Source organism: Carya illinoinensis, chromosome 8 (genome assembly GCF_018687715.1).
Source record: "Carya illinoinensis cultivar Pawnee chromosome 8, C.illinoinensisPawnee_v1, whole genome shotgun sequence".
NCBI classification, from domain to species: domain Eukaryota; kingdom Viridiplantae; phylum Streptophyta; class Magnoliopsida; order Fagales; family Juglandaceae; genus Carya; species Carya illinoinensis.
This window is the reverse complement of record NC_056759.1, coordinates 29312718-29384537: the sequence shown is the minus strand read 5'-3', so window position 1 is coordinate 29384537 and position 71820 is coordinate 29312718. Positions and strand designations below refer to the sequence as shown.

The 71820-nt window shown below is 36.5% G+C and overlaps 5 protein-coding genes and 2 long non-coding RNA genes across 7 annotated transcripts; 3 read left to right on the top strand and 4 right to left on the bottom strand.

Annotated features, from left to right (window-relative positions):
• Positions 1–1992: 1992 nt before the first annotated feature.
• On the bottom strand, positions 1993–4086 carry LOC122319404. The gene is made up of 3 exons (XR_006245074.1): positions 2999–4086; positions 2268–2893; positions 1993–2171 (listed from the first exon to the last, which is right to left on the bottom strand). It is a non-coding gene; the product is annotated as an uncharacterized LOC122319404 (long non-coding RNA).
• A 1919-nt stretch (positions 4087–6005) lies between these two features.
• Positions 6006–9548, top strand: LOC122317932 (very-long-chain (3R)-3-hydroxyacyl-CoA dehydratase PASTICCINO 2A-like). The gene is made up of 9 exons (XM_043135016.1): positions 6006–6316; positions 6409–6520; positions 6787–6805; positions 6907–6995; positions 7105–7158; positions 8066–8136; positions 8216–8297; positions 9124–9220; positions 9329–9548. Exons 1-9 carry the CDS (start codon positions 6246–6248, stop codon positions 9397–9399), a joined length of 666 nt encoding a protein of 221 aa, XP_042990950.1. The 5' UTR covers positions 6006–6245; the 3' UTR covers positions 9400–9548.
• A 30455-nt stretch (positions 9549–40003) lies between these two features.
• On the bottom strand, positions 40004–41723 carry LOC122318246 (probable methyltransferase TCM_000336). The gene is made up of 4 exons (XM_043135451.1): positions 41442–41723; positions 40949–41356; positions 40600–40872; positions 40004–40493 (listed from the first exon to the last, which is right to left on the bottom strand). Exons 1-4 carry the CDS (start codon positions 41520–41522, stop codon positions 40041–40043), a joined length of 1215 nt encoding a protein of 404 aa, XP_042991385.1. The 5' UTR covers positions 41523–41723; the 3' UTR covers positions 40004–40040.
• Positions 41724–48269: 6546 nt separating this feature from the next.
• On the top strand, positions 48270–48905 carry LOC122274585. Its single transcript, XM_043083612.1, has one exon. The coding sequence runs from the start codon at positions 48270–48272 to the stop codon at positions 48903–48905; it is 636 nt and encodes a 211-aa protein (XP_042939546.1).
• A 326-nt stretch (positions 48906–49231) lies between these two features.
• Positions 49232–50224, top strand: LOC122274584. The gene has a single exon (XM_043083611.1). It carries the CDS (start codon positions 49232–49234, stop codon positions 50222–50224), a length of 993 nt encoding a protein of 330 aa, XP_042939545.1.
• A 704-nt stretch (positions 50225–50928) lies between these two features.
• On the bottom strand, positions 50929–53206 carry LOC122318357. The gene is made up of 3 exons (XR_006244807.1): positions 53025–53206; positions 51726–51794; positions 50929–51029 (listed from the first exon to the last, which is right to left on the bottom strand). It is a non-coding gene; the product is annotated as an uncharacterized LOC122318357 (long non-coding RNA).
• Positions 53207–54629: 1423 nt separating this feature from the next.
• On the bottom strand, positions 54630–58323 carry LOC122319400 (S-adenosyl-L-methionine:benzoic acid/salicylic acid carboxyl methyltransferase 1-like). The gene is made up of 4 exons (XM_043137456.1): positions 58141–58323; positions 56477–56884; positions 55221–55478; positions 54630–55137 (listed from the first exon to the last, which is right to left on the bottom strand). The coding sequence occupies exons 1-4, from the start codon at positions 58213–58215 to the stop codon at positions 54790–54792; spliced, it is 1089 nt and encodes a 362-aa protein (XP_042993390.1). The 5' UTR covers positions 58216–58323; the 3' UTR covers positions 54630–54789.
• Between the last annotated feature and the right edge of the window lie 13497 nt (positions 58324–71820).

The window sequence follows — 71820 nt, the reverse complement described above, 5'->3', positions numbered from 1 at the left end:
GCCAATGTCTCTGCTCGAGCGATCTTCGTTTTTCAGCAACCCGCTCGAGCTCCCTGTCGAGCGGCAGTCGAGCGTTTGAATCTGCCTGAATTCGCTCGAGCGGCCAAAAGCCTCCGCTCGAGCGAACTTGTAAAATCTGCAATATGAAATTTTGCAATCCATCAGTGGCATTCTAATTATGCTACATTAATATGTTCTTTTGACTCATTTAATTAAGTTATATTATATTCTTAGGAATCTTTTTTACCTCACCATCTCTCGACCTTATATAAGTTTTAGTGTCCAAACTTTAAGCCAATTTATGGCTAACCCCACTGATGCACATCTGTTAGCAGCTCAGAAAATTCTTAGATACCTCAAGGGTGCTCTTGGACAAGGCCTCCTCTTCCCTAGTTCTTCTTCATTTCAGCTTGAGGCTTACTGTGACTCAGATTGGGCTTCTTGTCTAGACACAAGGTGATCCGTGACTGCATATTGAATCTTCTTGGCTCTTCTTTGATCTCTTGGAAGTCCAAGAAACAAACAATTGTTTCTCGTTCATCAGCTGAGGCAGAGTATTAATCGATGTGTTCTAAGTTGACATGGCTTAGATTCATTTTGTTTGCACTTCAAATTCCCCATGCCCATGCTGCTTTCCTTCATGGTGATAGCCAAGTTTCTCTCTATATAGCTGCCAATCCTGTCTTCCACGAAAGAACAAAACATATCAAGCTCGACTATTACTTAATCCGTGACAAAATCCAAGAAGGAAGCATCTGTACTCGTTATGTTACTAGTTCCAATCAGCTTGCTTACACTTTGACAAAGGCTTTGCCTTCGACAATTCTCAATCACCACTTGTCCAAGATGGGAGTCGTAAATCTTTATGCTCCATCTTACAGGGGGTATTGGAGAATGATTTGTAGTAGCATGCAGTAACACAATGAAAAAAGAAATGAAAGGAGATCATCAGTGCTGAAGAATAAAATCTGCTAGCTTTGTTTTCAGAGTTTTAGTTTTCTATTAATTTTTTGTCTTTTCTTTTGCTGAGTTGTATAGAAAAGGTTATTAGTGTCTTTATAGACTTGATAAGAAGTTAGAATATTCTTTGGCAATTGTATATAGATGCACATTTTGTAATCTTCCTCGCAAGGAGTTCAATACAAACAAAGAGCATTCTCCTTTGTTTCTAGATTTTCCCTTATGCAAACTTTTCTTCCATTTCAATTTGTTACATGGTACCAGAGCTCCCTTAATCCAATGACAACCACTCTTGAAGATGCTGCTCCCAAATCACCCCAACAATTCTTCTGTGCGAAACCTTAATTTTTTTGACCCCTTTAACCCATTCCGAATTAAGAAGGCGATAAACCAGTTGCTGTGTTGGTTTCCGATCTTCTCACTGTTGATAATTATGTCAGTTGGTCGCATGTTGTTAGTCAAGCTCTTCATCTGAAGAATAAACTCGGATTCATCAATGGCACACTTCTTAAACCAACCGATTCTTCAAATCCCCTTTTTGAAGCTTGGGAAAGATGCAACGATTTAGTTGTCTCTTGGCTGCAGAACTCTATAAGTGTTTCTATGAAATCAAGTCTTGCATTAGTTGATGATTCAAGCACATTGTGGATAGAACTTAAGGAACATTTTACTCAACAAAATGGTTCTCATATTTTTCAACTCAAACGTGATTTAGCTAATTTATCACAAAGTCAAGATTCTATTAGTGTTTATTTTGGTCGCCTTAAAGGCTTGTGGGATGAGCTTGCTGTGTATGACTCTCTCACTGCTTGTGATTGTGGCAAATTGAAGATTCTTCATACTTGTTATGATTGAGATTGTGTCATTCACTTCATCCAGTTTTATATATCCAAGAGCCTATATTCTATTGTAAATTTTTCCAGAAAAAATGTTGCAAAGCATATTCTTTTATATATTAAACTAATTACCTTTTTAACTAAATGCATCTAAATAAACATAATGCAATCACTACATATTTTATTACTTGGTATTTATACATTACATTACAAAAACCAAACTACAATATATGAAATTCCATATCAAAAGTAGATTACATAGAGCCACCAATACATAATATGCGTGTTTCATGCAATCAATGCATTCCTCCACAATTGAATTTAGTTTATGATGAATTTCCTGTCTCAGAATAACCATTGTTGGTCCAAGCTTATCTGCAAGATATACATGTTGAAACAAAATCAATATATCATTTGAATTATTAAAAATTATTAATTGGCCTATTGATATTTTAAGTAAAGATATCAAACCTAATCTTATGACTTAAAGCTCCAGCTCCCACAACTGCTCGTGAAACGATTACCTTGATTTTGGGCACTGGACACCTCCTATTAATGTGGTTCAAGGAAATATGAGTCTCAAGGGTTTATTTACTTATCGAGCGAAAAAAGGGAACAATGAATCATTCGAAAAAATTACAATAAGTATGAAGAAACAAACATACAAGCAAGAGTTCTACTACTTATACGTCAGTATGTATGCCAGATGGTGCAGTAGTCATTTACATTAGTGACATGTTTTCTGTACCAATAAGCGAGCTTGCAAATAGATTTTTCTTTAAGCCTAGGTTTAGAAACTAATAGTAGGCATGCTTTGACAGCCCATGAAGCAAAAACTAAACATTAAGAGGTATGTTTATGCAAAATGAAAGCAATTAAAGCATATTCCAATCTCTGAGCAGGCCTTTACCTAATCACCTCCACCCCACCCCACCCCAAAAGAATCACAACTGGGAAAAGAATGAGTACTTGAGTTGCATCCCATAAGCTGATTGGAGTTATGGGTTGCTTTGACTTACTCTTGCATGATTGAGGAGTAGGATCATTACTCCTTTGGCAAAACCATGTAAACTAAAAAGTTAACTTGCTTTTACCCTCTGCAAAGGGGGAGAGTTAATTGGAAACAATCAAACTATTAGAGAGGTTTTATTGTAAATAAGGGTAAACCCAACAACCTACAAGAGTGCAGGAAAAGAGGGTACCTTTCTGGCTTGTGAAGGTTTTTCCTCCGTAGTTTTCTTTGGATCAAGAAGCAATTTGTTCACAATCTTAGATAGCTCCCAATCACGATGCTCCTCCAACACCATTTTGGCCAAGAAATCTTTTTTACGCTTCTCTGACTGCGAATTCAAGTTAATTATTAGAGCCATCACTTCAACATTTAATGCTAGTTAAAATGCACTTAAAAATGGCTTTTTTCTCATGGAAGACAACTCATAATGCAGTGGGCCTATTTGAAAATTGCATCTGTTTAGCATTTAGAAAGTTGATAGAAAGATGTAGTACCTTCTTGATTAAGCCCAGAGATGATCAATATACTGTTTGATGAGTACAATTTAAACAAACAATAAGAGGGAGTATATAGATTCTATACATGAAAGTATTCCCTAGGTAACAATAAGATAAATGGCAAATCCAAAAAATCAAGTATAGTCACTATATCCATCTACCAACATCCAAAAAGGAAATATGCTATTGCGCTATTGTGCTATGTTAGATGGTGGAAAATAAATATGAGCTATTGTGCTCTATTAGATGTGGGGCTGTGCATGGTGATGGGTAATTTAACATGGCTACAAGATGTCAAACTAGTGCATCTCTTGAAAGTCACAGTAAATATGCTAGCACATATTTGACCCACAAAAATATTTTTTTAAATATTTTACATTCAAACATTATCATCAAAACATATCCAAATTAACAAAATAACAATAGGAAAAAATCCTAAAATATCTGAAGAAGGATGCAACAGATCTAGCCTGAACAAAAACTACACAAGCCGTAATAGAGAACAAAAGCTAAACAAACCCAAATCGAAAAAAAAAAATCCAAATCGTAGAGAACAAATCTTTGGGTCATGAGGATGATGGTGATGGCAAGGGTTTCGGTGCTCAAAACAGAGGGATCATCTTCTTCCCATATTTGTTTTCCTTTCCATCAAGTAACCATCAAGATAGTGAAAAACCCATGAGACACGGCGATGGCTAGGGTTTCAAAGCTAATTTTCATGTGAGAGATAGGGAGCGAGAGGGAGAAAGAAAGGGGTGTGGTCAGGACTTGAGGGGGAGAGACGGGCTGTGTGAGACATGGTACCGGCTAGGGTTTCGTAGCTAGATTTCATAAGAGAGAGAGAGGGACAGATTCTTTTCATGTTGGGTAATGATATACGCACAATTCATTTATAATTTATATATAATTTTAAATATAATAATATATTTTTATTATATTTAAACACATTAAATTAAAAGAAAAGTCAAAATAAAACTTTAAATAATATTATTATATTATATAATTTTACACATGTTAATTAGAAATAATTTTATCATTTTCCTTTCATAAAAGACGACATAAAGACTTACGCATTAACGTTAGATAGTAGCTCATCGATAACGGTGACTCATTTATGATCCTTAACACCTACATTGTCCCACGTGGATTTTTTTTAATTTTTGTGGGAGTAATGATACTGTACCACTTTTGTTCTACCGCCCAACTTTAGTTTTGGCATGTCAGGTGGCATCCTACGTCAAATAATAAAATTTGAAATCGAGTTTTTGAAGTCTAGAAAAACTTGTTAAGAAGAGAGAATCCTAGCACAATCTTGTTGTGAAGAGAAAACCGGCCCGACTGCCAGGAGTCTTCATTCGGATTGGATTTTTATTTAGCTTAACTCAGAATCCGAAAAATTCAACCCAACTTGAATAACCGGATTCCGATTATAGTTTAGGATTAGAGACAAATTATGACTGAAATCTGTAATTATAATAACCGATACATCCGGTCTAGATCGGATATGAAACCGAGTTTCATACTTAATACTCAATACTACCAGATTTATATAACATGAAAAGAAAATGATAAATTTATTTCTATAAACAAAGATTAACAATCATATGCCCCTACGACTCAACTAACTCAACCACTTTCATCAATAACATCATCACCCACAAAAGAAACAAGATACATGCATCACACCCGCGTTTGCCAGCCATCCCGCGACGGGTATAAATAGAATTGAAATATTCTATTTACAAATAGATTATATAAAAATAATTTTATAAATTTATACAATTTAATATGATTTATTAGATTATAAAATTATTTTTATTATAAAATAGATCTAACAAATCAGATAAAATTATGTCAGTTTGTGAGATTATTTTTATATAATTTTTTTTATAAATATAATAGTACTCTAAATAGACAACTCTGCAAGTTTTCAAAAACAAAACTGCAAGAAAGCGTCCAAACAATTTTCTGCCAAGAAATTAAGCAATACGAGTTTGATCAAATTGGAATTTATAATTAGCTCAATTCATTTATTAATAAAAATTGTGATTAACAATTAAGCAAAATAATGTATATAAAATTCAAATTGATTTATAAAAGTTTTATAATTTTCTTTTTATTTTTTTTTAGAAAAGCACTTCTCATTAACTGCCAAACAACATTACAAGTGTAAATCAATCTATAGGAGTTGTTGAACACAACTAGGAACAGAATTCCACCATATATTAGTTGCAATAATTTTTCTAGAAAATCTTGCTAATTCGTGTGAGGTTCATTGGCTTCTCTATTAATGTGTACATTTGTTTACACTTGTAATGCTAACATTATAATTATTATTTTTTTATATAAAATTTTTATAATTTGTTATTAATTTTTTGATATAAAATTTTTATAATTTATTATCTAAGATTATTATTTTTGATTTTGTAACAAAAATATCTTGAATGATTTTGTTTTTTTTTTAAATTTGTAAAAAAAAAAAATCTAGTTACAAGTATAATTATGTACTAATCTGTGCACTAATTTAATGTGATTGGTTAAAAAATATATTTTATTAAAAATAATATTAATTTAAAATTTAAATATAAAAAAATTAATATTAATATATAAATTAATACACGATTTTACTTATATACAATAAAACACTTTAAAAAAATATATGTAGAAGGAAAAATCATGTTAGTGATGGGAAGCTGGGGAGCGGGCTTCCTCTTAATGGTCCCGGTCGCTATTTCGATTTGTTGAGAGTTGGGAGTTGAAAATTGTTGAATGCCTTATTCAGAGTTGTTTCAGTTAAATCCCCCTGTACTCTTTTTTGGTTGAGCGACTCTCACCTCCACCTCTTTACACAATCAAGCTCTCTCTCTCTCTCTCTCTCTCTCTCTCTATATATATATATAAGCGTGCTAACCGTAACTACATCTGCCTTCTGTTTCTTTAATGGCTGGGTTTCTGTCGCTTCTCCGGCGCATATACCTTTCTCTCTACAACTGGACAGTCTTCTTCGGATGGTTCCCGCCTCAGCTCTCTCTCTCTTCACCCTCTTTTTGTACCCACAAAATGCCCCCCATGAAACTAATTCTGTATCATTTATCTATTTCAGGCTTCAAGTGTTTTACCTTGCTGTGAAGACGCTCAGGGAGTCCGGCCATGAACAGGTTTACAACGCCGTCGAACGCCCGCTTCAGTTCGCTCAAACGGCTGCCCTCTTGGAGGTACTAATACCACCACCGTTTGGCTTCCAAAAGTTTGAAAATTCCCTTCCCCAGTTTCGCCCCCCAAAAAAATTTAAGAGAATTCATCCGTGGTCCCCCAAAGATTTTGAAAATCCTTCTCATTGACCAATCTCCCAAAATATGAGATGATTTTCATTGCCCAAAAAGAAAAATTATAGCCATATTTAACAAAACCATTTTTCTTTATGTAAAAATAATAAAAAGCTTTTAATGGAACTGATCTTCCCTTTTTTGTTGTTTGACAGATAATTCATGGTCTAGTGGGTGAGCAACCTTTTATTTTTTATTTGTTAAATTCCAGGATTTGAAAATGTTCTGTTTTGAACAAACATTAATATTTTCTGCTTTCTTTGTTAAAACGAAAGGTCTGGTTAGATCTCCAATCTCAGCAACACTGCCACAGATAAGTTCGAGGTTGTATTTGACATGGGGCATCTTGTGGAGTTTCCCTCAGGTTTCAACCAATGCCATTCTTATGTAATACCAAGCTATCGGTTTGTTGTAATTATTGTTAGTTTTATTCAAAAAATCTTTGTTTAACGGAATGAAGCTCATGATTGCAGACACAGGGTCACGTACTTGTGACCTCCCTGGTGATCAGCTGGTCCATCACAGAGGCAAGTGTTGCCGATGATTTTTCAGTTTTACCTGCTATTTACGACAACTGCATTTTCACTTCCCGTTTTGCTTGCTTTTATTTGTGTGGGATTATTGGTAGTGCGGTACAGATTGCATGAACACCACGTATATGAAAAATTTCTGAACCTGGTGCCCTCTATGTGTATTTCTGAATTTGGATTTCTTTCAGTGCTCTCATGAAAGCTTACTCAGCTCAACATTCAAAGGACTCCATATAATCTCTTTTATCCACAATAATGCTTAGAACATAAGTGGGACCAAGTTGGTTGTCGGAGTGAATGGTTTGGTTTATCGTACACTTCCAATCTTTCCAAAACTATTTAATGTTCATTACTTCAATGTTTCTAACACATTAATTTTTATTAGACCTTGGCTGCTTTTTAAGGTTAAAAAGTTTAGCAATTAATATTACTTTCAGCAAAAATCTGCTTCATTTATTTAACAGAACTTGAGATGGCATACTTAAGGGAAACATCACAGACAAATAGATTGCTCATTGCCCATTGTACTGAAACAATGTCAAGTAGTCTGATGCAGTACTTATTATTTGAAGTAACGTATGAAATCCCTGGAGAAGAAATTACATTGATTAACTTTGTAAAGAACAAATTTTCTTGCTTAAATTTTGTTCTTGTACATGAACATGCGAGATGTCAATCTGGTTGTGTGTCATGGTATGCTTTTTAAAACAGAATAAAGAGAGAAGAAGCAGGGCTTTTATTTTAGAACTTTTGTTGATACGTGCTGGAGCCTGATACAAGTTATAATCGTGTTGATTTATCTTTATTGGAGAATATAGTTTACAAAAGAGTTCTTCCCAAAAATAGAATAGCATGAGAAAAATATACTGTAAATCATTTTTAAGCCAAATTTTTGTTTCTGCAGATCATTCGGTATTCTTTCTTTGGGATGAAAGAGGTGCTTGGTTTTGCACCTTCATGGCTCTTGTGGCTCAGGTATGGTCTCTGTAATCTGTGGCCACTAGTGGAATGAAAATGGTGGGTTTCCTTGATTTGAGTTATATATGCAATGCAGGTATAGCACCTTTTTGTTGTTGTATCCAACTGGCATCACCAGTGAAGTTGGTCTGATATATGTCGCCCTGCCGTACATTAAGGTAACAATGTTAATGATGCTGGAAATCATGATTTCATTTGTTAATACACATAAGTAGCATGAGGATCGCCTGATGTCTGCACCAAATTTAAGTTGTCACATTGTCCACACCAAATTTAATGCTGATGTGCATATTAAAGTGAAGTTGCTATAGTGGAGCTATGTTAGTGGCATACTTAAGACGCCATAGAGATCAGTAACTGTGGTTTTGGAATGTGGGATACAACTTCATAACATAAGTAGCTTATTGAAGTATATTATTTCGCCCAATTCTTTACTTGCATCATTTATTTTTGAAGAAGCTGGTATGTTAATGGTAAAATTCCTGAAACTGTTAATTGTCTTTATAATAATCTTGCATCTCTCTCTCTCTCTCTCTCTCTCTCTCTCTCTCTCTCTCTCTCTCTCTCTCTCTCTCTCTCTCTCTCTCTCTCTGTGTGTGTGGCCATATAGGTCGTAGATGAGAGCATTGCTCGGATGCAGTATACATTCTGCAGATACGAGAATTTGATTGATTTGTTCAAAATTTCTTGATAAGCATTGAACTAGTTTATATATATTGAATTCAACATATCTGTCATCCGTTTTCAAAAGTAGGATATACACAAGAAAAAAAGTGGTCGTATGTGTGAGCCTGTAGTAGCCAAAGTTGGTTACTGTTTAATACGCCTCTTCTGTCTCTGCTCACAACACTTAGAAATGCCGTCTGTTCATTAACATGTTAGCCCCACGCTTTGAAAAAGCATTTCATTTCAACAAATGCCTTGGCGGTTTTATGAAATTACTTGTTAAAAATGAGTTTGGTGATGAAACTGAGGTGTTTACAGGCATCTGAAAAGTATTGTATAAGGATGCCAAACAAATGGAACTTCTCTTTCGATTACTTCTATATGGCAATCGTGGCCCTCGCAACCTATGTTCCAGGTTTGAACTTCGCATTCTTCTATGAAAGATAATACTTCAGTCTCTTAGTTGGCCATTACTTTTATGTTTCAAGACTTCAATTGATAAAATGGCATGATAACGGTGCAGGCAGTCCTCACATGTACATCTATATGCTTGGGCAGAGGAAGAAAGCTCTCTCCAAATCCAAGAAAGAGTAGAATGGCAGCAAAGTTCTTTAATTTTATTCTCAATGTTTTTCTGAACTTTTTGGGTGGGAAATATAATTCTATTGTTAAAACTGGTTTTCGGTCAGAATATCGATATTCAATTAAGAAAAATGCTATTCATTAGGGTTTGTTTGGAAAAAGTTTCCGTTTTATGTATCTGTGTATATATATATATAGAAGAATTAAAGATTTATAAGATGAATATATATTGAAAAAAATCACAAACTTGAGTTAAGACACAAAAATAAAGGAAAAAAATTAAAGAATAGACAGATTATTAAAAGTAACAATACTTCTAGTATACGGAAAGGGGTATTTGAATTCTAAAAGTACAATTTTATCAATTATTTTTTAACTTATTTACAAAAGAGTTTTTATTTTTATTTTTTTTAATTTTAATTTTAATTTCGGACCGGAATACTGGATTTCCGGCCGGAATTGACCGGAACGGCCGGAATTTGACCCGGAACGGAATAGATACCTATCCCATTCCGGTCACTATTTCGGCACGAAAAATTTCGGCCATTTCAGCCGGAACGGAACGATTTTTAAAACATTACTTTCAAATTAATCATTACAACTTTTTCAAATTTTCAAACAATAAATAAAAAAAATTCAATTTTTTCAAATCTCTAGATAAAAATAATATTAAAAAAATTATATTTGAACAATATTTTAATTTTATAATATTTTTTATTGAACTTTTTCTCTTTCATTTTTTAAAATTAAAAAAATACTCAACTCAAACTATCTCATTACTATTTACAAATTAACTTATTACTATTTAAAAAATTTTCATCTCATCACCATCCTAAAATTAAAACTTAAAAAGGGCTATAAATAGGAGAGAGTAATGATGGATTATAGAAAATATAAAAGTCTTGGGAAATTTTTAAGAAATAGTACACTTAGGCTTCGTTTGGATGTTGAGATGGTTTTGTTTTATTATATCTCATTTTATCTTATCTCAACATCTAAATACAATTAACACAAATATTTTTCAATTTTAAATTATTACTTTTTCATCTAATTTTAACTAATCATTATAACTTTTCCAATATTTCAAACAAAGCATAAAAAATAATTTAACATTTTCAAATATCAAAATAAATATAATTTTTTTTAAATGTGAATTTATTCATCATACCGAAGTTACAAATGTGACTTATCAATATAGGAAAATCCATATTATAAGTCAATCTATGCAACTGCTCTGAAGCATCCCCGAACACAAAGTGACGAACATTGTCTTAAGTTCTAAACCTCTCCGAAGAGAGAGAGAGAGAGTACTCTGTATAAACAGATTGACAATGTCCCTCCATCCTCCTAAGGAGGTGGAGTATGAGACAATACTGCTATGGATACTAAGTCCAAAAGCATATTACTAAAATATTATTAATAAACTACATAAAAGCTACACTACAAAACAACTAACAAAAACAACAGGAACACACGCACCGTCATGAGCCCCGATGGCACACCCACTGCAGGCATCGACATCACGAGTACCCAGCTCGCGTACAGACCACAACAACCTCCATTACAAAGGTCGGCCGTACCACTCTCGACTAGTACTAGCCCCAGATTGTGTCCGATCAAATAACTCATAACCACGCTCGGTTTAAACAAGGATAACAAAACAAGACCAAAAAATCAACTTTGGAACAGAGGGGCAAAAAATAAGAGGCAGTGGTGCGTGCATAGCAAAATCACTCTTAGAGGAGAGCCGACGGTCGGTCGATGATCTCTCGGAGTCTTAGGTCTTAGAAAAGCTAGGTTTTGAATTGACAAGTGGCTCTCTGGTGGCGCGGATAGCCATGCTCTGGTGCGATCTGAGACTTCGTCCCGCGCGTTCGGGCTACGCTCCCCTCCGTTTGGTGCAGCATTCAGTGGTCTTAAAGATCAGCGGTTGACCAACATCTTGGTGGGGCGCGTTTTGGTGGTTGGAAACGACCCTGTCTGCACTCCCCCTTATTTGCCTGAAAACACAAAACAAACAAAAATGAAAAAAATACAAAAAGCAGATAATAAAAGAGAAACGGAGGGGGAAGGAAATAGGGGGTAGCTCCCACCCCCATCGATCGCTATAGGGTTTTGGAGTTAGTTTAGAGAGAAGGCAGAGTTTAGAGAGAGAAATGGAAGCCCAAAAGTAATGTCAAATGTCAATATTCAAAATAAATATAATTTTAAATATTATATTCTAATAATATTTTGACTTTACCATATTTTTATTAAATTTTTTTCTTTTATTTTTCAAAATTTTGTAATATATTTAATTCAAATAATTTTACTATTATTTATAAATTATTTTATTTTATTTTATTTTTTAATATCCCATCTGAGCATTCAAAGGATGCATTATAATCCCTTTTTATCCTCAATAAGATTAAGTGGGACCAAGTTGGTTTTCAGATTGAACGGTTTGGTTTATCGTACACTTCCAATCCTTCGAGTCTTATTTTATTTTATTTTTTCTAATCAAGCTTGTATAACAGGTTCAATAGGGTCTTAGGGCTTTTCCCACAAAGTTTGACTTGAGTAAATATCCCGTGGGCCCAATAAAGCATTAGCCGAAAGAGAAGATTCAATTTACTATCACGTGGGCCCATGAAACACTCAGGTGGGAGAGTTGCTTCAACCATATTTGTTATTAAAGAAGGCTTAATACCCGAAGAAGCTGAAGAAACTTCTTGTAGCTGCGTCCAGCGATAAGGCCAAGTCTCTGCGTTTAATGCTGAATAAGGTGGCAGATCCTTTGTAAAGATAAAAATTGATTAGGATTAGATGACTAAATGATAAGATTTATTTTATTATTATTTGATTAAATTTAGATAAATGTAAAATAAGTATTTATTTGTATCTAAATAATATTGAGTCTATCTAGAAGTCTTAGGTGTTGTTTAGATAAGTCTTTAAGGATAAAATCGAGTTATGAAAGATTGGTATTTATCAAGAAGAAAGCTGAAACAGAGTTTAGTCAATAACAGAAGATGTTATTGCAAAATATTAGTAGTCCGTCGGAACACGTTTTCGCGTCTGTTGCTAATCGTCAGCAGAGTCCTACTGCGACTAGAACTCTTTCCAGACTTCCTATTTAAAGGGATTCGGTTTTTTATCTTTTCAAGCACTCTGAGCCACGAATTTCAGAGAGGATATTCTGAGCATTTATGAGAGAAAATTCATTTGAGAATTTTCATGGGATTTTTCATATTTTCTTGAGTGTGATCGTGCTTTGAGGGTGAAGTAATATCGATTGGATTTCAGCCTCTGGAGTTCCAGAAGAGAAGTCAATATTTGAAGATCGCCAAAGGTTCTGGCTGTTACTGCGGTAGAAGACAAACGAGTCGTTTGTGAAGACAAACGAGTCGTTTGTCTAGGCAAGTGAGAGTCGAATTGCAAAGGTTTTGTAATTGATTATTACTTGTAATTGTTCTTCAAAGAATAAGATTGACTTTCCTGGGTTTGGTTGCCCCGTAGAGTTTTACCTTTAAAGAGTTCTTTAAAGGGTTTCCCTTCGTAATCAATCGTTATATCTTGCAAGTTTGATTATTTATTTTAAAGTATTTGATTCGTTTCATAATCTTGATAATTGAGATCTAACCTATTTGTTCAAGGAAATTGGTAGACAATTTCGTGGTTTTACAGGGGTATGTTGGAAATTTCAATTGGCATCAGAGCGTGGTTCACTCGTTCGAGTGTGATCCGTGCCCTTGTAGATCATGTCGACATCATTATACGTTCCACCATACTTCAATGGGGAAAACTATGCTTATTGAAAAGTTCGTATGAGGGCTTTTCTCAAATCTTTGGATGAACGTGTATGGCATTTGGTTGAACGAGGATGGACTAAACCCGAGACATCTATAGATGCTTGGACAAAAGATGAAATCAACAATTGCAATTTGAATAGCAAAGGACTTAACGCTATTTTCATGGCGGTATCCTCCGAAAAATTTAAAAGAATCTCCATGTGTGAGATTGCTAAAGAAGCTTGAGATATTTTGGAGGTTACACATGAAGGCACAAGAATAGTAAAAAATTCGAAATTGCAAATGCTAATCTCAAAATTTGAAGAGATTAAAATGTTGGAAGATGAAAATTTTAATGATTTTTATGCTAAACTGAATGATATTATAAATTCCAGGTTTAATCTCGGCAAGAATGTGGAGGATTCAAGGATCGTGAGGAAAATTATAAGGTCTTTACCTGAAAGATTTCGACCCAAAGTTACTGTTATTGAAGAAAGTAAAGATCTTGATGCAATAAGGGTAGAAGAACTAGTAGGTTCTTTACAAGCGTATGAATCTACGCTTCCTCAAGCAAGAAAAGATAAGTTTATTACCTTAAAAACTATAGAAGAAAATCAAGATGATTTTTCTGATGAAGAAAATCTTAACAATGAGGATATAGATCTCATAGTAAGAAAATTCAGAAAATTCATGTTTAATAAAAAGTATAGTGGAAAGTAAAAAAGAGGTAAATAATTTTCTACAAAGAAAAATTATTTTGAAAAATGGAATAAAGAAAAATCTGATAAAATAAAGTGTCATGAATGTTCTGGTTATGGTCATATAAGAATTAAATGTCCAAATTTCAAGAAAATTAAAGGAAAAGTATTGAATGTCACACTTAGTGATAGTTCAGAATCTGAAATTTTAAGTTCATCATCTGATTGTGACAATACTTTTGTGGCTTTTTCTACTGTTGTTAATGGTTTTTCTGATATTGAGCTAACAAAATCTGAAAACGATGATGACAATAGTGATTCAGAGGTTGCTCTAGTTGTGGATGATCATGAGTTGAGTTTACAAGAAGCTTACAATGATGTGTGTGAAGAAGTGATCAAATTAAAGAAACTCAACAAGAAGCTGTACAAGAAATTCACTAATATGGAGAGTGAGAAAAATAACTTGTCTGAGGCATTCAAAATTTCTGACATTGAAATAGCAAGATTAAGGGATCAAAATATTGCATTAGAAAAGGAATTAGAAAAGGTTCAAGAAAAAACAGCAACACAGAAACTAGAAAAGATGTTGAGTTTTCAAAAATCTAGTCGTGATTGCAAGGGTTTGGGATATATGACTTCCCAAGGTATGGAACTTAGAGACCCATCATCCGCTGCCATCTCATTAAAAAATATCATTTTTGTTCAAGGAAGTCAAGATGAGGAAACTCCAAAGAAGGCCGTGTTTACAACTCATGTTCCAAGAGCCTCACATGATAGATCAATGACAAAGAAGTCCAACCAAGGTAAGTCCAAAAGTAAGTTTATTCCTATTTGTCATTATTGTGGTGTTGTTGGTCATATAAGACCAAATTGCTTTAACTTGAATAAAGCGAAGAAAAATGGATGTGAAATAAATCTAAAAAGGAAAAGAAATAGTCTAGATAATCAAGTTTGTGATATGAGTCAACAAATCAATTTTTTAAGTCTCAAAATTGGTGAAATAGCAGATTTTTGCTTTCAAAATAAAGAAAAGATCATACAAAGTGATGTTGATAAAAAGAATAGGCCAAAATTTAAAGCAAAGTGGGTGGTCAAAGAGGATGCCATGTCATTATTAATGGATAGGACTACTTGCATGTTCTTGCATCCTTTATATTATTGCATTAGCCTAGGACATGCATTTTATTTTTCTGTTTTGTTTTATATTTCTGTTTTTCAGTTTTAAATAAGAAAAATATAATATAAAAAAATTCTGGTTTGGTTCAAAACTTTTCTTTAAGGAAAGTGCATGTTTGATATGTCAAAATTTGAGCATTTGTGTTCTCACTTAATAAATTCTTGAACCTATGCATCTCTCTACTTTGTACAATTCACTTTGTGCATACTAACCCTATGGATTATCTTGGCAAAGTTCATTTTCAATGCACAGTGAGAAACTTATATGTATGTTTTTTATAATTAAAGTTCACATCATTTAATGAGATGCTCATCAAAGAGAGAGTTCATACCTTGAATTGACTAATACTAGTTGAACCTAGTACATAAATAAAGAGCTATCTTCTTGCCAAATACAAAGAGTTGATCCATATAGAAAAAGTCGGTGTTAATTCATTGCGAAAAAAGACAAACACCCTACACGGATCTACCACCTTAAAGTTCTTATAGAAAAAATCGTTGCTCTAATCATTATGGAAAAAGATGAACAACAAACATGAACACAAAAAGGGGGTGTACAAACTAGTGTTTAGAGGAGATGCTCATGTATTTAGGCCCTAGCATAAAGTTTGACTTTTAAGGTGAGGCAACAAACTCTTGTGAGCATCTATAAGAAGCAATCATTCATGAATAAATGTATAAAAAAAAAAAGATATTGAAGAAAGGAGTTCATAAAAATGCTATGTTATAAGTATACTCACTCACACACTCACATGAATTTTGACATTGATGATCTTATGAGAAGTGAACATCAATAATGATTGTTGCAAATAAGAGGGTGTACTCTATTGAATTTGTTTTGTGAATTACACTATGTTTGAATTAAGATACATCTAGGCATGTTACTTGCCTTTTTTTTTTTATAAAAAAAAAGTGAAAAAAAATCAATTTATTCATGCTTTGTTCATTGTTTAACATGCATTCATGCTCATACATCATGTGCATTTAATCCATGAAAAATTGAGACACATGGGAGTTGTTCATCATGTCTTTCTTAGTATTTTCATCTTGGCACACATAAGTGATATTTATTCTATTTTGTGTCTTGTCAGATTAGTGACAAAAAGGGGGAGTATTGGAAGAGCAAATTGGAATATTTTGATATTGTGAAATTTAGGGAGAGTTTGAATAAGTGGGAGTTTAATGAATTTGCTGAAAATAAAAAAGGGGAGAACTATATACTTTAGGGGGAGCAGCAGAATATTGAGGGGGAGAACTAAGTATTGAACATGGTTATTGATGATGACTAGAACACCTTCTTTTTGTAGGTTTATACTACATCTAACCTTTGATCATTATTGAGACTAGTTTTAAGGAATGTTCTATGTCATTTCTTATCATTACTGTATTAAGATATTTTTCACGAGATGTTGGTCTGCTGGTTGTTTTTATCTTAGGTACACACTACATTCATCAAGTTAATTTTGTGACCGATCTGCTAAAGGGAAGATTGTATATGCAAGACATTCATCAAGTTGGTTTTGTCACCAATCCGCCAAATGGGGAGATTGTAAGGACAAAAATTGGCTAGGATTAGATGACTAATTGATAAGGTTTATCTTATCATTATTTGATTAAATTTGGATGAATGTAAAATAAGTATTGATTTGTATCTAAACAATATTGAGTCTATCTAGAAGTCTTAGGTGTTGTTTAAATAAGTCTTTAAGAATAAAATCGAGTTCTGGAAGATTGGTATTTATCAAGAAGAAAGCTGAAACAGAGTTTAGTCAATAACAGAAGATGTTATCGTGAAATGTTAGCAGTCTGTCGGAACACGTTTTTGCGTCTGTTGCTAACTGTCAGCAGAGTCCTACTGCGACTATAACTCTTTCCAGACTTCCTATTTAAAGGGATTCGGTTTTGTATATTTTCAAACACTTTAAGCCACGAATTTCAGAGAGGATATTTTGAGCATTTATGAGAGAAAATTCATTTGAGAATTTTCATGGTATTTTTCATATCTTCTTGAGTGTGATCGTGCTTTGAGGGTGAAGTAATATCGATTGGATTTCAGCCTCTGGAGTTCCAGAAGGGAAGTCAATGTTTGAAGATCGCCAGAAGTTCTGGTTGCTACTGCGGTAGAAGACAAACGGGTCATTTGTCTAGGCAAGTAAGAGAGTCGAATTGCAAAGGTTTTGTAATTGATTATTACTTGTAATTGTTCTTCAAATAATAAGATTGACTTTCCTGGGTTTGGCTGCTCCGTAGGGTTTTACCTTTAAAGAGTTCTTTAAAGGGTTTCCCTTCCAAACCAATCGTTGTGTCTTGCAAGTTTGATTATTTATTTTAAAGTATTTGATTCGTTTCATAATCTTGATAATTGAGATCTAACCTATTTGTTCAAGAAAATTGGTAGACAATTTCGTGGTTTTATAGGGGTACGTTGGGAATTTCATCCTTCATGGGTGACTCCTTTGCATTGCTGTATAATTCCCTGTTTCCCATAAGAAGAGTAGAAATATCTTCTTAGTGATTGATTGGAAAGAGTTTGGTGGGAGAAAGTAATTTCTCATCAATGGGTTCGGTTGAGCTTTTAAAGCTTGGAATACTGTATGCTACAGTAGCTGAAGTCTTCCCATCCTTTGGATCAATCGGAGCTTCCCTTGCTTTTCCTCCGTCCACCAGCTTTTGAAGAGTGATTGGAGAAGAACCCAGCTGTAGTTGGTCTGTGATGTTACCGATTCGACTGGGTAGTGCTAAGACTTTTCCTGACTTTCCTTTATGAGCTTGTTCTTCATTCTGAACAATTAATTCACAGTGTTGAGGGATTGGACTGGAAAATAGATCTTGGGGAAACCGAACCTGAATCGGTTGTTTCTTAAATTGTTTTCCTTCCGAACAGAAAGTTGAATCCTCTTGCATCAGTAGAGGACTTTCTAGACTAGCTAAAGAAACTTCTTTTGAGATGGCTAAACCTTTTCCTTTGTCAATAAAAGAAGGGATTTCAATTTCAGAAAAAGGGGAGGTATTATCAAAAGCTTCATCCTCTATCATGTTGTCCAAAGGTAGTCTAGTAATTCCAACCTGACTATCTTGTGCTTAAATCGGTTTGTACATTGGAGAGTCAACACGTAGCTAAGGACCATAGGGCAAAAGATCTGGAGGGATGTTTAGGAAGGAGCAAAAAATATGAGAATGCCCAATTCTGCCACAAGCGTAATAGAAATCAGAGAGTCGTTCATATTTAAATGAAACCCAACCTGCTCTAGCTTCTCTAGGTTCCCAGATTCCTTGCTGCAGTGGTTTGTTGATATCGAGCTCCATTCTAATTCTCATAAACTTTTTGCTAGCTAAACCAAACAAAGGGTCCACATTCACTTCTAAGTAATTCCCAAGTGCCATCCCAATTTTAGAGGCCATTTTTTTAGTCATATTTTTTCTAGTAAGACCGTGAATTTGGATAAAGAAGGTGGAAGTGCAGAGACTAATATCTTGCCATGCAGAACCCTCTGGGCATCATTTTAGAATGAGAATGTACCCTTTAAAATTCCAAGGAGTCTGATTCATAATTCTCTAGATATCACTATCATTTTGGAACGTAAAAAGAAATAGATTAAAATCTAAATCTTTAATATGAAACTTACTAGCAAAGTTCTAGGCTGCCCTAAAAGAGGCATGGAGTGCTGCCTTGGTGAGGGGTCGTGTAGTCACAATTCTTCCAATGAGTGCTAAATCTTTTTTTTTCGGCCCATTTTCTGGTGAGAGGCATAAATCCTCCCATGAGAGTGCTTCTGTTTGGGTAATCAGGTTTTCCAAATCCATAATAAAAGGAAGTTGAAGGTTGTAGCGGAGGAAATGAGAAGGAATGAAGTAAAGAAGGGTTTTTAATTTAAGTAACAAAGAAAACTCACTTGGCCACCAGAGAGCTAGCTATCGCCCATCAGAGAGCTTTTTGGTTTGCAACAAAAAAAAAAAAAAAAAAAAAACAAACCTCTCACATCAATTATGTGTTCTTTTCAAGTCTTATTGAATGTCCATTACTCCGATGTTTCTAACACATTAATTTTTATTAGAACTTGGTTGCTTATTAAGGTTAAAAAGTTTAGCAATTTATATTACTTTCAGCAAAAATCCACTTCATTTATTTAACATAACTTGAGATGGCATACTTAAGGGAAACATCACGGATAGAGAGATTTCTCATTGCACTGAAACATTTTCAAGTAGTATGATGAAATACTTATAGGACTTATTTTTGTGCAATTTTTTTTTTCTTTTAAAAGAAATGAACCTTATGATATGAGTTATTTAAAAATAGATTTTTCTATAAACTTTTTATTCCATCAACGTCGGCTAAAAACACGTGGTGGTCTATAAAGGATCTTGCTATAGCCATCAAGAGTGGCTCTCAAGGATCCTATCGAGAAATGTAAATATATATTGTTATTTTGTATATTTTTCAAGTATTTTTTAAATATCTTTAAACATTTTTTTAAAAACAGAAAAAAATTACAAACCCATTTCAAATATTTTCTTAAAAATTAAGTAAAAAATTATTAAAACAAATAAAATGGAAATCGGTGAATATTCTTGGTAGAATATCATTTTCCGGTCTATAAAACTGTTAAAAAAGAGGCCACCTCCTATTGATGAGTTTAGACCATAAGAGTTGCTAGATTTCAGTAATTATGTTGTCTGTTGCTGTTAAAAAAGCAAAAGAATTAGAAACATTTTACTCATCATTTGTGCATCATACATTACATAATTTTTTTTCTTATCAAATATTTGGTGTATGGATGATGAGTAGAAGAATTCAATCAGTTTAACTAGAATAAAATAAAATATAAAACATAAAAAAAGTAAAATATATTTAATGTGTGATGTAGAATAATGTGTAGCAAAGCCCAAAGACTTATTTAGGCACCATCAAGCTAGATTAGGGTTGCTCCAACATTCAGCTGACTACACATGAGCCTTCGGTGGAATCTTTAGGTTTAGATATTCAAATTGCAGTCGACTCCGCACTATTCTTATCATTGCATGGCCCAATGTGCCAATATAGTCACTAGTATAAGGAAAAGTAGCTTGCCTATTCTTAGGCATTATATTGATTTAAAGGAGATTTCAAGGATGAATGAATTTGAAATATATAACTAAATTACATACAAATTTGTTTTAAAAGGAAATATAATCTGCTATACATGGAAACTGTCGGTTAAAGAAAGTGCTGAAGAAGAGAATCACGTTGGTTACAGAATGTGTTGAAGGAGAGAATCATGGTATTGTATATGTGCAGATATCTTGTCATTCCCCCTCAAGCTCAAGGTGGTATTGGGCCAATGAAAAGCTTGTGACGATTTGGGAGGAATTTAGCAGCAAATAGTGGCTTGTAAACACATCAACAACTTGATCATTACCTGGAGCATTAACTAAGAAAATGCTTTCATGAGCAACTTGTTCTCTAATGAAATGAATGTCAATCTCAATGTGCTTTGTGTGCTTATGAGATTTTAAGGGGAGTTCTGCTTGAAGGTTGAAGTGGAGAGGCAAGTTTTAATGGTTGAATTTCTATATAGTGCGTTTAGGCATTAGTGATACGGTGCGTATTAAGCTTAAGTGGTAGCAGATTGGTAAGGCACTATGGTGCGTTTGGTTCTTTAATGGAATGGTGCCTTGAAGCATCCTCAAGGGACTTGAGTTATTGAGCAAGGCGACGTTGTTTACTCATGTGTGTAGTTGCGTAAGTGCATAGCTGTAGTTTGTTATTCTATTAAGAGCGGAATTGTAGTATAAATAGGTAGGGGAATTCATTGTAAAGGATATCTTGATTCTTGAAAGTGCTTTTGAAACTTGTAAGGAGCTTGGAGGTTGCTCGAAAGCCTCTTCCAAGAATTGAATTGATTCTTGGTTCATTCATAGTTTTGGTGCATTGTTCTTGGTATACTTGCATGTGTTTGTTTTAGTTACCTTTTCTTGGTTAGTGATCATCTACAACTAGTGGGAATTTGACAATTGGTATCATAGTAGTCGATCCTTACAATGTCAGACATAACGTGTGGAGCAAAAAGTCAGCAAGAAGTCTCTCAAAAGCAGCAGGAAGTGGTGCAGAAACAATTGGACCATCATCAACAATCGATCTCTAGCATAACTAAAAGGTTAGATCAAGTTTTAGAGATGTTAAGATATGTGGTTGAAACTATAAATGTAATTTCTCTTCGGGATAGAGAGGTCTCTAGAGATAGAGATCATGAGACTAGAACTCATAAGGAAAGTGGTGTATTTTAGAGGAGTTTTCGATTGGATTTTTTCACATTTTAGTGGAAATGACCCTGCTGGTTAAATCTTTAAGGCCAACCAGTGCTTTGACTATTTTCAAGTACCCTTCCATAAAAAATCAATGGTAGTATCTCACCACATGGAAGGGAAAACTTTAGTGTGGTACCAAAATGGGTTAAACTCGTGGCAATTTAATTCTTGGGAGACTTTAGTAGTTGCTTTGCAATGAAGATTTGGGCCATCAGCATTTGATGACCTAATGGAGGCTTTAACCAGGTTAAGACAAACTACTTCTATTAGTTTGTATACAATCCAATTTAAGGCATTGTCTAATAGGCTGAAAGTGTTGTCTGAAAGACATAAAATGAGTTGTTTTATAAGTGGATTGAAAGATGAAATTTGTATTCCTGTGAAAATGTTTAATCCACTAAACCTTGGGGTAGCATTTGGGTTAGCAAAGTTGCAAGAAGAGTATGTGTTGTCTACAAGAAGGTTGTGAAATCCAATTGGCCATTATGCTAACAAATGGCTAGTGAAAATGTAGGTCCTGCTGATCCAGTGAATAAGGGCCAAAAGAGTTTTTCCTTTCAAGAAGGTAAACTCTTCTCATATAGATGAAAAAAGAAAAAAGAGTTTGTGTTTCCATTGTGAGGAGAAGTGGAACCCGAATCATGTATGCAAGAATCCCAACGCTTACGTCATCCAACCTGATTCTGATATAGTGAACCAGCCTGTTGTGGAGGAGCTTGTGTTTACAGAAGATGGGGTGCCTGTTTCTGAAGAAGTTGACACTTTAGAGGTTTCTGTTAATGCCATTTTTGGTTGCATTAGTGGTAATGCTATGAGATTGCATGCCAATGTGGAATCTTGTGTTGTGGAGATCTTAGTAGATTCGGGAAGCACACATAATTGTTTTGAATCCTTTAGTGGTTCAAGAAGCCAAATTATTTATGAAACAGGATTCAACCTTGAAAGTGTGTGTGGCTAATGGTGAGAAGATTTTGACTCAAGGAAGTGGCAGGAATTGTTATAATTCAAGGTTCTAAGTTTTCTGTGCCTTTTCATGTTTTATCATTGGGGATTTGTGATGTAGTACTGGGAGTCCAGTGGTTGAAAACTTTAGGCTCTATTACTTGGAATTTTATTGATATGTCAATGACTTTTGAATGGGGCCGTCAGTTGATTAAGTTGCAAGGCTTGACTATTGCTAGTGTGCATATGTTATCTAGTGCTAAAGGGTTTAAGTTAGATTTTGTTAATAAGTAGGTTTGGTTGTTGCAATTGATGTTGGTTGAGCAGAAGCCTTTGGAAGTTTGTAGTGAAGGGCCAATGTCTGACTTACTCAAGGAATTTAGTAATGTTTTTGTTGCACTAGTTGGATTATCACCAAGGAGAGATTTCGATCATCCTATTAATTTGAAAGAGGGGGCCTCTCCTATATCTAGTTGACCATACAGGTATCCTCATTACCAAAAATGCGAAATAGAAAAGATTGTCTATGAATTACTACAGTCTGGTGTGGTAAGGCCAAGTTAAAGTCCATTTTCTTCTCCTGTTCTGTTGGTTAAGAAAGCTAATGGTACATGGCGTATATGTACTGACTATAGAGCCCTTACTTAGGAAACCATTAAAGATAAGTTTCAAACTCCTATCATTGATGAGCTACTTGATGAATTGTTTGGGGTTAGAGTTTTTTCTAAACTGGATTTGAGGGTTGGATACTATTAGATTCGAATAAGGGAATGAGATATTGAAAAAACAGCCTTTAGAACTCATGAGGACCATTACGAGTTCTAAGTGATGCAATTTGGGCTCACTAATGCCCCTGCTACTTTTCAAGGCCTGATGAACTACATTTTTAAACATTTTTTGAGAAGATTTGTTCTAGTTTTTATTTTTTATTTATTTTTTACGACATTCTGGTTTATAGTAAGAATGTTGAGGAGCATTTGGTGCATGTGGAAACTGTTTTGGGTCTATTAAGGTGGCATACTCTTTATGCAAAAATATCAAAATGTAACTTTGGGGTGCAAGAGATTGAATACTTGGGCCACATTAGTTCTAGAAAGGGGGTGCAAATAGATTCCTCAAAAATAGTAGCTATGGTTCAATGGCCCATTCCTAAAACCTTGAAGTCCTTGATAGGTTTTATAGGATTGACAGGCTATTATCGAAAGTTCATTAGAGGATATGGTTCTATAGCAGCACCTCTAACATAATTTTTGAAAAAGAATTCATTTTGTTGGAATGAGAAGTTTGCTGCTAAATTTGAATTGTTGAAGGAAGTTGTTAGCAATCCTCCTGTGTTGAGGTTGCTAGATTTTAATATAGCATTCACCATTGAATGTGATGCTTCTGGTGTGGGTCTTGGTGTAGTTTAGCAAGCCCTTAAATTTTTGGTGGAACAAAAAATTGGGACTGATGCTCTTTCCAGGAAAAATTTTTGGTTATGATTTTTCTGTAGAAGATAAAAAAGGGAAAGAGAACTTGGTGGCTGATGCTCTTTCCAGGAAAAATGAAGAAGAGCAGTTGGTTTTGGCAATGATATTCTTTCCAACTTCCTTGCGGATTGATGAGTTAAAAGGGAGTTACTCTTTGTGCCCAAGGGTTTCATATATTGTCAACAAGTTGCAGCTTGGGGAGCAAAGATCTAAGCATTTCTCTATGCAACAGGGATTGCTTCTAAGGAAAGGTAAGATGGTGGTTATTCCTTCATCCTCCATTCAGTCCAAGATCCTCGAATACATCCACAACAACCCACAAACTGACCATGTGGATTATCACAAGACATTGCAGTGAGTTAGAAGAGATTTCTGGTGGGAAGGCACGAGAAAGGATGTCAGGAGATTAGTAAGAGAGTGTGAAGTTTGCCAGGTCAACAAGAATGAGAACATCTAGTACCCTGGTCTTTTGCAGCCCTTATCTATACCTGAATCTCCATGGTTCCATGGATTTCACTGAAGGCTTACCTCTTTCAAATGGGATTTCTGTGTTTTTTTTTTTGTTGTGGACAAATTAACCAAGTTTGCTCATTTCTTTTCTTTATCACATCCTTATATAGTAGTCAAGGTTGCTCAGGTATTCTTCAATGGAGTGTTCAAGTTGCATGGCCTACCACTGTCAATTGTTTCAGATAGAGATACTGTGTTCACTAGTTCTTTCTGGAGGCAATTATTTCAATTGCAAGGTGTCTCATTAGATTTCAGTTCATCCTACCATCCACAGTTAGATGGCCATACAGAAGCCTTGAACAAGTGTCTAGAGAATACTTAAGATGCTATTGCAGTCACAAGCCTAAGGAGTGGAGTCTTTGGTTGCCAATGACTGAGTGGTGCTATAACACCACTGTCCACTCTACCATTAAGTTACTCATTTTGAGGCCCTTTATGGGTATACTCCTCCTAAACTAATGGCCTATGTGCCGGGCTCTTCTTCAAATGATGTTGTAGACAGTCAACTCAAATTAAGGGAGGAATTGTTGAGTATGTTGAAGGATAATATCTTAAAAGCATAGCAAATGATGAAATTTTTTGCTGATAGGAAAAAAACTGAAAGATCATTTTTGGTGGGGGATTGGGTTTTCTTGATACTTCAACCCTATAAGCAGAATACTGTTGTTATGAGGCACAATATGAAATTAGTCACACGTTTCTATGGCCCATTCCAGATTGTGCAAAAGTTGGGATCTGTTGCATACAAGTTGAATTTGCCCGAATCTTCAAAAATTCACCTAGTTTTCCATGTTTCATGTCTTAAGAAAAAGATTGGATAGAATGGTGTAGCTTTGCCTACCTTACCTCCTACTGATTCTAGTGGTTAGTTACAGCCTGAACCTCAATAAATTTTAAGTAGAAGGATGAAAAGGAAAGGGAGTCATGCTATTATTAAAGTGCTTGTCAGTTGGGTGGGTGCTTCTCCTGAAGATTATTCTTGGGAAAGCTTGTGGAATTTACGTCAGCTCTATCCCCATTTGGTGGGAACTGTACTTTAAAGGGGAGTTCTGCTTGAAGGCCTTGTGGGCAAGTCCTTAAGGGGGGGAGAATATAAGGGGAGTTCTGCTTGAAGGTTGAAGTGGAGAGGCAAGTTTTAATGGTTGAATTTCTAGACAATGCGTTTAAGCATTAGTGATACGGTGCGTTTTGAGCTTAAGTGGTAGCAGATTGGTAAGGCGATGCGGTGCGTTTGGTTCTTTAATGGAACGGTGCGTTGAAGCATTCTAACGGGACTTAAGTTGTTGAGTAAGACAGAGTCATTTACTCATGTGTGTAGTTGTGTAAGTGCATAACGGTAGTCTATTAAGAGCGGAATTGTAGTATAAATAGGAAGGGAAATTCATTGTAGATGATATCTTGATTTTTGAAAGTGCTTCTGAAACTTGTAAGGAGCTTGGAGGTTGCTCGAAAGCCTCTTTCAGGAATTGAATTAATTCTTAGTTCATTCATAGTTTTGTTGCATAGTTCTTGGTATACTTGCATGTGTTTGTTCTGTTTACCTTTTCTTGGTTAGTGATCATTTACAACTAATGGGAATGTGATAGAGATATAGGCTTTTTGGCCATGTTAATAGTACTGAGATTATCACAATGTAATGTGGGTGGAGGGAGATGATAGTTGAGACTCTTTAGAAGGTGCATTGAACCACATTAGTTCAGCTATAGTTGTTGCTAAGTCTCGATATTTTGCCTTGGCTGTTGAGCGAGAGACAGTTGCCTATTTCTTGGCTCCCCAAGACAACAAATTTTTACCCATGTAAATGACAAACCCAATTGTGGAGTGGCAATCATCTAGGGATCTTGCCTAGTTTGCATCACAATAACCGCGAAGGACAATGAGTAGGGTTTTTGCAAAGTGAAGACCAAGATGTAAAGTACCCTTTAAGTAGTGAAAAATTCACGTGACAACAACAAAGTGACAGTCATGTGGGCATTGCATGAATGCAAACAAGATTGACAGTATAGGCTATATCAGGACGTGTCAATGTAAGATACTATAAGGAGTCTACAAGCTTTTGATAAAGAGTGGTATCAGAAACAAGGTCACCTTGAAGACAACTTAATTGAGTACCCGTGGTGAAGGAAGTGGGGGATGAATTAGCACCATCAAGACCAAATTTTTGAAGGAGTGAAAGTAGATATCTCGTCTGAGTAAGAGTGATAGTGGACTCATCATGAGTTATTTGAAGACCCAAAAAGTAATGTAGATCACCCAAATCTTTCATGTGAAAAATAATGTTGTGAATGGACTTTAAAGAGTTGCCAATGATGATAATATCATTCACGTAAATTAGTAGTATGAGAAATTTTGAGGCAAATCATTTGAAGAAGAGAGATGAGTCATATGGACAGTGATTAAAACCCATTTGTTGAATATAAGTGCTGAACTTGGTGTACCATGACCTTGGTGCCTACTTGAGACCATATAAGGCTTTGTGAAGGTGACACACATAATCTTTGTGAAGTCGATTTTCAAAGCCATGTGGTTGAGATAGGAAAATACTTTCTTGAAGATAGCCATGTAGGAAGGCATTACTAATGTTGAGTTGTTTAAGTGGCCAGCCATGAGATAATTCCAATGTAAGAATGAGTCGAATAGTCCCTGGCTTAACTACAAAACTAAAAGTTTCATCATAATCAAGCCCCTAAAGTTGTGTGAAGCCACAAGCTACAAAACGAGCTTTGTAACTATCTATGGAATCATCAGCTCGAGTTTTTATATGAAAGACCCATTTAAAGGTGACTACATTCATATATGCTTGTTTGGGTTCCAGAGTCCATGTGTGATTTTCATGAAGAGCACAAATTTATGCTTGCATAGCTTGCTGCCACTAAAGATCTGTAAGAGTTTGTTTGTAAGTTTTGGGTTTAGAGTAAGTTGCCAAGTTTGCAATAAAGCATGTAGGAATTGGATACTTGGAGGAGAATAGCACTTTGGGTCGGCGTGTACCATCTTGAGTAAGTGTAATAATTTGATGAGTGCAAACCATGGGCAAGTGATGAAGAAGCCTGAGCAATTGAATCAGTGTGCAAGACTGAAGGTGTATCAATTTGAGAAGGGAGACCTTAGCTGTGAATAGCGTTGAGGCTGGAGTAGAGAGATGATGACTGAGCTGTGCTGCAGTAGATTTAAGACTTTGGAATAATTGGTGTACTTTGAAAAGAGGTAAATTAGAAGAAGATTTTTTATTTTGTTGCAAGAAGGGAAAATTGAGCTCATCAAATCTAACATGTCTAGAGATATAGATCCGACTAGTGATGATATCCGAACAACAATATCCTTGTGAAGAGAAGAGTAGTCAAGAAAGACATAGTGACATAGTAGCCAAAAAGAGTGAGATGCGGGTAACATGCACAACTAAAAACTTTGAGAGATGTATAAGATGAACATGAACCATGCACAAGTTCATAAGGGGATTTATTGTGTAAAACAGAGGTTGGTAACCGATTTATAAGATAGACAACAGTATGAAATGTAGCAGTCCAGAATTGTGAGGGAACTGATGAGTGAGCCAATAAGGTTAGACTAGTTTTAGCCACATGACGGTGTTGTCTTTTGGCAATGCCATTCTTCTCAGGGGCCCTTGGACAAGATAATCTGTGAGGAATTATATGAGAAGAGAAATAATCCTTCAATGTGTGATTGAAAAATTTACCTCCACCATCACTTTGTAAAATTTTTACTTTTGCATTAAATTGATTTTCCATGAGTTTAAAGAATGTAGGGAAGATAGTAACTACATCTGATTTTCTGACCATTAGAAAGAGCCAAATGTAATAGGAGAATTAATCAATAATAATCAGATAGAACCTAAAACCATCATAGGAAGAGATAGGTGCTTGTCCCAATACATCTATATGAAGAGTATGTAAAAAGTTGGATGCATAGTTTTGTCTTAAAGAAAATGGTAGTTTTGAGGATTTGCACATGACACAACTTTCATAGAAATTTAAATTTGTATTGATGTGTGGTAAACAATGAGACAAAGATTGTAAAATCTTAATATGAGTGTGGCCAAGTCTTGCATGCTGCAGATTGATAGACACTTTGTTGGGCAGAAGTGCAACAAGTACTGATGGTCTCCATTTTGATGTGATAGAGTACAAGCCATGATAGACAATTCCTTTAAGCATCACTTGCTTCATCTTCAGGTCTTTAACAAGAAACAATGGATAAAACAAGAAATAGCAACTATTGTTTTTGGTGAACTAAGAAACATATAAGAGGGTCTTCTTAATGTCAGGTACAATAGGCACATTATGTAGAGTAACATCAGTCGAGAGAACATGAAAATTACCAACTGCAGCAATAGGTAACCTTGTACCATTACCAATCATAACCAAATCTTAGCCAGAATAAGAATGAGTACCTTGAGCATCTGTTGTGATTGATCTCATGTGATGATTGGCTCCCATGTCAGGGTACCATGGTTCCTCAGTTCTATCACCAATTTGCAGGGTGGCAAATGCTTTGTATTGTTCAATTTCTTCATCGGGTGCACAACATCCTTCAGCTTTATGATTGGGCCTCCATATCGAAAACATGTGATTCTTGTAGATCCACAACCTTTGCTGTGACGCCTCCAAATTCCGTTTGGGATCGGACGGACATTTGAAGCGTCGAGACATGCAACACAAGGTTACTTGCCCCTGTTCATGACATATAAGATGCAATATTCCTAACATGCATCTAACATTATGTAATATTCGCAGCGGATAATTTTTTTTAGCAATACTATGCACCAAACTGAAAATATCTCAAATACTTAAAACATACTTCATATATAAAGATCCATTGAATAACTAAGATCACAGCATTAGTCCAAAATAGTTATGATCCAAAAGTACTGGAGATGCAACTCCATCTTTCAAGTAGTAATTTAACTACTATATTAACATTAACGACGCACCGTCATTCAGTCGACTGTATCTAGTTGGTCAGCTCCTGATCCTCCTTCAGGTCCTGTAACAAGATCTACCATTCGGGGGGAATGGTAGTTGAGACTACTACAGTGAGATTTGATTACAAATCTCAGCAAGTTAACAAAAAAAACTTCTACACAGGCTAATGATGTATGGATGACAGTAAAAGCATAAATTCATAATCAAATTCATAAGTAATTAAAGCATAACTTAGCGTACAACATAGCATAATTGACATAACTCAAATTGAAACATGAACTGAACTTGACTTGACATGAACTTAATCTGAAACTTGACTTAGCATGAACTTGCTCTGAAACTTGAATTAACATGAAAAATACATACTCCACAGTTGTTGTGGCCCCATGTATTTTACGTGTAAATACATACTCCACAATTGTTGTGGCACTATGTATTCTACGCAAACTTGACTTAACATGAAAAATACATACTCTACAGTTGTTGTGGCCCCATGTATTCTACGTGTAAATACATACTCCACAGTTGTTGTGGCCCCATGTATTCTAAACATCACAATGCAGTTAAATACATACTCCACAGTTGTTGTGGCCTCATGTATTCTACACAAACTGAATGTACTCAAGATGAAACGTGATTGGAATACGAAAGGACTGAAGCCCTGATGTAACATAATGTGATTTGAACATAACTTAAAATACATGACCAACTTGAGATAGAAACATTTCGTAACATGGCATAACATATAATAGACAACATATTTAACATGACATACTTGTAATGTACAGTAATACATGACAGAATATATTATGTAATAGATAAAAATTGATGACAGAATAAATTCTGTATAATAGACAATTACGTGATAACTTGGCATGACATGACATATATGATAACATACATACATACACTGTAGTTCCTTTACTTAGCACACATACACGGTAGACTGCTAATAAATTAAAAGCTAACTTACCTCGATCTCCGCGTTTCTTATAAAACCTTAAGCGCGATCACGAGGAACTGTAATTAGTGATTCTAAAAGTTAGCATTAAATCACTAATAAATTAAAATATGAAAAATACTAACTTAAAGAGTAAAATTTCCATTTTACTCTCTGCATGTAGGAAAATGACCGTTTTACCCATAACTTAAGGATTTTGCAAACTAACTCCAGATGTCACCAAAATTTACATACCTCATGTAAATTTTATCCTCAATTCAAATATCAATTTAGAAAAATTTAAAACTAATCACAATTATTAAAACTCCATAGGGCCGAAATTCTCATATGCTATTTCCATTGATTTTTGTTTTCTAACTTGTTTTGATCAACCTTTTGATCTATGACTTATAAATATGTGATCTTCAAACCAAACCATCACATGGTTTAAAAAGATGTCCTAAAACATATATAAGCTTCTAATTCAAGATCACATGATTAGAAATTAACCAAAACATAAATTTAGCCAAGAACATCCACACTTTGGCTTATCTGAATATCTCTTTGCATAAAATTTCATATCTTTGAAACTAATATAAAATATCTTCAAAATAATAATATAACATGTATATAAGATGCTTAGGATCCTCCAATAAAATTATCAAAGTCATTAGAATAGGTTTAGACCACCAAAGAGTTAAACTTTCTCAAAACAGAAACTGTTTTTCTTCTATCAATTTCTAAGTTTCTACATCTAAGAAAATCTTTCATCAAAACCTTTAATCATGTAAAAAGCCTCAACCAATAGTCATATATACATGTTAACAATACTCCATAAAAATTTCAGACCAATATCTATCCATTAGCTTGGTCAAAAACTCCAAACTATAACATATTCTCCAGTTTATCTCTCAGAATCACCTTTCTATAGTTTACATAATATTTGAATGACCAAATAATCTTCAAATGGGACAAATAAACTAGACTTAAAAAGGAACAACTTATATGAAGGAGACTTTATGATAAAAACTTACAAAAGTTTCGAAATGGGCGTGCAAAAGAACTCCTAAAAGTTATCCGAGAGAATGTGTTTGATATTCTTTTAAAGGAACGTGTAAATGAAGATAAGTTCGTGGGTGATGGCTGGAGATACTTATGGACGAGATAAGGAAGATGATAAGGCTGGAGTTGAGAGTTGAGTGTAGTTTTCTCCTACCCAAAATATTTATAAAAGATTATCTCATAATATTCTATCCAATAATATCTACAAAAATCAATTTAAGATATTTTTCAAATATGGAGTAGACTTAGAAGAGTAAGGTGGCTAAAATCTTTCCGTGTGTCCAAATAAAACTTTCTAACTATCTCCAATAATAAAAAACACACTCCTGATACCACAGTGAGTAATAACATTAACTATACGATTAATTAGATTCATGAAAACTTATAGGGTCTTCACGAGATTCTTAAAGTCAATAGAAATTTCACCGTTAAATTTCTAGCGGGCTGTTACAACCTCCCCTAAAAAAAAAAAAAAAATTTCGTCCTCGAAATCGACATAAGTAACAATTCAAAAGTTAAGGAAACACATATACTTTATTGATATTCGAACAAAGAAGTACAAAATCTGATATTGTCAGTCCCGTACAAGTGAACCACAAAGTATCAATTAAGCAAAAGCCCAAAACAACTCTGCAAGACTGAATTTAGATGTCAAATAACTGGGGGTACTTAGCTCGCATATCAACTTCCTTTTCCCAAGTCGCCTCTTGAATATTATGATTTTGCCAAAGTACTTTGACCAATGGGATCTTACGGTTCCGCAACTCTTTATCTTTCCAGTCAAGAATTTGCATTGGCTTCTCTTCATAGGTCAAGTTGGATTGTAAAGGTATGCTATCGGGATCCACTATCATTGGTGTCTGATTCCCAAAACTCTTTTTCAAAGAAGACACGTGGAAAATATTATGAATTCCATGGAACTCAGTTGGCAATTCCAAACGATATGCTACTACTCCCACTTTCTCCACTATCTCAAAGGGTCCCACATATCTCGGACTTAACTTGTTTTTCACTCCGAAACGACTTACTCCTCTCATAGGAGATACCTTCACATAGACCCAATCTCCAACTTTAAAATCTATGCTCCTCCTTCAATTATCAGCGTAGCCCTTCTGTCGACTCTGTGCTGTTTTCATTCTTTTTTTAATCAAGTGTACTTGGTCCTTTATCTCTTGTAAGACTTCTGGTCCAACTACTTTGCTTTCCCCTACTTTATTCCGATACAGAGGTGATCTACACTTTCTACCATACAAGACTTCATATGGTGCCATTTGAATAGTGGCCTGGAAACTATTGTTATAAGCAAATTCTACCAAAGGTAATTGTTTCTCCCAACTCCCTTCGTAATCCAAAATACAGGCCCTTAACATATCTTCCAAATTTTGAATCGTCATTTCTGTCTGTCCATCTGTTTGTGGGTGGTATGCACTACTAAACCTCAGACTAGAGCCCATCAATTCTTGTAAACTTTTTCAGAAGTGTGACGTAAAACGAGAGTCTCTATTTGATACGACCGTCTTAGGCACTCCATGTAATCTGACAATTTCTGCTATATAAATTCTCGTCAATCTTTCTAGAGAATCTGTATTCTTGATGGGTATGAAGTGAGCACTTGTTGTCAGGCGATCAACTATTACCCAAATAGTATTATTTCCGGCTGAGGTCCTTGGAAAGTCTACTATAAAATCCATGGAAATATCCTCTCATTTCCATTCTGGGATTGGCAATGACTGCAATTTATCGGCTGGCTTTTGGTGCTCTGCTTTTACTAATATACAGACAGAACACTTGTTCACAAACTCTGCTACGTCCTTCTTCATTCCTTCCCACCAAAAAGACTGTTTCAAATCCTGATACATTTTTGTACTACCAGGATGAGCAGTGTAAGGTGTGTTATGAGCTTCCTTTAGTACTTTTTCCTTTAACTTTTCGTCTGCTGGAATGACTCTTTGGTCCTTGTAATATAGAGTCCCATCCTCTCTGAGGCTAAAGTCCACTGGTCCTTTTGACTTTTCAATCTTTTTTACAACTTTCGCAAGTTTACTATCCTTCTTTTGACGGTCTTTCAGTTCTTCCCAGTCTAATGGAATGAATTCTTGGATTGTAGTCAACATGGTTTCCTGACTACGGTTTCTAATCAACAGTTTTCTCATACTACATAAGAGGGAATTTACTTTTGATGAAGGAACTGATGAAGCTTCTTGTCTGCTCTTGCGGCTTAAAGCATCAGCTACCACGTTGGCCTTTCCAGGATGATACTTGATGTCGCACTGATAGTCGCTGATTAATTCCAGCCATCTTCTTTGCCTCATATTAAGATTCTTCTGCTCAAACAGGTACTTTAGGCTTTTGTGATCCGTGAAGACTTCACACTTCTCGCCATACAAATAATGTCTCCAAATCTTAAGAGCAAAAACTACTGCAGCTAATTCCAAATCATGAGTAGGATAATTCTGCTCGTGATTCTTCAGTTGTCGTGAAGCATAAGCAACCACTTTCCCTTCTTGCATTAGCATACATCCGAGTTCTGCCTTAGATGCATCGCTATATACCACAAAAGATTTAAGAGGTTCCGGCAGTGTAAGTACCGGTGCGGTGGTAAGTCTTTTCTTCAACTCAAGAAAACTTGTTTTGCACTTATCATTCCAAGTAAATTTCACATTTTTCTTAGTCAGGGCGGTGAGTGGTCCAGACAAACGGGAGAATCCTTCCACAAATCTTCTATAATAACCAGCCAGTCCTAAGAAACTTCGGATCTCATGCACACTGGTCGGTCTCTGCCAGTTCGTTATGGCTTCAATTTTGCTTGGGTCTACTGCTACTCCTCTACTAGAGATCACATGACCTAGAAATTTTACTTCTTCCAGCCAGAATTCACACTTACTAAGTTTGACATAAAGTTTCTGATCCTTAAGTATAGTTAAAGCCATGCTTAGATGATGTCTGTGTTCCTCCTTGTTCTTAGAGTAGATTAAAATGTCATCAATAAATACGACAACAAAATTATCCAAATAAGGTCTGAATATTTTGTTCATCATGTCCATGAATGCGGCTGGAGCATTGGTTAACCCAAAAGGCATCACCAAAAACTCGAAGTGGCCATACTTTGTCCTAAAGGCAGTTTTCAGCACATCTTGATCCTTGACTTTTAGCTGATGATATCCGGATCTCAGGTCAATCTTTGAAAACACTACTGCTCATTGCAATTGATCCAACAAATCATCGATTCTGGGTAATGGGTATCTATTCTTAATCGTCACCTTATTCAACTCTTTATAGTCTATACACATCCTCATAGATCCATCTTTTTTCTTCACGAATAACACAGGTGCTCCCCACGGCGAAGAACTGGGGCGGATAAAACCCTTCTCCAAAAGTTCCTCCAATTGTAGCTTGAGCTCCTTCAATTCGGTAGGGGCCATACGATATGGCGCCTTGTGAGTCGGAGTTGTTGCCGGCTCCAACTCTATTTGGAATTCTACTTCTCTATCCGGTGGTAAACCAGGTAACTCATCAACGAAAACTTCAGGAAAGTCTTCAACCACAGGTATCCCTTGGATTCCTATAGTTTTGGTTGTCTCCTCTACAGTTATCAATAGAAACGCTGAGGCTCCATCATCGATACACTTCCTAGCTTGCAACGCCGAGATCAAAGGTGGGGTGGCCTTAACTGATGTTCCTGCGTAACTCATCCTGTCTTTAGTTGGAGGTTCAAACACAACCTCTCGTTTTCAACAGTCTATCTTAGCGTAGTGCTTGAACAGCCAGTCCATCCCCAAAATCAGGTCGAATTCCATTTGACTGAATACTAACAAGTTAGCCTTTAGTGTCCTTCCTTCTAGCTCTAACGGACAATCCTTAACTAAACGGGTACAAGATACTGTATTCCCATCGTGAATTAATACTACAACCCGTTGTGGTAAGAGTTCAGTCTGCAAACTACAAATTCATGCAAACGCTGTAGACACAAAGGACTACGACGCACCTGAATTGAATAGTGCACAAGCCGAGAACATAAACAAATTAACCCTTCCTAAAAACATATATATATACACCAATATTAATACTAATTCTAACACGTTCATAATACTTGCAACATCATAAATACTAAAAGGAAAGGAAAAATAAAATAAAATAAAAAATACCAGTCATGACGCCAGTTTCATCAGTTTCAGGTGCGTCAACATCAAAATCACCTGGTGTTACTGCATACACGTGCCGGGATGTGGGGCCTTGGCTTGCGATCACCAGCTCCACTACCTTGCTTGGCGTTAGGACAATCTCTAATCATATGTCCTGGTTTTCCGCATCGGTAACAGACTCCATATCCCCTGTAACATTCTCCAGGGCATGGTGAATAAAAGGACGGCTTCTGTCCTCCTATCATTATTCCCTTGCCTTTCTCCGGACTAGAAAAAAGCCTCTTTTTCTCAGCACTACTGCTTGTAGTAAATGGCATGACCCTCTTTCGATCGGTCATGTTCTGGATCGCCAATTCCTTCTGCCAAGCCTCTGCTATCGCCGCTACATTTACCAACTCTTGGTAATTTTCTATTCTAAGGCAAGCTACTTGACTTCGGATTCTAGGCAGAATTCTTGCTTGAAACTTTTGTGCCTGCATCTTTTGAGTTGAAATCAAGTGTGGTGCAAACCTTCCCAATGCCATGAATTTAGCAGCATACTGCTCTACAGTCAAACTACCTTGTGTTGAGGACGCAAATTCCAGGGCTTTCAATTGTTTGATAGAGTCTGGGAAGAATCTGTTGTCAAACTCTTCCTTGAACCTCTCCCAAGACAATGCAACCATACTACCTAGTTCCCTAACTAGAAGTTGCCTACGTGTATCCCACCATATTCCAGCTTCTCCTTGGAATAGGTATCCAGCATATAGAACCTTTTGGTCCTCAAGACATCCACAAATCTCGTACGTTCTCTCGAGATCTATAATCCATTTCTCGGTTCTCAGTGGCCCTTCGTTACCAAAAAAATTTGGGTAACGGTAAATCATAAACTTCTCATATGGACAACCCCTAACTTCGGGTCTAGGTATGTTCACTTGTTGTTGTTGCTGATGTCTAAGTACGTCAGTCAGCATACGTACAGCTTCAGCTAATCCTCCATCCATCGGGGAATTATGATTCTCCTGATTGATATCATCTTCAGGGTTTTGAGGTATTCTACCACGAGTCATTTGTCCCTTCCTGTAACACACGAGTATACGTATTACAACCATATAATACCTCTCATACCTTTAAGAAATTCAAGCCTAATGACGACTAAATTTCAATCCTAATATTTGGTGCATTTCCTAAGGACATGTGGATTTACTGCCCAGAGACGTATTGCTCTGATACCACCCTGTGAAGCCCTCAAATTCCGTTTGGGATCAGACAGACATTTGAAGCGTCGAGACATGCAACACAAGGTTACCTGCCCCCGTTTATGACATATTAGATGCATGTTAGGAATATTGCATCTTATATGTCATGAACGGGGGTAGGTAACCTTGTGTTGCATGTCTCGACGCTTCAAATGTCCGTCCGATCCCAAACGGAATTTGGGGGCGTCACATTTGCTACCTCTAATGAAGTTTTGTTGAGAACGGCCAATAGAAAAGTTTGCTTGAGATCAAGGGGCATTCTTCATACCCTTTGATTGTAGCTAAGATCAAGGGGCATGCTCATCATCTAATGACATTTCATTCAGCATCCTTCATTAGCTTCAAAGGTAGTCTCATCTTAAAGGAGCATTCACACTATGGTGTCCTAGACTCGATTAGTAAACATGCCAATAAATTACATTCCTAGAGTTTAGCCGCCTAAATCCTATAAAGTCTGGAGTAAATAAGGGCTTTCTTAAGTCAAATCATCAAGAGCATTAACTGAAAATTAAGTTCATCTTTTCACCATTTTTTTCCTCATGAGCAACAACCAATTGTTAGTCTGGAAGTTGCACAAGGCAAAGACAATGTTCAAGCAGTTGAGAGGACTTGGCCCAAGCTATATAACCAGACTTTAACAGCAAATCAGCTGTTGTCACATATAACTATTATTGACACAACAGAGTTGCAGGAATTTTGCATACAAGCGAGCTCTCCAGAATGATAATTTCACACTTTTTCATATAAACAGTCCACATATAGATCGAAAGAATGAAGTGTTTCTTTTTTGTTTACCTTTTTCTTTTATACATATTGATCTTAGATAGTACTTTTGCCTCTACTCGTATCATATGCATGGAAAGGATATCAAAGGTCCCACCTTTCCCTCAAAGATGAATTTAATATTTTTCAAACTAGATATAATCCATAGTATGAAGCATAAGACGGTATCAGAAATGCATCATGGGTCTTCTCCCTCGTTTTCAAGAAAAAAGGCTACAATAAATTCCCAAAAAAAAAAAAAAAAAGGTATTTTTTAAAAGAAAAGTGAAAAATCAGTTTTTCAATCAGCAGATCTAAAATGGAACTTCTAAATTCAAACCGAATAAACAATGCCCAAAACAAGATAAATCATATCAAACACAAGTGAGTATTAAATAAATTAACACCGTACTTGTAACGAAAATTGTCTGAAAGCCTTTTTGACCTCATATTTGAAAACTTAGAAAATAGGTTGCATATTATTTAAGATCTAACCACTTGTTACTATAACCAATGCTTTTAAAGAAAAGAGAGAAAATGTTGTACACTCAGATATTAGAGCACATCAAGGATTGTAAGATCTACAAATAAATAGAAAATAAAATGTGAATTACACGTTTAGATCTAAGAGTAGATCTAGAACAAAAAAGTAAAAACAACTCAAAACCATGTCTTGTTGTGGCCATGGTGGTTCTTGAAGGCCACCCATCGAGGATCTCACAAAGAGACAGACGATCATACCATGGTTGTGGAACACAGCAACCTGGTCATAGGCTTGCGAGAAGAAAGCTACAAAAATGTGAGAAGCGGGAGGATGAAGAGAACGAGAAGATGGAGAGGAGGAGGGTTTCGAAGGGAGCAAGGGTAGGATTTAAACGAGAGAGAGAGAGAGAGAGAGAGAGAGAGAGAGAGAGAGAGAGAGAGAGAGAGAGAGAGAGAGAGAGAGAGAGAGAGAGAGAGAGAGAGAGAGAGAGAGAGAGAGAGAGAGAGAGAGAGAGAGAGAGAGAGAGAGAGAGAGATACCCGAATTGGGTAGGCTTAGGTAGGTCGATTCGGTTTCTTGCCATCCGTAACATAACCGGTCGGAAAATCCCGACTTGGATGAGTAGTCTACTCGTACATACAAAACATCTTCTCATTTGTTTGCATATCTCTTTATATATATAAAGTGGCTATCTAACGGAATTTTATTGATTTAACGGTTTTTGTTGTTTTACCGTTAAAATTAACGCCGTTAGTTACATGAATAAATTAAAGTGGCTCTCTCTTCTTAAAAGTTTTTAATTTTTTAATCTCTCTCTCCCCAATCACTTATGAATAAATTCATAATTATTAAAATTCATGCAGCATGCATAATCCTGTAACCTATGCATTGATGATCATTTATTTATGAGGTATATTAGATATCTATATATATATATATATATTCTATTATATATATCTATATAAATTATATAAATATATATTCTATATTCTATTATATATATATGATCTTTTATATAAATTATAATTTATATATCAATTTATTTATGTGATTTAAAATTTTTATTCATTCCTTATATAAACAAAGAGAAATGTAAAATAATTAAGTTTAAATATATTTACCAACTACATTTATGAATACAATTATCCTAATAAAATATTATTTATTTATCAATTTAAATTCATTATGAAACATTAAAATCAAATAATAATATCTTATAAAAACCTTAGTATTTTATTTCTTTATAAAAATTATGTTACTTTTTAAAAATAATCGCTTTATTAAATTAAGAAAACGTGCTATGCACGTTTCTTTACTGTTAACAGTTTATCTCCTGTGTTGCATATGTTTGTTTCAAGATTTTTTTTTTTTTTTTTTATAAATTCTAAATGCTTTAAAACTGATTTAAGTCTATCTTACTATTTGATGTTAGAATTTATATATATATTTTTTTAAAATATTACATTATTATTCAAAATTTTTTCCTTAATAAAAATAATATTTCTATACACTGGACGAACGTCCCTTGGACGTTGCCCAACCACTAGTATATATATATATATATATATAAACTTTTGACTTTACTTACGTAAATAGAACTCACAGTATCATTAATGTTTCCTAAATGTATAACATTACAAAAGAAAAACAAAAAGAAAATATAGACAATCCAAAAAATGGAAAAAAAAAAAAAAAGAAACTTAAAACACTAATGGTCGACACGTGCATAGCATCTGGAACATTTTGTCTGCATTTAAACTGGAAAATAAAAAACAATAATGGTCGACAGGTGCACAGCATGTGGGCTTCACCATACTTTACATTGACATCCATATTATCCAGAAAGATATTTAATGCATTGAGGTCTATATATTGTGTCTCTGTTTTAACTGCAAAAGAAAGAAGAATTGATCATAAAATTTCAAAAAATCTCAATCACCCACCGACCAAGGTGTGTGGCTGATAATTGATTAAGTTGGAGTTGATTTATTTTATACCAACTCCGAACTCCGACATTGGAGTTCGAATCCAATTCCAATTTACATAACTTTCGATCTCACTTCGACTTTGATTCATAAGATCGAGTTGAGGATAGTTGGATTTAAGTTTTTTATTTTTTTTTTTATTTTTTCAGATTTTGCAAAATATTAAAAAATATTTTAGATATTAAAAAGCAAAAAATATTACTAAAAATTGGGAATGGATATTGGACATTTGCTCGCATTACTTATCATAATTTTCTTAAAACAACAGCGAAAGTGATGGGCCTGATTTCTTCTTTGGCCACTTCTTCATCCACTATTCTTCCGTAAATCTCAAACAGATCGTCCAAAATCCTCTCTCCGAAATGGTGGCAAATCATTGATTCTTGGGTGGCTCTTACTGTCATGGCCACATCCCTTCCATAGCTCAGACAATCCTTGTCCTCCCTGATCTCTGTTTCAGACATCTCAACTTGGTCGACACCCAAAGAACCTTCCTTCTTCACCATTTCTTCTTCTACTCTGTTCTCCATGATTGCAGTTTCATAGCTGTGACCATCATTAACATATCTCTCGATTTCAAACATCTCAAATCGGTCAACCGCAAAAGAACCTTCCTTTCTCACTTCATCTTCTATTTCATCCCTTGATGGTGCATAGAAATGTAAATGGTAATCAAGCTTCTCCTTCTCAAATTCTCCCTTCAAATTTAGAGCCAAAAAGGCGAAACATCATCACACTTGTATATATATGTCTATGAAGGAGTTTTATCTTCATGAACGTAATTTTTCATTAAATTGACTTTACCTTTGAGACCAACTCGGCCAAGGACCGGGAGAGAAGTTCCCAGAAGAAAGAGTTGCCTCTGTCAACATGATCTTGACCTCCCCTACCCAGGAGGATCAGCACCATTCGTCCTCCACCAACAACTTCCTCAGACCGGGAGCAAAGGAAAGCATTGAAATCCTCCTGAAATTGCTTGAAATATGCCCGAGACACCTGTGGAGGGCTGGATTTGGATATGTAAATATTGCCTTGATTTATTGACTTGCCCTGTTCATCGAAAAGACCTGGGGGAACCTGCATGAATTTTCTAGTTGATAAACATGATAAAACGGGGGAAAAAGCAAAATAGATGTTAAACAAGTAGTCTCACCCTGGAGAGCCAGTGCAAACTGTAGGATGAATGGACAAAATGCAAGCAATTGTTGGGGAAAAGTCTTCCATAAAAGGAGCCAGCATAGGCTCCTATGAAAATAGGACTCCCACAGCCAGTTCTCTCTTTTCTAAACTCCCTATAGAATTCCGGCAAGGCCTTGAAGATTGAGTTGAAGTCATTTGTCGGAAGATCGTTAAGGTAGACTTGAAACTCAGGGGGTGCTGGATTCAAGTTGTTGCGGCTCGACCCTTCAACAGTTTCAACAATGTCTCTGATGATGCTTAGGGAGTTGGGTCCAGAACCGCAACCCAAATCAGCTATGCCTACTCTCTTTGGAGTGGTTGTTTGAAAAAGTTGCTGCACTGTTGCTGTGGTTATGTGCTTCACCACATCGGAGGTCTTCTTCTATATTCAAAGAAAAGAAAATAAGGAAACCGATGGACAGTGGGGGTAGAGATTAAAATAATGAACGTGGAAGAGAGGGGAAGACCTGGAGGGAGGAGTTTTTGGCATAGCTAAAGACCCCAATTCCCTCATTCACGTGGAAGACTTTCTCCACATCCATTTGCATCGGTCAGGATTTGCCTCTGATCTCTCTGGATTGAACTTGGTGGCGTATTGGTCTCTCTTACTTTTGAAGCTATTTATGATGATGTTTCTCTTTTCTAGCTCTCCCCTAATTATTGTCTGCCATTCCCTGATGCTTCCTTGGAGGTCAGTGTTTGAGGCCCAGAAACACAAGCGACATGGAGTACTGAGGTGTAAACTGTACTCTTAACTCTTGAAGATGTGACTTTTGACTCATTTAAAAATAAAAAAAATGAAAGAAAGAAAGAAAAAAATAGAGATATAAACTGTACTGAATTATCTTTTTGGATGATGACACAGCTACTACCCACTTACTATCTCTTTATTATTCTAATATATTTAAAATTTTTATTTTTTAATTATTTTTGTTTAATTTTTTTTCATCTTTAATCATTAAGAAAAAATTAAAATAAATACAACTTCATAAATAGTCACTTTTTAATTAACTATTAAATAAAAAAATTAAAAAAAATAAATATTAAAAAAATAATAGGAGAATACTAAGCTTATCATTATTCAAAGAGAAAAATGTTGCATTTTTTGGGCGAGGTAGATTACAGGGATAAGCCCATCGAAAAATGATACCACGTAATATAATTTACAACATGTTTTAGAATGATATTTTTAAACAACAATATTATTATTCTAAAAATATTCATAATTTAAAACATAATTATATAAATTACAGTAAAAATATGTGTTTAGTAAATCATTTTTCAACCCACTCAGGCCTATTATTTTTCTTTTACTAACTTTTCCAAGCTTGTACCTCTTCCCTGTAATGCGTTCAGTAACTGTGTTGTCGGCTGTTATTAAAAACACAAAAGAATTATTTTGGCCCCTCAAAGTCAAGGGTATCAGCATGTAATACAATCCGTGAACCTCCGTGAATCAAATATTAATACGATATAAAATTAATGATTTTTGATTTGGATCAAAATGAATTGATTCGTTAAGATAAGATTAATAAACAGGTCAACACAATAACTCGTTTAAATTTTAATTTAAAATTATAATTGTCTTATTGATGAGTGATAATATTAATATTTCTCAGTATACTTATGTTTTATTGTTATAATTATAATTCTGAACCTATATTCATATTTGTAATTGTAGGGTTTTTAATATTGGTTATTATAGGTTAAAATTTGAAAAATATTGATATTTTCTTGTTAGTAAGTAGGCTTATTATTATTTTTAAATATTATAACTATTAATAAATATATATTTTAATTTTTATGTAAAATTATATTAATCAGGTCAAATGAGTTATGTGTATTAGTTTAACCCATTTACATGATACATGTTAGAATTAGGAGTGCCGTATTAATCTATTTTTAATTAATTAGTAAATAGTTTAAAATAGATGACACGAACCATTATTTAACCTATATATATATATATATATATTGAGTTGAGGTTTGACATGTGGTTTGACATGTTTAATTTATCGAGTTGGATTAAAATTAACCTATATATATATATATATATATATATAATCAAATGCCTACAATTTGATGCAACACAAATGCAATCTGTAAATACGAATTGCCACTCCCCTACAATCTATATGAAGCTAAATTAGGGTTGTTCCAGCGATTCGACGAGTAGATGAGAGGCACCGGTACTTTATTTTTTAGACGTAGATATTCAAATTGCAGCCAACCCCACACTGGCCCCATGTCTCGATATAGTGTCTTGTCCTCACTTGGTATTGCCAGCGATCGTTACTTTTTGTCTCTAGTTACCCATTATATTTATGCTTTCATTCAATGAGAACAAAAAGGTAGTGGAAGTGAAGTTTTACAAAATATTAATGTAACAATCAATAATCAATTACAATATCTTTCAATAAGTCGTGGTTTAATGCTACAATCAAGCGATCCACTAGTTGGATCAAATCAAATCATTTTTTACGGTCCCTCGTTAGCTTAGTAACGTGGACTGGGATTTACGAATATTCATTACTTATTTTTTTTTTTATCCACTCCCTCCGTGTAGTCTTGGTGTAAAGATATTGATCAATCTTCATTCTCAATTTGTTAGGACTCGTTGTTTATTAAATTTGATCTAATATGTTGATGTCGTGTTTCGTTACCCGATCAACTCCACAAGGGCCCAATTTGCACCTATAACTATGGGGAGATGAGAGCTTATTGGTGATGAGTGACATCTCCGATACTAAAGTCAATATATGGTCCTCTATATGGGAATGATAGGAGCTTAAGTGCAAAAAAAGCTTCTAGAGTACTCCCCTTGCTAAGGAAGGGGATATAAATACCTGGTTGGGGCGATTCCTGGAAATGAGAACATGAAGGTGTCGCTTCGTACTCGGGTCATGTCTCCCTGCTAGCTTCTTTCCCTGCAACAGACTTGCCAGACCCAATCGTGGCGACCACTGACAACCCAAGAGGCACATTGTGCTAAACCCACCCCCGGACTTCATTAAATGCAGCGTGGCTCCTCATTGTGGCGTGCCTGTCTCCGCCTTCCATTAAATGCAGCGTGGTCTCGGTCAGGTATACCCACTCTTTAAGTCTGTCTAGCTACCAAGCTTAGAGATTATCTTTGACCTTGTGCGCTAGGGTTGTCAGCCAGTAGTAGGATCCGACAATCTGCATTCCAACCCCTGATTAGCGCGTGTTGTTTAACCACTCATTCTCTCGAGCTTCTTGGGCTGACCTAGCCCAGTCCATCTTATCTTCTCAGGCCATTGGGCCTGTTCAAGCCCCATGGGCCGGGCCTGTATGGCTTGACCTAGCCCTGGGAATGACTCCCCTCGCATAATATATATAGTATCTGTTACTTTTGTTAGTTGTTACAATATTCATAATATCTTTAGTATCTTATACTCTAATTGTTCTTTTTATTTCATCCTTTAAAACTATAATTTTGTTTGGTTTTATCTGATCTATGTTTAATTAGAGTCCATAATTGACTCCGACTTCAAGGAGCTCAAGCTTTTCTAAATTTTGACATCATTAGATCAGTACGTGAATTAATTACCACTCACAAAGGCTAGGTTGATGAGAATATCATATATATTTAATTATTTGTATTATATTATTAACATTTATACTCATGTGTGAGCTAGCCACACTCCCCTTTAATAAGTGAGCACAATATGTGTAATATATAATTAAATGGAGTGCAATGTAGAATCAAGATTCAAACTCAGAAATACACCCATAGTTTTAAAAATATTATATACCTTTCTTCGATTATACACAATGAGTCTCCTCTAGGTTTCTCTAAGAGAAAAATAGGTGGAGTTTGCGTCTCGTTGTTCTTGGAGTAAGTGAGGTATTTTCTTCCTCTTCGGTCTACTTGTGGGGCAGAGATAGGAAGTGATGGAGGATCTGGGATAAAAATGGGAACATCTAAGTCTTACAGAAGAGGAGAATTCCGTCATTGAGATTGATTCAGTGAATGCAATGTTAATGGAGGAGAAAGGAGTGAGGAGTTTGGTAGGGAAGTTGTGGGCTGAACGAAGGGTGGGGAAGGAGGTAATCAGATCTACAATGGAAAAAATATGGAAAGTGGGGAGGGGTTTTAGTTTTCAAGAGATTGCGATCAACCTATTTGTGATAATGTTTGAGAGTCAGGAGGATAAGAAGAGAATTATGGAGGGTAGACCCTGGCTCTTCGATAATTGGCTATTGGTGTTAAAACCGTACGATGGTTTGGTTCCCCCGTAGGAGATGAAATTTGATAGGGAAGTCTTTTGGGTACAACTAAACAATCTATCATTAGCGCTAATGAATAATGAGATTGGCCAGCAGATTGGAGGCTCACTTGGTGTCATTCGGGATGTGGATGTTTGGGAGGATGGCATGGGCTGGGGAAGTTACTTAAGGGTGAAAATAGAACTGGCATTAATGAGATCCATTGCAAGGGGAAGAACCGTGAACTTATTGGGGAAGAAGTACTGGATTCCATTGAGATATGAAAAACTTCCCAAGATCTGCTTTAAGTGTGGGTGGATTGTACATGGGGGGATGGTTTGTAGTAGGCTTGGAGTTAAGCTTGCAGACTACTATGGCGAAAAAACACAATATGGATCATGGCTTCGCGTAGATAGTGGGGTTGGAAGGAGGTATGAGAGGAGACCTGCTGAAGCAGGTAGTGGATCTGCTGGATATAATGAGGGAGTTCCGCAAGATACAAAAGTAGGGAGGGAAAAGGAAACTAGCTCAAGATCTGATCATCTGCAAAGGGATGTTAGTAGACAGGATGAGGAGGAAACTCACGGTGAAGATGTAAACAAAGAGGTTCTATAGGAGAAGGTGAAGGGGATGGAGAGTCTTGATTGGGGAATTCAACAAGAGTCTGAACTAGGTTTAGAGTTGATGGGGGAAGAAAGGGGCTGACCGGATGCTTGAAATAAGTTATGAAAGACCTGAGGAGAGGAAGGGAAATTCGGAAGTTAATAATAAAAAGACTAGTAGCCAAAGCAGGAAGAAGAAGGGACAGAGCCCACCGAAATTAGGGGGACTTGCAGGGGCTAAAGGCCCTTTGGTAAGGGGAAAGTGGAAAAGAAGAGCTCGAGAGGCTGGGGGTCCAGTGGAAAGCCTTGTGACAATAAGCGGCAAACGCGGGTTGGAATTGAAAGATGGTGTAGGTGATGCAGAGATTCCAGTGGGAAAAGGTGGACATAATGGAGATAAATGGGAGGGTGTGGAACTCGAGTCAATGGCGGAGGCTGCTAGCCAGCCCTGCCAATTATTATGAAAACTCTGAGTTGGAACTGTCGGGGGCTTGGGAAACCCCAGATAGTTCAAGACTTTTACTTGTTGGTGAAGGATAAGAGACCCAACATAGTTTTTCTCATGGAGACCAAAACTATTGGCCGAAAAATTTGAAAGAATTAAAAGGAGGTTGTAGTTTTCTGGTTGTTTTGTTGTGGAACCAAGGGGAAGAAGTGGGGGGCTTGCTCTGTTATGGAGGCAGGATGTGGAATTGGAGGTTCTAAACTTCTCTCAGAACCATATTAGTGCTACTGTGATGTATGAAAGGAAGAGAGAGCCGTGGATTTTAACCAGATTCTATGGACTTCCGAAGGTTCATAGAAGGAAGTTTACTTGGAACCTGTTGTCGATGTTAAAACCAAAAAAAGAGGTGGCTAGGTGTGTAATTGGGGATTTTAACGAGATCATTCGTCAAAATGAGAAGGTGGGAGGCAGACCTAGGCCAAAGGGTCAAATGGAAGAGTTCAGACTTTGTTTGGAAGTGAATGAACTGTATGACCTGGGGTGGAAGGGACTGAAATATACTTGGAATAATAAGCATTCGGATGAAACCTTCACTAAGAAGAGGCTTGATCGAACTGTTGGAAACCTTAAATGGATGGGGTTGTACCACGAGAGTAAAGTGGAGATTTTAACTACAAGTCAATCAAACCATAAGCCTATTATGTTGACATTGGTAGAAGGAATAGATGCTGTGAAGAGGAGAAAGAGATGTTTTAGATTTGAGGCTAAATGGACTTTGGATGAGGATGGAAGCAAGATTGTAGAATATGCCTGGGCAAGGACATCGCTCTTTTGATCTTGTGAATAAAAAATTAAAAAATTGCAATGGTAATCTTGAAAGGTGGAGCTCTCAGAGAGAACGAGAGGGGGAAAGGGATTTTATTGCCAAAACTGAGAGGCTTAAGTGAGAACAAGAGGTAGAGGGGTCTCAAAATATTGCTGTTATCAAGTCATTACAAGAGGAATTGGGTGTTTTACTTGAGAAGAAAGACTTAAAATGGAAGCAGCGAGCGAAAAGAAACTGGTATTAGTATGGAGACAGGAACACCAAGTTCTTCTATGCTTGTGCTAGTCAAAGGAGAAAAAAGAATTGGATTAAGGAAATAAAAGATGCCCAAGGTCAATTGTTGACTGAACAACAGGGGATGGAGGAGGCTTTCTTTTAATACTTCAAGGGTATTTTCAGCTCCTCAAATCCATCAGAAGATGCCATTGCAGATTGTGTCAGAGATGTAGAACCGAGAGTGACTAGTGCCATGAATGCTGAGTTGCTAAAGGAGTTTGATAGGGCTGAGATCGAAGCAGCTCTTAAATAGATGGGTCCTCTCAAATCCCCAGGGCTAGATGGTTTTGGAGCATGTTTCTACTAAGCTTACTGGAGTATTATAAGAGAGGAGGTATGCAATGCCATCATTTCCTTTTTGAATGGGAGGGGGGGATTAGATTGTAGTATCAACTTTACTTATATTGCTTTAATTTTGAAAGTAGAAAGTCCTGTAGAAGTTTGTGATTTTTGCCCAATTAGCCTTTGTAATGTTTTGTATAAGCTTGTTTCCAAAGTGCTAGCCAACGAGTTGAAGAAAGTCCTCCCATTCATCATTTCAGCCAGTCAAAGTGCTTTTATCCCTAGAAGATTGATCACGGACAACATTATGGTTGCATATAAAACATTGCATACCATGAAAACCAGGCTAAAGGGGAGGAAGGGAAGTATGGCATTAAAGCTGGACATTTCTAAAGCTTACGACAGAATTGAATGGATTTTTTTGGAGGCTATGATGAGGAAGCTAGGCTTTGAGGAGAGGTGGATTTTTCTGGTGATGGAGTGTGTCAAAACAGTGTCCTACTTGGTGTTGGTGAATGGTCAGCCAGGGAAGGTTTTGAAACCTGAAAGAGGGATTCGTTAGGGGGATCCAATCTCTCCATACTTGTTTTTAATATGTGCCAAGGGATTGAGTTCCTTATTAGAAGTAGCAGAAATGAAAGGGGAATTAAGGGGAGTAGCTATCTCAAGAGGAGGGATAAGGATCAATCACCTACTATTTGCAGATGATTCCGTCATCTTTGGTAGAGTTAGTATTGCAGAATTGAAGAGGATTCAGGGGCTACTTGACATTTATGGAAAAGCTTTGGGAAAATGTCTCAATGAGAAGAAAATCACCATCTTCTTAAGCTCAAATACTCATTGGGGAGTTAGAACTCAGATTCAGCAAGGGGCAGGAGTTGCAATTTGCGGTAGCTATGAAAAATATCTTAGACTTCCTGCTGTGGTGGGGAGGTCAAGGTATTATACTTTTAGGAGTTTGAAGGAGAGGGTGTGGGCAAAAGTTAATAGTTGGAAGAATAATTTTCTTTCTCAAGCAGGAAAGGAAATCCTTCTTAAAGCAGTGGTGCAGGTGATACCAACTTATTCAATGAGTGTTTTTAGGCTGCCCATAAGACTTTGCAAAGACATATCATCAGTTATGTCCAGATTTTGGTGGGTTCACATGAAGAACGATAAGAGAATACAATGGAGAAGGGAGTTAATGCAGGCTAAAATTGGCTTTGGGCCATCGATGATATGGAGAAGCCTGTGGTATGCAATAAGTTTGATCAAGGAGGGGGTGGCTTAGAGGGTTGGGGATGGGAGTAAGGTAAAGATTTGGAAGGATTGTTGGCTGCCACGAACCTCTAACCAAAGAGTTCTTTCCTCTGTGAAGATTCTGAATGAAGATGCATGTGTTCAACAGCTCATAGAGGGCAATACGTGGAAGAAGGAATTAATAGAAGAAATATTTGTTAAAGAGGAGGCAGAGGCTATTTGCAGTGTTCCACTGAGTAGACTGGGGGCAGTAGATAAAATGGTGTGGAGTGGGTCGAAAAAGGGGATTTCTTAGTTAAAAGTGCCTATCACTTGGAGCATTCAAGGATTAGAGTTGGAAAGGGCTAATCATCGACAATGGCTACTGATGAGAAAGGGTGGGAGTCAATTTGGAAGTTGAATATACATGGAGTGGTGAAACAATTCCTATGGAAGGTGTGCCATGAATTACTACCTACTAGGCTGAATTTATTCAAGAAGCACATCATTAATAATAATATGTGTCCGGTGTGCGAAAGGGAGGTGGAAACAACAATTCATGCCTTGTGGTGTTGTCCAGTTGCCTCAGATGTATGGGAAGAACATGATAGTCCTGTCCAGAAGTGGGCTATTACAGATATAGACTTTATGGAGTTGTGGAAGAAGCTGCACCTGAGTTTGGAAGAAGAAGAGATAGAACTGGTAGCCTGCACCCTTAGGGGAATATGGTTGAGGAGGAATGCACTGATTTTTGAGAAGAAATTCAACAATCCAAGAAGAGTGTTGAGCATTGCAAAGCAAGGAAGAGATGAGTTTACAACAGTTAAAGTGCAGACTCTTAGGAGTAGTTCAGATAGAAGAGAGGCTATGTGGCAAAGACCGACTAACATGGTGAGCAAAGTCAAATGGGATATTGCAGCACTAAATGAAAAGAAGAAGAAGGTGGGGATTGGGGTTATTGCCAGAAATTCAGAAGGGGATATCCTAACCTGCTTATGTTTGAATATCCAAGCTGCTGTGAAGCCTATCTTGGCTGAGGCGTTGGCTTTAAGAAGAGCTTTATTTTTTAGTCATGAGCTGGGGTTATCTAACGTTTTATTTGAAGGGGATTCTCAGACAATAGTGAAGAAGTCGAATAGTCGAGAGGAGATATTGGCAGATTATGGGGTTGTAGTTGACGATATCAGGACAATGTTGAGAGATAGGCCGCATTGGTCTGTACAGTTTACATATAGGAAGGCAAATAACACAACACACATACTTGCAAAGTTAGGACTTACTTGTAAAGATGAAAATGTTTGGATGGAAGAGGGTTCTATACAGATTATGAATTCTGTGATGAGGGAGAAATACTGTAATTCTTTTGAATAGAAATGAAAGATACATATTTGATTTAAAAATAAAAAAACAAAGATTCAAACTCAGAAAACCTGGTCTAACATCGTGTGAAATCACCAATACTTATCTTACAAAGTGAAAATTTTGAAAAGATGTAGATTCAATTAGTAAGAGAAATCCTAGGAAACATATATCTTAGCACTTACTACGACATCTAGCTAGCTTTTAGGCGTGTGCATCCGGATCCGGATATCTGGCCATAACCGGATTCGGGTTCTAAAAATCGAGCAGTTATCTGCTCGAATTCACCCGGATTCCAATTCGGGCGGATAACCAGGTTTAATCCGGATTATAATCGGATATCCAGTTTTTATGAAAATTTTTACCTTAAAATCCGGATATTCGGGTTATAACCGGGTTTAATCCTTTTTTTTTTTTTTTTTTTTCAGAAGACTTTTAAAACTCCAAAAAAAATATATATATATAGCACTTAAAAAAAAAATCCGATATCTTGTTTCAATTGCCCAATTTGTTTTAAAAAATAATTTAAACACATTTTATAAGGTTTTTTTTTAAAGTAAATTAAAGAACACAATAAATAAAAATGAAAAATAGATAATATTTTTGTTTACATCTCAATGCAAAACATAAATTTACAAAGAAAAAAATAAATAATAATATGTTACAACTAATTAAACTAATATAATGCTACTACTATTTAAAAAAAAAAAAATACAATGCTACTACTCTTCACATCTTGAAAGTTGAATATGGAATTGAGGAAGCTACACAAGGGACATTGACTAGCACAAGGGGCATACTAGCATTCTCCAACAACCTGAAATGATCAGCAAATTTCAAGAAATACATCAATCCAAGTACACAAACATAATCCAAGTTTAGTTCCCTAATATTTCTTGAACATTGCTTGAGACTTCCATATTCAAGAAACTATATAAGCAATGTTCAAGCAAGCCATTTGAGTGTTTTATGATCAAATAGTATGGAGGAGAGCAAGGGAGGACCAGGTGCATGATATTTGAGGGAGGACAGTGCAGTTTGAGTGCAAATGGGTTCCTAAGACAGCAAGGTCTTCAAGAGTCACAGAAATGGAGCAATTTAGCGTTGATGTTGGGTTTCATTATTGGAATTTGGGCATAGAGTGCTCTCTTTTTTCATTTTGTATTGTAGAAGATTACAGACCAGAAACTAGAAAAATGCTAAGAATGCAAGTTTCTTGCATTCTTTTTCTCAATTTTTATGGGGATGATAAAAAAAATAATGTACCATCTTCATACATATTGTACATCTATTAGTATCACCTTTGATCTCTATCACTTGATTATCCCTCATGCCAAACAGAAAACATCAGCTTCAATCTAAGCAAAATAATTGTTTTGAATACTTCCATATCCACGATCCCTATCACTTTGCACTTCAATAATGAATGCCAACGTAACAAACAAAATTTACTTGCCCCCAGACCACTTCAGTTGCTCATAAATCAAGGAAAATAATGCAGTTGAGAGCATACCCTTTGAATGATCAAGCAATGTTCCAGCTGTTGCTGAATAAACCCCTCTCGCAAGCAGGCAGAATAATGCTAACAACACAGACAATGTTGGGGTCACCTTTAAGTCTTACAAGAACCCTGAAGATAGGAAAGAGGAAACTTACAGCAAAACATGTATGCTGTAAAATTGTGTGGTTCAGGTGGTCTTGGAAAATTATTTTTTCTAATTGCATTATTGATGTTAATTGTTCATATTTGAATCCAAACGCTGTATTTTGTAGGATATGAAAATTAAAATATGCAATGTATATATATATATATATCCTTGATTTGTTGCATTCGGAGATTAAGATAGGAAATCAAATGATACTATAAAACTATTCCACCATTTTACAAGCTCTAACTTAGCTTTGTCGATATGTGATTGACCAGATGTGTCCTGTTTTCAAGGATTATTCACTTGTCTAGAAGCATATTCCTTACTGCTCCACAATTTTTGTATATATCATATTAGTCCTCCGGGGCATGAGGTTTGTAACTTACTTTTTTGCATGTCATGGTCTTGCATGATTTTCATATCTGCATTGCTCTGTCTCTTTCATTTAATCTAATAATTAACATAATTTCTTTCTTCAAAAGCTGTTGCAGTTGGGAGCTGCTGAAATTAGCCTAGATGAGTTTGTGCTTTCTGTTGATGATTTAGCAGATCAGATTGCTGAGGTTCTCGACTTCTTTGGGTATTTTTTTTTAACTTTTTAACTTATATTTATCTATTCTCTTTTTACTTTGGATATATTGAAGGGAAGCAACTGATGCTCTCTCTCTCTGTGTCTCAAACTTGGTGCTGTGATGTGTTTGGAGGTTTTATCTGGAGCATATGTTCTTACCCTATTTGCTATAAGTTGTCTAACCGGTTTAAAAAACGTTAACATAGATGGAATGTTTCTAACTCTTAGAAGTAAACAGGAACTAAACTACAAAATACTAAACCCAGAACATCAAACACAAATCCAAACATTTCAGGATCAGTCTTAAAACCAGAACATTAAACACAAACCCAAACAGATCCAAGAGAAAATCAAACACAAACTCAAACAGATCCAAGCGAAAATGAAACACAAACCCAAACAGATCCAAGCGAAAATTAACCACAAATCCAAACAGACTCAAACAAAAATCAAACACAAATCTAGAAAAAAGGAATCCAACTAAACATAGAGAGAGAGAGAGAGAGAGAGAGAGAGAGAGAGAGAGAGAGAGAGAGAGAGAGAGAGAGAGAGAGAGAGAGAGAGAGAGAGAGAGAGAGAGAGATTAACATACCTATTTCACAATCGCATTGGCACGGCTAGGGACTTGAGGAGGATTCGAGAGACTTGAGAGACGAGCGACAAGAGACGAGAGACACTAAGACAGAGTTGAGAGAGGGGATGAAAAGTGGAGAGGATTTGAGAGACATCGGAGGAAGTATTCAATCCAACAACGGTGCCGTTTTCAGGGAAGGAAAAAAAAAAAATGGATGCATAACTCGGTTATCTGTAACCGGGTTATAACACCGGATCCGTAACCGGATTTGGATTTATTTAATCGACCGGGCAGATAACTGCTTGGATTACACCCAGCTTCCAGATTTCTAGACCGGACGGAAAAAAAATCTAGTCCGGATGCACACCCTTAATAACTTTGGCATTATCACAATATTAGTTTGTACTTTTCTTCATATTCAGGTTCTAGTACTTACCACCAATCATTATGCAAACACACTGTTTCATCTGAAATTCATGACAGTTAAAAAAAAAAGAAAAAGTCAAAAGATATATCTATATATCTATTTCTATATCTAATACCCAAGTTAATTTCTTTTTGCTGATGTGGCATCGAATCCGTGCAAGTTCTCCCCCACACTGTATTGTTTATTGTCTCTCTCTCTCTTTTTTTTTTTTTTTTTATTTTTCTTTTTTTTATCTTTTTTTTTTCACGCTTTCTTATGCAAAAGCTCAATTCGAAAAGTGGAGAAATGTAAGGAGGAGGGGCCACTTGATTTGTTATGATCTGGGTGCCTATGTAATATTTTAAGGTTGTTCATTGGCAAGGATTCTCGAATGAAGATGAATATAGCAGTGAATGCTTTTCAGTTCTGTATAACAAAGTATAAATCAAGGTGTAGTATGTTAGATTTTCAATGACATTGAGAATTGGTCATCATGTACATGTATGTGTTTTTCATTGATTGTAGGTAAGTGAGCACAACTTATTTGATCAAATGTCTCAATGTTGTGTTTGCCCACAACGAGAAACTTTCGGTTGATCTATTTCCTGATATTTTGTAGGTGAATGCAAGTTTCTTATATATTGTTGAGGATAAGTACTGTTTGTTATTTTGCATATTTTTTCAGATTTAATATCCACATGCAATTTTTTTAATTAACCACAAAATACTCGATCTGCTTTTGTGATAGCGTGTACACGTGATCAAACACAGATCAATACGACATTGTCAACTCCGAGAAAAATCTGCAATGAAGATAGCTCCCAAAAGAAGCATCACAAAATGATATTAATGCATGTTGGGGATCAAGCAAACCAAAGGTTTACACAATTGTCACTGATCCCAGTTTAGGCTTTACAATCAAGACAAGAACTTTAGGGGACTTTAGGGTAGTACCCCTAAATAAGAAAACATGCATGGCTTGCATTACAAGAAAAATGAGCATTTATGACAAATTATGTGGCAAAAACAACTATATATTTACAGTGAGAATGTACTTAATTTAACAGGAAATAATTATTTTGACAGGAAATATCTGGTAACAAATATTTTATTTTATTTATTTTGTAGTAAAGGTCGTGTTTTTTTAGTCACTAATTTTGATCAGACACATACTCCAAGTCTAATTTTCAGATACATAATTTTAGTACACGAAAAGATAAAAACATTAATTAGCCAATTTAGCCAATTAAGTAATTTATTGCCATGAAGGGAAAAGTAGAAACACAAGATCATATAACAGCTTGTAGTTAATAGAATCATCTGTGCTTAGGTGAGTATGACTACTCTTATTAAAGCACTACATAAATATTTTGATCATCATTTTTTTGTCACAGAAATGATTAAATTGGTAATCTCTAGTATGTTCTCTTGAGAAATGTGCTCAGAAAGAATTTCTGTGAACCTGCAGAAAACCTCCTCAATGATGCCATCTCCAAAGTGACTAACTAGCAAAGGTTCTGCAACAGCTCTTACGGAATTTGCAGCAATTTTGGATACATCAGAGTGGTTGTATTCCTTGTAGTAAATGCTCCTGCTGATTTCAGAAAACTCCAGTCTATCAATGGAGAAAGATCCTTCTTCCAAAATCTCGGATTTCACTTCGGATAGAGATGGAGTGTAGTGAGGGATGTTGAAAGAATCCAGTTTCTCTTCTTTTATGAGTCCCTATATATGTATAAATGATTCATATGCCAACAAATATTAAGAATGGGCTCGCATAATTTACAATAAATGGTGCTGCTGGTTACCTTGGAGACCATGTCATTTAGTGCCAGGGCAAAAACCTCCCACATGGAATTAGAACTTTTTTCTTTAGTTGGATCTTCACTTTTTCTCCCTATAAACGTTAAAACCATTCGTCCTCCTGTTACCATTTCTTCAGCACGACACTTTAAAAATGTAGAGAAATCTCTTTGAAATTGTGAATGGTAAGCCTTCAACACATTTGGTGGGCTTGTGCTTGCGATGTAAATGTTCCTTTTGTTATTCTCTATCTGCTCAGGAACCTAAAGAACAGCAACATTACTTACTTACACAGACACACACACACACACACACATTAATTTATTTTATAATATATGCAACCAAAATCTGAGACAACAGGTTGCGTCTGATGATTCAAAGCATGAACAATAGAAGCAATAGGACAAGATCAGGCAAAAGGGTAGCTAGAGACCAAGCATAAGTACTACCAAACAAAACAAGATAGCTCATTGGAAGTTGCTATACATTACAATATTAGGATTCAAAGCAATCCAGTGCATTTGGCTGTACAAATTCAAGCCCCAGGTCCAATAAACGTTTGCTATTTCTATGCATGCTTCCCACATTATTGGGGAAGTACTAAATGTCATAATATGATATCATGACCTCGTATCATGTTATTATTGAACCGTGATTATTGATAATAGCTATACTTTTTGTTTATAGGGTTAAGAATATAGAATAAATAATTAAATCTACTTTTTTATTTCATAATATATGCAACCAAAATTCTGAGCCATAAGTACTAGGACAAGATCAGGTAAATGGGTAGCTAGAGATCGACCAAGCATAAGTACTACCAAACAAAACAAGATAGCTCAATGGAAGTTGCAATACATTACAATATTAGGTTCAAAGCAATCCAGTGCATGCAGAATTGCAGCAACCGGCCGCAATTTGCAATGATTGTAACATACAACTATAAATGTTGCAGAGAGTACCCAGAATACAGACCAAGCAGATAGTACACTAGTAGCAAAGGAAAAAAAAGAAAAAGAAAAAGAAAAAAGCAAGGATTACTACATAGTTGGCTGTACAAATTATAAAATAAATAATTAAATCTACATTTTTTTATTAGTTTAAGCTTTTGGGATAACTCATAATTTCATATAGTATTAGAGCATAGAGGCTAGGTCTTGAGTTTGAAATTAATCTTGAATCTACACTCAACTCCATTTAATAAAATATTCCATTAGAACAAGTGATCAAGACTATAAGAGTTACATATAGAAAGAGTTACCTGAGATAACCAATGAAGACTATAAGAAGAATGAAGGAAATGAAGACTCTTTCTCATAAAAAGCCTGCCATAAAAAGAACCGGGCACTCCCGAGAAGAAATATGGACCAGCGTCTTTCGCTTCGAGTTGACTGCTCAAATTTTTCTGGAAGCTTGGTAGAGACTTGAAAATAGTATTGAAGTCGTTCCCTGGAAGGTCATTTAAAAGCACTTGAATTTCAAGAGATTGATGGCCTGATTCTTGGCGAAGCTTCTCCACTATCTTAATAAGTTCAGAAACGACGAACAAAGAATTGTGTCCAGAAGAACAACCCAAATCGGCGATGACTAGGCTACTTGGCGAGGTGCTGCTGTAGAGATTGGTCATAGCCTCCTCTATAATGGGCATGGTCATAGATATCACCTTTTTCTGTTCAGTGTCCGAACAAATTAATTAGGAATCTAAATGACTGCTTCATATATATATATATATGCTTAATTAGTTTACATAATGAACATATATAGGTTGTGAACATAACTTTTATCAATTGATCTTTGGATGTTAAAATGCAGAAAATATAGCAAATATTGCAATTTATTGATATATATCTATGTATATATAAAGTAGGTACATAAAGATGACCCTAAATTGCCTGTATGGATTGTTTAAAACATCGATATAAAATCCTTGTATATTTAGTATTTTCCTTGGCTCGGAAATGGTAATATAAAAATCGTTTACTACTCAATTTATAATTAGCTAATATAAAAGTAGCTTGATCAATTTAATTAGTACATGCATGGTTACAACTTTCAATTTAAAATAAAATTGTAAAAGATTGGTAAATTTATCATTTATCATTTTCCATATATAGAAGATCTTGATCTAGTGGAATTAATAATAGATATACTATAAGAAAACTGCTTATTTACAACCAGTTAATTCCAACAAAATGATTATTTTTAGCTAAAATTAGTTACAAATAGTTTTTTGATTGCAATAAATTGATCACAAAAATTTAATTTTTTTATAGACATACTATCAATTAATAATAATAGCGATGTATGCATGGCACATGATCTAGATCCGTCCTTGAAAAGTTAGACACGCATCCACCTACAAAATCATGAAAAGAAATATGCAAAATATGTAGATATATATAAGCCTCTGATTCACGATCTCAACCCCAAACTCCGAGAGATATATACTACACATGGACATTAACTCTTGAGTTTTCAGGGCAAAGATATTGTTCTAAGACGTGCGCGGCCAACTTCATGATCAATTGCATCGATTCCACGCACACGAATTGCAAAATGAGTGATGGTATCTATGGGATCATATGGGAATTAGTGAAAGCGGTCAACGTAGGTACGGTGCGTACGGGAAAGAATGTCTTCGATCTCAGTTGTAAAATGGCATGGATGCATGCAGTGATTATAATTAATTTTGAGAAAAAAAATCTATTCATTATCAATTTTTTCATCAGATGATATAGTATTAGATGATAATTTCATAATTAAATATAATAAATATTCTCTAATCATCTAATACAATATCTTACGATAATGAGAATTAAGATAAAGATTAGCATTACTCTTTAAAGGTACAGTATCCTATTATAAATTCAAGTAAACAAACTACGAAACATTTTCTCATTTTTTTGCATAATAAGTAATGATGACCTGTAAGTGGGAGTTGTTTGAGTAACTGGTTTCTCCCGTTCCTGCATTCATGTGGAGCACCCCTCCAACTTCCATCTCTCTCAATCTCGATCTCTTTTGCTAGCTCCAGCTACCCGTGCGTACGTACGTTAATGCAGCGTCGTTGCTAGTGTGTGAGCGAGCTTGTGTTGATTTCTATGAAGAAGCCAGCTAGCTATATACTCATGTCCTAAAATGATTAACTCAAAAATATATTAAAAAAAAAAAAAAAGCCAGGGCGGAGGTTAATTAGAATTATTCGGGAGGCCATTAGCTAGAATCGATCTCAGGCCAAGCACCACATAATTTTCCCTGCTCATTAGAATCGTACGTTCCAGCTGGTTGGTCTATGTTTATTGTTTAGAAATGATACCAAGTCTCACGCATTCCCTTAAAAAAATGTGGATAAATCTGAACTTCATGCTAAAAAATTCTTTTTTAATAGTAGATTATACATTTATTTTAAAAAAGAATACATGAAATTTACATATGACCCAAACATTGTATTTTATAACATTACTCTGGTTTTTAGTAATAATACTAGATAGAGACTTAGGATACTTATTGTGTAAGTAACGCACATTGCCTTTAAAAAAAGTGAGATCCATTATTAAAATATAAATTGATACAACACGAACACGACCAGCAAATATGAATTACCACCCCTAGGCAGCCACCTTACAAGGCTTATAATCTAAGGGGGCAAAAGTTGCTAGACATGAGAAACGGTTAGATTATCTTGAGTAGAAGACACTAATGCCAACTACCAGTATGTTCCAGCAATGCTACACATTTAGTGCTCAAAACACCATGGTTAGTATAACACTTCAAAGCAATGAAGATTAGCAGCCAGCAGCAGCCTCAGGGCTAGAGAACGGCAAGGTAATCATGTTCAAGTTGATCATTAGCAATTAGTAGTAGTGAATGTAATTTTGATCATGATGGTGAGCCCTTTCTTGTTAAAGAAATCATCACATTGGTAAAACTCATGTTCTCTCGAGAAATGAGATCCAACTGAATTTTTGTAAACCTGCGAAAAACCTTCTCGATAATGGCTTCTCCAAAGTGATTAACAAGCAAAGTTTCTGCCACAGCTTTCTGGCAATTCGCTTCAATTTCATACCATTAATGGACAAGTTGCGTTCTTTTTAATAGCTATTCCAGCTCATTGCAGAAAACTCCAGTCGATCAATGGAAACAGACCCTTCTTTCAAAATCTCGGATTTCACTTCTGAAAGGGATGGACCGTAATAAGGAAAGTTGAAAGAATCCATTTTTTCTTCTTGTATGAGTCCCTATATATATATATATATAAATTGTGTGTCTATATGAATGTATATAATAAGCTTTAGCACAATAAATTCTATCAAAATCCTTATAAACTACTCCAGTAGTGCTAGGTGTTTAATTACCTTGGAGACCATGTCATTGAGTGCCATGGCCCAAACCTCCCACATGCAACAACACTCTTTGCTGGATGGATCCTCGCTTCTTCTCCCCACAAACGTTAAAACCATGCGTCCTCCGGTGATCACCAACTCCTCTGCAGTACGAAACTTCAAAAATAGAGAGAAATCTCTTTGAAACTCGTGTGAGGAGCAAGTCCTTGGCAGATTTGGCGGGCTTGTGCTTCCGATGTACGTAAATGTACCCTTTGTTATTCCCTATATGTTCAGGAACCTAGCTAATTAAAGCGATCAATAGTAACTCATGATTTATCTATTTTTTCATCGTAATATAAATACTCCATTTATGATCATAAATTGGTCTAAAAAGGTTAATGAATCATTTTTAAGGAAAAACAACTTCTTAAAAACCGTGCAACAAGTGAAAATCATTTACAGATCACTTGTGGCGATGAGTGAAGATATAGAATTACAAGGTCTAAAAGGAGACATTACAAAATGAATTTTACAAATTACTAATTAAGTGGTCTAATATGCAGGTGAGTCGTGTCTATTTTACTATAAAAAAACTGTATATGCAATTACTTTTACGTACTTTTTTATACATTCTACTAACGTGATTGGTTGCGTCATTTTTTTAATATAAAATTACTATTTTGACCAATCATATCAGTGAAGTGTACATGGAGTACGCATAAGTGACTATATATAACAAAACTCACAAACAACTTAATTTTGTTAGTTAATTCATTTTGTAAGATCTCTTTATAAGCATTTCTCTTGACATTAACCACAAATATATTATGATTTGAATACTAATGCATGCTGTTAAGGGGGACTTTTGTCATAGGCCTTCAAGGGCCCTCAAAGCCCAAGCCCACCGGGCTTCATTAGAGGATAAAATAGGAGAGAAAGGAGGGAATACGGGAAAAGGAAAGAGATGAGAGAAAGCAATGTCAGGTTGTCAGGAAGGGATGGGGAGAAAAGACGTGAGGTAAGATGACGTAACATAAAGGAAGAAAAAGAAAGAGATAAAAGGAGAAGTGATAGACGACTTAGGGGGGACCAGGCTTCTTGGAGGCTTCTCGGGAAGGCTTCTTCAACTTTTAGATGCGGCATCCTGTGATAATGTCTAGACTGAGAAGAATGATATATAATTCTATTGTACAGTGAGGATGAGAGATTCTGAGAGACTGTAAATCAAGCTTATATAGTGGATTCTCCTATTCCCAAACCCTAGTGGATGTAGGCTCAGTGCCGAATCACGTAAATCTGTGTATCTATTTCTCTCTATTTTCCTGCATTTATCTACTCTTCATCACCATGGCCATACACATAGACTCTATACAGCCGCATCGGATTAGCTGAGGGCCCACACAACCTCATCCAAGCTCGACACTACAGGCCCACACATCACTGACCCAAGCCCAACGTTGCCTCAGCGCGCTGGGGGGGTCCTTTTCCTCTTCTGGTCTGTTGATAAAAATTACACATTAACAATTGGCGCCATTTGTGGGATCGAGTTTCTTTTTACATAAGAAAGTGGAAGAGGGACGACTTCCCGAAGCAATCAATAATCTCCTAAAAGAAAGGATGAAGCTCTCTAGATAAGTGTTCCCGGTTTTCTCATTTTTATTTTTATAAAAAAATATCACTGCAAAAAAAAAAAGACCATGTGAGCTTCTTTGGTTGAGCACATTGCACCTTTTTATGCATACAATGTACAGACCAGGGACTGTGAGCTGGGTATTGTGCACAGTACCCAGATCACATGGAAACAGTGCATGACAATCACAGCTCTTCACAGGTGCACATCACCCCTACACCTGAGGAGCCTCGAGGCAGCCTTCTTTGAGGTCCAGCGGCCCACCGATAGCCACCATTTAAAGAGCCGACTGCTTCTGGCCGGTGCCATGTGGCTCCTCTCTTGCCTTGAGCTCAAGTAACCCGTCAGCAGTCCACTCTCAATCACTGGCGGTGTTTGGTGACAACCCAAGTAGCCCCCTATCAATGGCGGTCGTGAGTAGTGCACCTCGCTGTGCACATGGGATGGCAGTCGAGCCCACCCTTGGCACGACGGTCTCCAAGACCCACTAGCAGTTGGGAGTTCATCTTGGGCAGAAGAAAATTTGAAGTAGTATATGTAGAATAGGAAGATGCCAACGGCCACCATGTGGCCTACCGGCATCTTCTGTTCCCACTAGTAGGATCTCCAACCATGCAGCTTCAAGGTTTGCTTGCACGTGGAGCCTTCATGACAGTGCACGTAGTGTGCCACATGCGGCTCAAACTTGGGGGCCCACAGCTTTGTAGCTGTGAAACCCATGAAAGGGACCTACGGCCACCAGGTGGCCCGCTAATGTTCCCTGTCCAGGCCAAGGTGGCCTCCATCCACGGAGGCCTTGGGATCTTGACAGGTGGGTGCATGTCGCAATGCACTCGTGAGACTTCTCGGCCCAGCCCCACAGCGGTACCACCAGAGAGCTAGCGGCCATGTGGTCACTGGCAGCTTCTGGATCGATCATCACCCTCTCTGTCCATGGGTGGCAAATAGGACACCAAGTTTGCAAGTTGCCGTGCACCACGAAAGAACTCATGGGCAACATAGCGACTGTGTGAAGAGGTCATGGATAGAGCAATGAGGCCTTGGGTAGACTTCACGGGTAGCGTAGTGAACTCATCGGACTGTCACCGGAAGAATTTTGCAGACAACACCAAGACCCATGAGAAGAGCTCCCAAGTAGAATCATTGAGAAGGCCCAGGAGCCGTGCAAACAATACTCACTATGAGGAACTCTGAGAAATGCAAGCACCTACAAAAAGAGCTTGCGGCCAACAGACTGATCTTCGTGAAGACTCACGGGCAATGTGAGTGAGACCACCATGAAGGTTCGTAGGGAACGTGAGTGGAATCCTCACAAAGACTCGAGGAAGCACGAGTAATTCAACCATAAAGACTTGTGGGCAGCATGAGCGGGACCACCATGAAGACTCTCGAGTGATAGTACCATCACAAAGGACACGTCGGCTCAAAAATTCCACCGCAAGCTTGGTCCCTGCCAAGTGCAAGCGAGCAGCAGACATCAGCCGCCATACTCAAACAAGGAGAAACCCCATTTTAGAGGAAACCAAAATAAAAAAGCAAGAAGAAGAGAGAGAGAGAGAGAGAGAGAGAGAGAGAGAGAGAGAGAGAGAGAGAGAGAGAGAGAGAGAGAGAGAGAGAGAGAGAGAGAGAGAGAGAGAGAGAGAGAGAGAGAGAGAGAGAGAGAGAGAGAGAGAGAGAGAGAGAGAGAGAGAGAGCAAAGCAATGCAAGGAGGAAAAAAAATAACATTCACAAGTAGCAATAAAAAAGGAGAGAAGAAGAAGAATGAAGAGTGAGAGAAGAAAAAAGAATATAAATAGAGAAGCAAAGCAAAGCAATGAGGAAAAGGAATAACATTTAGTAGCGGTCAATTTCAGTTAAGCAAAAAGTCGACCATAACAACTAAAATGCTCCGGTTTGTCTTCCTCAAAACTTATGTGAATTCTATTTTTGCTAATATAATTGCTACTTGTGATGTGGAACTCCAGCTATATAGCCTACTCGGAATCTCCTTCGGCAAATGAATGAAGGCTCCCGCGAGGGAATGAATGATCCTCCCATGAGGAAATGAACGAAGGCTCCCCTGAGGAAATGAACGAAGGCTCCCCTGAGGAAATGAACGATCCTCCCCTGAGGGAATGCTCCCATCGTGGGAAAGCTCCAGCAACTCACCTAAGTGAATGAACGATCCTCACCCGAGGGAATACTCCCTTTGTGGGAAAGCTCCCACAAGGGAATGCGCTCCTGAGGGAATGAAGGATCCTCCCTCGAGAGAATGCTCCCCTCGTGAGAAAGCTCCTGCAAGGGAATGCTCCCCCGAGGGAATGAACGAAGGCTCCCCTAAGGGAATGCTCCACTGAGGGAATGAATGATCCTCCCTCAAGGGAATGCTTCCCTCTTGGGAAAGCTCCTGCAAGGGAATGCTCCATTGAGGGAATGAACGATCCTCACCTGAGGGAATGCTCGCCTGGTGGAAAAGCTTCCACAAGGGAATGCTTCCCTGAGGGAATGAACGATGCTCCCATGAGGGAATGAACGAATCTCCCTTGAGGGACTAAAGGGAAGGCTGTGTTTTGAGGTGCCCTTGTCTCTCCCTCGATGGAGTGCGGGTAGTCCCAAAGGCTACTTGTATTAACCACAAAGATCCTAGATTCCCACCTCACAAAATAAACAAGACAAGTTGGTAATTGTCAAATAAAGTATATGTGTATATATATAAATATATATCTAGGCTTTGACTTTGCAGTATGTACAAGGAGCATTTGGGTGAGCTAGGTGACTCACTAAAAAATGAGTAGCACAAAGACTATCTCAAGTGCAGGAGGATGTCGCGTAATAATTAGGAATAAATTCTTAGATCGTCTCCTCAGGGAAAGTTATTTAAAATCAAACTCGTTTAAAATGATGAAAATATTCACAAAGAGAAAATAAAAATGATGGTATGTGCAATGGATGGAAGAGTGTAACAAGAATGAAAAAAAAAACACTAGTCATGGACTAGATATATTCATACTTTTGGATTTTTTTTTAGTGTCGAAATGAAACGTAAAAGACTAACAAATTGAAATTAACAATCAAAGAATCAATTAAACTGAACAAACTTAATTAATCTGAAAATTAAATAATAAAACTGAAATTATTTAAGTCATAATTAAACTTTAATCAATCTAATATGCAATGGAACTAAGAGATTAATAAAACTAAGCTAAGAATTAAACTAGATTAGAAAGTAATTGACAAAATACGAACTAAAAATTGAAAAGCCCCAAAATCAAGATTCTAGAGTTCATCCTTGTATTCAAATCACAAATTTTTAAAATTAATCCATAGCAATTGTAATCACTATTAAATGAAAGTTTAAGAAAAAATAAATAATACGAAGTACATAAATAGCAAATAAATTGCTCAAACTTCTAAGCCAAAAATTTCAAAAATATTTCATAAAGTTTAAACTAAAATTAAATAAAAAGTATGGAATAAAAAGAGCAAGCCAATTGAATAGAGATGGAGATTGAAAGCGGTGAAGGAGGCTAGACTGTAGTAGCGATTGGACCCTTCAAGGAGTTTTTCAATGGCGCTGCAGTTCTTCCGTGATAATAGTGTGCGGCGTGAGCGAATTAATGCCTCAAGAGAGAGAAAGTTGTGCAGCCTCAAAAATACCCAAGAGAAATAAAAGTTTTCAGCATGAAAATGCCCAAGGAATAAAATACAATTGTGCGGTGCATGGGTGAAATAAAAGTGATCATTTGGTCTTGAACTCCCCCTCCAGAAATAATAGTGTGCCGTAGGTCAAAACTCCACCCAAGGAAAAATACTTTTAAGTCTTCCGTATAGCACTTTGAGTCCCCATATCCATGCCACGTGTATAGGATCTACAAGCCAAAATTCACCATTGTTTTGAGTCAACATGCATGCATTAATGACTTCCAAACCATTCAAAAAGTTCAACATATGGGTCCCACATAAAACTTATCTCATACCAAGCCAAAATTCATTATTTGTGAATGATCCGTATAACCTTTTGCCTTTTTCACTTTTTTACTTTTCTCATTTTTAATTTTTGTATTCCTTGGACTTAAAAAAAATGGAAATAAGAAAAATAAAATAAAATAAAAAGAAGAATAGAATATCAAAATTATATTGTGCATATGAATAAACATTGTCCAATTAAATCTCAAGTTATAAAATTAAGCATAAACTCATGCTATTAATCAATTTAAATCACAACTTAGATTTATGTATCTTAATCATTTTTCATCTAAAACCAATAATAATGTAATAAAAAGAATTAAAATATATTGATTCTAAATCTATAAAAATTGTAATAACTCAGCTCAATCACTAGGCTTACGCCCTCCTTGGCCCCTTCTTGCCGAGTGCGAGGGTCAATGAGGCAAGCTAGGCTTACAAGCCGCTCGACCTCCTTTAGAGTATCTAGGAGAGATAGGCTTAAGCGTCGCTCGTCCTTCATCAGAATATCTGGGAGAGCTAGGCTTACGTGGCGCTCGACCTCCATCAGATTATTTGGGCATGCCCTACCTCAACGGGCCACTTGGTCACCTCAAAAAATTCAGAGCAAGTTCAGCCTCAACACGTTGCTCAGCTATCTCTTGCTTATCTCACCAGGATGAGCTATGTGGTCGCACTTCGTGTGGTTAACCCCATGTTCCGCCTAATCCCAGCTCAGGAACCTTAATTGCGTAATGTGAGGAATGGATGGATGAGAATCAATTACTAGAATTTATTTCTCTATGAACTTGGATAGATTAGTTCAGATGCATATTTTATTTTTGGAGATTTTCAAGGTTAACTTTTGAGCAAAATTGCCCTTAAGAATCACGGGCATATGTTAGGGGGGATTTTTGTCATAGGCCTTCAAGGGCTCTCAAAGCCCAAGCCCACCCAAGGGGGCTTCACTAGAGGACAAGATAGGGGAGAAAGGAGGGAATACACGAAAAGGAAATAGATGAGAGAAAGCAATGTCAGGCATGCAGGAAGGGAATGGGGGAAAAGACGTGAGGTAAGGTGAAGTGATATAAAGGAATGGAAAGAAAGAGATAAAAGGAGAAGGGACAGACGACTTACAGGGGGCTAGGCTTCTTGGGAAGGCTTCTTCAACCTCTAGACGCGGCATCCTGTGATAATGTCCAGAATGAAAAGAATGATCTATAATTCTATTATACAGCAAGGATGAGAGATCTCAAAAGACTGTAAATCAAACTTATATAGTGGATTCTTCCCTCCCTAAACCTCAGTGGACATAGGCCTTGTGCCGAACCACGTAAATTCGTGTCTATTTCTCTCAATTTTCCTTGCATTCATCTACTGTTCACCACCATGGCCATATGCATGGACTTCGTACAACCCAACTGGACCAGCCTGGGCCCCACACAACCTTGTCTTAGCCTGGCACTACAAGGCCCACAAATCACTGACCCGGACCCAACGCTACCTCAGCGCGCCCGGGGGGGGGGGGGGGATCATTCTCCTCTTCCGGTCTGTTACGAAAGTACACGTTAACACATGCCTTCATGTGTGTGGCATAAAAGAAAAACTTCTAAACTCAAAGAGCTAGCTTGTGATAATATTATATAGTAAGAGCTAACTAATTATATATATATATCATTTTAATTTATCAATCTTTATATTTGTGAATTTTTTATTACGCTTGAATCATAATAAATGGAAATCTAGTCCCTTTTTATTGAGAAATAGTTTACAATTTCTTCAAAGTACACCTATTAATCTGCTCTAGTAGTTCAGTTCGGGTTTTATATCGTATTTGTTATTTTCAAATCAATCTTAAAATGTGAGTTTCTTTCGTAACATAAACACTAGAAATATGTTCTCCAGTTCCAAGCAGCTTCCATATTATATGGGAATAGTTTTTAACTTTTTAGGTGATTGAATTCGTTTTAGGTGATTGATGACCTAGTTTTTGACAAAGCTTGTCCACTACTTTAATAAGTTCAGAAAAACGAAGAAAGTGTTGGGTCCAGTCCAAAAGAACAACCCAAATCTGCAATGACTAGGCTTCTTGGAGTTGGCATGGCATTGCTGTAGAAGTTCATCATAACCTCCTTAATGATTGGCATCGTCATAGATATATATGACTGTTCAAGCAAATTGTGCTTCATATACTGCCAGTAATGCATAGCTAGTAGCTAGTGCAAAATCCGCCCAAGTAACGCTTGCAATACATGCAGGTCACTCAACACGTAATGCACACTACACAGACCATGCAAATCATGCAGTACGTAGTGTGCAAACAGCACACATTAGTGACTCTATCCAAAATATGCAACATCACTCACCAACCATGAAATTCTCCAGAATACTCTCGACTCATCCGTTGTAGCTGTAGTTTATTCCATTAGCTGTATATTCTCTACTGTAAAGAATATTACATTTTTGTCCTCATTGTTTTGTGTATAAATTCAAAGGCTCTGCTTCATTGTAAAGTAGGAAAATTAATACAAAGAAGAATTGTATCCTTGCATGGTATCAGAGCATACCAAGGACTAGCCGTCCACTCTCAATCACCATGTCTAACTCTACACGTACAATTTATTCATCTTCTCCTTCTTCCTTTCCCTCCCTCCCATTACCCAACTTTTCCCACATTCTATCAGTAAAATTACCTCTAGAAAACTATTTCCTAGGGAAAGTGCAGCTGGTACCTTATCTACGATGGCCAACACCTATACAAATTTGTGATGGCTCTTGTCCTTCTTCCCCTTCCCAACTACCTAATAACTCCCCTAACCCAAAATATGATACCTGGGTTCAACATGATCAACTCGTCATGTCTGCACTCATTTCCACTCTATCAAAGTCTATTATTGCACAAGTAATAGGATGTGCATCTACTTGCGAGGTATGGTGGTTGTCTTTGGCTTCCACCTACGCTTCTACCTCTCAAGCAAAACTCATGCAAACAAAGTTGTAGCTTGCTTCTCTAAAGAAAGGAATAGACTATATCTCGGTATATTTCCAGCATGCAAAAATTCTTGCCAACATAATGGCTACTGTTGGACACCCATTACCTTTAGCAGAGTTTGTTCCATACCTAATGGCTGGTCTTGGACCAGATTATGATGTGTTTGTTTCATCTGTAACCACACGAGTTGAACCTATTTCCACTTAGACACTCTTAGCACATCTTCCTGCTCATGAAGCTCGCCTACAACACCATGCCTTTAATGACTTGCTTTTCTCCCCTGAAGCAAACTTCACTGCTCGAGCTTTGGCTGAAATAACTTCAACAGAGATCGTGGTTGAAACAATAATCGTGTTCGAGGTTCTTCTAATCGATTCATAGGTAACCCCTCCAACATTTCTTTTTCTCCTCCAATTGATTCACGACTTGTTTATCAAGTATGCAATAGGGTTGGACATATAGCCCTCACATGCATATACCATTTCAACCAAGCATATACCACGGTTGCACCTGCTTCAACCCATTACAGTGCTTCCACATATCCCACTAATCAAACATGGTGTCTTAACACGGTAGCAACGAATCATATCACAAGCGAGCTTGCCAATCTCAACCTCCAATCTACTGAATACAATGGTGCAGGTCAAATCCAAGTTGGTGATGGATGCTCCATTCCAATTTTCCACATTGGTTCAGCTCTCTTACCAAACTCTCCATCACCATTTCTTTTAACAACGTTGCTTTGTGTTCCCTCATTTACTAAGAATCTTCCCTCCATTAAACAATTTTGTGTTGACAACAATATGTTTTTCCAATTCTTTTCTGATCACTTTAATGTGAAGGATTGCATCACAGGGAACACATTGCTTCAAGGGACAACAAGTAGTGGCTTATATAAACTCTCATCTCAGCTCACTCAAGCTCACTCTCATCTATCCTGCTATGGCACTCACGACTCGGCCACCCTTCATTTCAAGTTATTCGCAAAATTCTACTCCAGCATGGTCTTCCATTTGAAAAACAATCTTCAATGTATTTCTGTAATGCTTGTGCTATGGCAAAGCACCATCGTGTACTAGCATTGGCTAGAAATACTATGTCTTCTTTTCCTTTTGATTAATGTTTAGTGACTTATGGGGTCCTTCACCTTATGTTTCTCCTGACGGTTTCAGATTTTATATATCCTTTGTAGATGACCATTCTCGATTTACATGGTTATTTCCTTTTCAAACAAAATCTCAAGCCTTGTCCACGTTTGTAAAATTTAAAGCCTATGTTAGTTGCAATTTAAAACTAAAATTAAACAACTTCAAACTAACTGGGGGGCAGATTCAGTCCATTCACTGAAATTTTATCCAACTCATGAATCATCCACGTGTTACATGCCCACACATTCACACTCAAAACGGAATCCTGGACACAGGCATATAGTGGACTCTGGTTTAGCATTACTTGCCCATGCATCAATTCCTTTAACTTTCTGGCCATATGCTTTTCAACATGCTGTAAGATTAATAAACATTCTATCATCTTCTTCACTTAATAATGCTTCACCTTTTTCAATCTTCATCACAAAGACCTTGACTACAACTCCTTGTTTGTGTTTGGATTGGCCTACTGGCCTTTAACCATGCCCTATAACAAACACAAGTTTGATTATAGGGCCGTGCAATGTGTTCATTTGGGTTTAAGTCCAGCCCACAATGGGTCCATTTGTTATCACATACCATAAAAAAGAATTTACATTTCCAAAGATGTTAACTATGATGAATCACAGTTTCCCTTTAAAAACATCTTTTAGTCCATCTCATCAAAACATCACGAGCCCAATACAGTCATTCTTCCTCTTTTCAATACTCATCCAACTCATACTTAACAAATCCAATCCATCTTGGGCTACTGCTGACTCCTCCTTCTTTCAATTCATCTTCTTCCTCAGAACCTCAATCTCAGACACATGCACTGTTACAACAAACTCATTCCATGGCAACTCGCTCAAGAACTGATTCCTGCCGCCCACATCAGTTCACCCATGGCACCATTCGGTGGCCAACCCCACAAGCCCACGAGTCCACTACCTCAACCATCCTAGAAACACCCACTTGCTTCACAGTTGTATAGAAATTCAAAGAATGGAGAGAGGTAATGTCCAAAGAGTTTAATGCATTGCTAGTTAATAATACATGGTCCCTTGTACCTGCATCTGAAGCTCAAAACATAGTGTCACGCAAATGGGTTTTTCGAACAAAGAAGCTTGCCTGAAAGATGGAAGGCTCCTTGTTTAGTGGCAAAAGGATTTCTTCAACAAAATGGACTTGACTATGATCAAAAATTTAGTCCCATAGTGAAAGCCACCACTATTCAACTGGTGTTATCTCTTGCAGAGACAAATGGATGGCCAATCCAACAATATGATGTTCAATATGATTTCCTTCACGATCCTTTGTTTGGATAGTCTTCATGACTCAGCCACCAGGATTTTCTCATCCATAATATCCCACTCATGTGTGTAAGTTAAGGAAAGCAATTCAGGGCTTGAAGCGGTCACCTAGAGCATTGTACTCTCGGTTAAGCCAAAAGCTTATTGACCTCGAGTTTCAAGTTTCATCCGCTGATTGCTCATTGTTTTTTCAAATTAATGGCATTGCATGTCTCTATGTCTTAATGTATGTTGGCGATTTACTAGTTATGGTCTCAAGCATGAATCTCATCACTGATCTTCTTTATGCACTACGATCAGAATTCCCATTAATCGATCTTGGCAAGCTGCACTTTTTCTTAGGAATTGAGGCTACACACAACCAGATGGCTCGATCATCCTTACCCAATAGAAGTATATTGCAGACTTATTGGAGAAAACCAACATGCAATTAGCCAAACTTTTTAAGACACCTATGGCTACCTCTGAGAAGCTCAGCATCCACTCGAGTAATTTATTTGAAGATTCCTTTCTTTATCGAAGCACAGTGGGTTCTCTACAATACTTGCAATTCACAATACTAGACTTAGCTTTTGCAGTAAGCAAAATCTATCAATTTATGCACTCTCCTAGAGTCCCTCATTGGCAAGCAATCAAAAGAATACTTCGGTATTTAAAGAACACTCCACAATTAGGCTTGTGTTTTTCTTAATCTTCATCAATGAATCTCACTACTTTCTCAGACACAGATTGAGCTAGGTGCCCAAATGACAGGCACTCAACAAGTGCTTATTGTGTGTTCTCTAGATGTAACCTCATTTCATGGTCCTAAAAGAAACAACAAACAATAGCAAGATCATCTACTGAGGCTAAGTTCAAGTCAATTGCAAATGCTACTGCAGAAGTCATCTGGATTCAAAACATGTGTCGAGATCTCAGTATTAATCTCACCACTGCACCCACTCTATTTTGTAATAACTTAGGAGACATGTATCTATCATTTAATCCAGTATTCTATTCCAAAACAAAGCATGTTGAAATTGACTTTCACTTTGTAAGGGACAGAGTTCTAAACAAGTCACTACGTGTTGCTTTTTATATCTGGGAAGGATCAAGTCGTAGATATTTTAAAAAAGCATTTGTCTGGTGTGAGGTTTCAACACCTCTATTCAAGCCTGCGCTTATTTTCATTGCCGCTTGACTTGAGGGGGTGTGTTCAAGCAAATTGTGCTTCATATACTGCCAGTAATGCACAGCTAGCAGTTGGCACAAAACCTGCCAAAGTAACACCTGCAATACATGCAGATCACACAA

Excerpts from the sequence above, each read along its gene's own strand:
- LOC122317932 (XM_043135016.1), top strand. The coding sequence starts at position 6,246 with ATGGCTGGGTTTCTGTCGCTTCTCCGGCGCATATACCTTTCTCTCTAC. Across the intron at positions 7,159-8,065 it reads TCAGCTGGTCCATCACAGAG|ATCATTCGGTATTCTTTCTT; the intron begins GCAAGTGTTGCC and ends TTGTTTCTGCAG. Across the intron at positions 9,221-9,328 it reads CCTCGCAACCTATGTTCCAG|GCAGTCCTCACATGTACATC; the intron begins GTTTGAACTTCG and ends ATAACGGTGCAG.
- LOC122319400 (XM_043137456.1), bottom strand. The coding sequence starts at position 58,215 with ATGGAAGTTGGAGGGGTGCTCCACATGAATGCAGGAACGGGAGAAACC. Across the intron at positions 56,885-58,140 it reads CAAACAACTCCCACTTACAG|AAAAAGGTGATATCTATGAC; the intron begins GTCATCATTACT and ends GACACTGAACAG. Across the intron at positions 55,479-56,476 it reads GTCTTCATTGGTTATCTCAG|GTTCCTGAGCAGATAGAGAA; the intron begins GTAACTCTTTCT and ends GCTGTTCTTTAG.
- LOC122318246 (XM_043135451.1), bottom strand. The coding sequence starts at position 41,522 with ATGCAAATGGATGTGGAGAAAGTCTTCCACGTGAATGAGGGAATTGGG. Across the intron at positions 40,873-40,948 it reads GTTTGCACTGGCTCTCCAGG|GTTCCCCCAGGTCTTTTCGA; the intron begins GTGAGACTACTT and ends AAATTCATGCAG. Across the intron at positions 40,494-40,599 it reads TGGCCGAGTTGGTCTCAAAG|GGAGAATTTGAGAAGGAGAA; the intron begins GTAAAGTCAATT and ends CTAAATTTGAAG.
- LOC122274585 (XM_043083612.1), top strand. The coding sequence starts at position 48,270 with ATGAAAGGGGAATTAAGGGGAGTAGCTATCTCAAGAGGAGGGATAAGG.
- LOC122274584 (XM_043083611.1), top strand. The coding sequence starts at position 49,232 with ATGGCTACTGATGAGAAAGGGTGGGAGTCAATTTGGAAGTTGAATATA.